Source organism: Peromyscus eremicus, chromosome 6, assembly GCF_949786415.1.
Source record: "Peromyscus eremicus chromosome 6, PerEre_H2_v1, whole genome shotgun sequence".
NCBI classification, from domain to species: domain Eukaryota; kingdom Metazoa; phylum Chordata; class Mammalia; order Rodentia; family Cricetidae; genus Peromyscus; species Peromyscus eremicus.
Window position 1 is genome coordinate 111,186,709 of NC_081421.1, and position 72,089 is coordinate 111,258,797.

General features: G+C 35.2%; 1 long non-coding RNA gene across 1 annotated transcript; it reads left to right on the top strand.

The window, feature by feature from the left end:
* The first annotated feature begins 11,640 nt into the window (after window positions 1-11,640).
* Window positions 11,641-58,409, top strand: LOC131912736 (uncharacterized). Its single transcript, XR_009379700.1, has 3 exons — window positions 11,641-11,724; window positions 56,648-56,710; window positions 57,454-58,409. It is a non-coding gene; the product is annotated as an uncharacterized LOC131912736 (long non-coding RNA).
* Window positions 58,410-72,089: the final 13,680 nt, after the last annotated feature.

The window sequence follows — 72,089 nt, forward strand, 5'->3', positions numbered from 1 at the left end:
TGTACACTGTGTGAATATATGTAGCTATGATTGGTTTAATAAACAAGCTGACTGGCCAATAGATGAACAGGAGAAAGTTAGGCAGGAAAGCCAAACTGAGAAAGATGGGATAAAGATGGGTAGAGTCAGAGGAGAGGCCAATCAGACACCAAGAAAGTAAGACATGTAGAAAATGAGGTAACAATCCACGAGCCATGTGGCAAAGAATAAATAAGAAACACGGGTTAATTTAAATGTAAGAGTTAGCCAGTAACAAACCTGAGCTATTGGCTGAGCATTATAATTCATATTAAGCCTCTGAGTCAGTTATTTGGGAACTGGTATGCAGAAAAGAAATATCCAGATGGAATTCCAATGTGGGACTGTAAGTTCCACATAAAACCTGACAAAGGGTTAAATAAAGGATTCTAGACACACAAGAATGAAGTCAAGCATTACTTCTTGGTAGCTACATTTTTTGCATGGGCTGGCTCTGTTTGTTAATGGCAAACAGAGGCATGGCTCCTTCAAGACCAGGTTCCAGGTTTGTGCTAGGGGTATGGACAGATCTTTCAGAAGGTGCTGCTACTGAATACTTAAATGGGGTTTATGACCAGCAGACAGTGTGCTACTTGGTAGCAGCATGGACCCAATAACTTCCCAAAGTTGGGGAGATAAATGTGACACTTGCTGGTACCTCCATCATGAAGCTAGGCTCTTAGGAAACCAAGAGGGGTGGAGCTAGTCTCCAAAACAAAGGCTTTGGCCCTAGCCACATCACTTAACAGTTTAAAGGCTCATAGGGTCAAAATAAGATTATTTATATATATATATATGCAATAAAGAGATATTCAGACAGAAAAAACTCTAAATGGCTTACAGTAAGTTTAAAAATATACATAGGCTTGTGAGAGAAAAGAGAAGATGTAGAAGTCGTAAAAAAATATATAGTTTTAAAACAATAATATAAACTTCTTAAAAAGTGTGTAAAATAATATAAAAGAAACAAGCCACATAAAGATGGGAAACACACAGAGTCTGGCTTCTATATGTTATTGTATTGTCTTTAATTTTTTTGGCTGCTAAGAGACACTGGATTACGAAAACTGATAGATTAAACCAACCTACATATTTTAAAAATATCTTGACTTCAAAATTTAAGACAAAAGGTGTGTTATTTGGGGGAGAAGTTATGTTTTTATTTCCATGGGTAATGAGAAGCAATGGATTAATTCCAGGTTAAGGAAAATTAAGTTTAATTGAGGAAGACTCCCTGAAATCCTGACTACAAACAAAGAAATAAACCTAGAAGAACTACAAGACCTGCTCAAACATAAAACAAAAAAATCATCCTTGGCTGATGTGTGTATAATGTACAGTATATATTTGTATTAATGTAGATATGTATGTTACTCTTAAAAGTTTGTCTTTTCAGAGAAAGGGGAACAAAAAAAAAAAAAAACAATGAAAACATATGGCCCAGGTGATCCAGTATTTCAAAATGCCTCTGTTATAGTATCCTCAGAATTCTACATCTAGAATAGCTGAAAGGCTGCTGGTTGAGATGACATAGAATACTCCAGTCAGGACTTGACCATAATTCTAAATTTTCTCAAGGTTCTTCCAAAGATCACCAGCATCCCCATTCAACAGGAAGTAGTCTAGAGAACTGTGCCCACATTCCCAAAAAAATTGGTTATGGATATCTAATACCATTTATGAGGGTGTTGGTTACAAGTTGTTATTGATCATAGAAAAAAAGGCTAAACAGAAGAGTTAAATTCAAAGATCTATTTCTAAAGGATAGAAGTAGATATGATATAGAAATGATGAGATAAAAGGGTAGATTTTTGAATCTATTTTAATCCAAAAAACAACTATTAATCTCAAAATATTTTACATTGGTATGGAATTTAGTTTATTGATACAAGTTTAAAGTTACTTCTTTTATACTGTATGTATGTTTCTACTCTTGTTTGAGGTATTGTGCTTATGCAACTCATTTAAAATATAATGCATATAATTTAGAAATACAGGCTTGTAGTTTGTCATCCATAATAATAAAATTTGTAGTCATATTAAATATGTTTTTAAGATTAAACAGCTATATTTAGATAGGAAAATGGTCTTCAAACACTTCAAAGACCTAAATAATATAGCCTTTAAAATGTTTTAATAATATAAGGCTTTTCATGACAGTGAGACATGTCTGCTTCTGGCAGTACCGATTTATGTCAGAGAAGATGATAAGTATAAAAGAATCTCTATGTGGGGTTTGTTTTCTTTGTTACAGAAGCTATCCATGTAGGCAAAGAAACTGCCCTTGCCTCAGTTGCTGACAATATACTGTCCAAACTAGACCAACAGGACACAAGAAAAGTGACTGCCAAACTTTGCCAAGACAAGGTAGGACAGTCCTTCAAAATACCCTGCTTCACATGAAAATCTGTCAGATATGCTAGGCCTTTAGGCCAGAGTTGGATGCCCCAACATTACAGAGAAACTTTGGGTGACTGTCCAGGAAGCCTGATGTCCTTGTCCTTAGGTAACATTTCATCCTTCTGGATCTTTGATGGAAGTAAAGACTAAATAGTTAAACGTAGATTTTTCCTTTGTTATGATAGAAAGTAAATTAGTTACAAAACTTTAGACTCACCAAGATAAAATAGATTGTAACTGGAGTGTTCCTGTGTCCACCCGACTCATGCAGCCCCTCAGACCCAAGTAAACACACAGAGACTTATATTACTTATAAACTGTATAACCGTGACAGGCTTCTTGCTATCTAGTTCTTATATCTTAAATTAACCCATTTCTATAAATCTATACCTGGCCATGTGGCTCATGGCTTACCGGTATCCTTACATCTTGCTTCTCCTGGCAGCAGTGGCTAGCAGTGTCTCCTGACTCAGCCTTCCACTTCCCAGCATTCTCCTCTCTGCTTATCCCACATATACTATATTTTCTTGGCCAGTAGCCAGGCAGAAAGTATAATATAGGTGGAATAAGTAGAGAGGAGGATGCTGGGAAGTGGAATGCTGAGTGAAGAGACGCTGCCAGCCACCGCTGCCAGGAGAAGCAAGATGTAAGTATAAATGTACCGGTAAGCCACAAGCCATGTGGCAACTAACAGATTAATAGAAATGGGTTAATTTAAGATATAAAAACTAGATAACAAGAAGCCTGCCATGGCCATACAGTTCATAAGTAACATAAGTCTTTGTGTGTTTACTTGGGTCAGAGTGGCTGCAGGAGCCAGATGGACACAGGAATATATCAGCTACAATAGATAATAGAGTATTTTCTCTAATTTTGCCAAATACAAATAGACTGGATTTTGTAACTGTAATTCTTATTGATAAATGTTTTTGTTGTATATAATTTTACTATGCTAAAATTAAAATCCTTCATTTTTAATTAGACAAAAAAGGGAAAATGCTGTGGAATAATCCTCTACACTGTGTGAATATATGTCACTATGATTGGTTTAATAAGCAACCTGACAGGCCAATAGCTGAACAAGATAAAGTTAGGCAGGAAAGCCAAACTGAGAGTGATGGGATAAAGAAGGACAAAGTTAGAGGAGATGCCATCCAGATGCTGAGAAGCCATGACATGTAGAAAATGAGATAACAAGCTATGAGCTATATGGCAAAGCATAGATAAGAAATATTGGTTAATTTAAATGTAAGAGTTAGTTAATAATAAGTCTGAGCTATTAAGTGAGCATTTGTAACTAATATAAACCTCTATGTGTTTATTTGACAGCAGCTGTGGTATAGGAAAACTCTGCCTACACTTCTCATTAACTATATTTGGTGAATTGTGCTTTTGGTAAATGTACTTTCTCAGAAAAAGTGTTTGTCTTTATCATTTAATTATGAAGACATTAAGAATAATGCCTTAAAATATTAACAAGGAACCAAGATCAGACTGAAGAGGACTTGGGAGCACCTAGGAACATTTTTTATTATAATTATTAACATGAAGCTGAGAGCAAAATATGAGTTCGGATTAGCCTTTTATCTTTTTATAGTATTGTTCTTTCCCAAATAATATTTTCCATATTATATTATATAATTGATTCTGTGAGAATTTTCATTCATTACTTGAGCATAGTCAAATCACTTGAAGTTCTTCCACTAGTGTATTACATTAGTCTCATAATTTTTCCAGTATGGTTTTAAGATTTTATTGATATTCATTTCAAATTTTTATAATTGATAGTGTGCATGTGTGTGTGTGTGTGTGTGTGTGTGTGTGTATGTGTATATGGGTGTGTGTGCAACATGTATGAGGTACCCTTGGAATCTAGGAAAGAACATCTGACATCCTGGAGCTGACATTATAGGCAGTTGTGAGCTCTCTAACATGGGTACTGGGAACTCAACTTAAGTCCTCTGGAAAGCATCAAGTGCTTTATCTGCTGAGATGTCTTTCCAACACTTATATCACCTGTTGATATTTTCAGTTATTTGTTTAAATTCTACTTTCAGAAATGAAATAATGACACATATTTTCTACTATTTTTTTCCAAACGGGAAATAATTTAACAAATACAAAAAAATAATTTATAAGATATGATAAGGTATGTTGCTTCAGAATCTCCTTTCAATTTCCAGATAATTTCCATTTTTAAAATTTGGCTTATTTAATTTTAAGCTTCTTTTTGTTGTTGACTCTGGTTTTATTATAATAAATTCCAAGGGTATGACTTCTAAATAATCATTATTAACATTTTCAAAGATTTTATTTTCAGTCACTCTTTTGTGTTTTTGTTTATGTCCATGTTTTCAAGCTGTTTTTCCTCTTCTGAGGGGGTAACTTAAATTGTGGGGGGGGGGAGTAAGTGCACCAGGCCAGCACAGTCTACAGTAGATACTTCACAAGACCACTTGCAGTCATTGTCAATGGGGTCCTACGTCTAGTCTGTGATTCTGCCTGGATTACGTGATTTTCGCTCTTTGTTTCCTTCTAGTTGAAGTTGATGTCTCTTTTTTTATTTTTTATTTTTTGCTGTTAGCTAACACGTTATTCAAATTCAAGTCTTTTCTCTTTTCTGTTTCCAATCCAACTCTACTAAAAAGCTTGATTCCTATTCATTTCATTGTTAGTACTCTTAAGGTATTACCTACATCCTTCATGCTCTTTAAGAGTGGAGGAACATACAATTATTTTACCAAGAGCTGACATCTTAAAGGGGTATCTATAAATCAAAACTCATGAAATACATTAGCATTTTTAAACAAAAATGTCCCAAAGAATATAAAAGGGGATAAATATGGTCTTTAATTTCCAATGTCTCCTATCATTTCTTTTTCTGTGTGGTAGTTTGGCAAGGAGCAGACATGCCATTATATACGTACTTTAGAAAAGCCATTTAAAAAAAACTAATGTGAGAAAAATCAATTTGAACTTGCAATCCATTTCAAGTACTATTAAGTATAATGTCTGTCTTCTTATGACTGATATGCCCTTGGTTAAGATGTTTAAAGAAATGTACTACATTCAAAAAGAAAAAGTTGATGTAAAAATATTGATCTTACAAAAGGTAAGGAGTACATAATATATTACACAGTGAATGTAATTTCTAAGATTAATTTATAAAAAATAAATAAAAATATTATATTTATGGAATACCTTTTTGTGTTGGTTCATTCATATTATAAGAAATGTTTCCTGGTAGCAATCTTTAACAATATTAAGAACACAAAAAAATCACATGTTATTGAATATACATATTATGTGGACACATTGTTCAACATTTTTATCCATTATGCTATATTCATGTATTAATGAATACATTATTATTCATGTATTAAGTTAACAAATAACTAAAAAAAGCTTTAAAAAAAACAAAAAGCTATATTAAGCTGGCTGTAGTGACACAATCCTGTTATTCCAGCCCTTGAGAGGTCAAGAAAGAGGACTACCCTCAGTCCAGGCTGTCTTCAACTACATAGTAAGTTCCAGTCCAGCCTGAGCTATAGTGAAAGATACTGTCTCAAAAGCAAAAACAATACAACATGAAAACAAATAAATAAATGTAAACCTATAGTGATAGCTTTGATCAAAATAGTAATTCACTGTTAGCCATTGTGGTACATGACTTTAATGTCTGTACTTGGGAAGCAGACAGATAGGTCTTCGTGAGTTTGAGGATAATTTTGTTTACACAGTGAGTTCTACACAGTGAGACTATCTCCATAAAGAAAAACAGAAATAAACAGCCCAAACTCCATGACTTTATATCTTCTCTCTTCATTCCAAAGGCCAGAAAGATACAACTAGCAACTCACTTATCAAAAATCCTATTACAGAAGTTTTTGTTGTAATAATAACAAGCATTTTGTGACACACATTAAACTAATAATTAGGAACTGAGTTTCCATACTCTCCTTTGTCTTTACTTCACTATTGAACTGGACAAATTAGTCTTATTAGAAGAGTCAGACTTTCCGTTGATTTCAAACTAAATTTCTTTCTATGTCAGTAATCTCACATCTATATTTATACGTATAACATTTTTAACTAAGTAGTGAGCAGACAGACTGTGTTCTTCATAAAACAACAATTAACTGCTAGAAATTTTCCACTACTCTGCATTAAGAAAAACTTCTACCTTTAATTTCAATATTCCTAGTTGGTTCTGATAATTATGGATTTGTTTGTCTTAATTTTCACAAAGATTTTTGAAGTCATTAAAATCACATGGCATTTGGTTTACATACTGATTTCTAATGTTTCCCTTCTTGGGGTAGACTCTACTTGCCCAGTACCTCATGTCTGGACAGGACATGTGTCATATATTAACCAAGAGAATGCAATGGGTAGAGAACCATTCATGTGATATGTTCCTGTAGTCCTGGTATTCAAGAAGCTGGATAATGGTAAGGATAACAAGATCAAGGATACTATGGCTACTACCAAGACTCCATCTCAAAAACAAAAATCAGACAAAAATAAAGATAATCTACCCAAATATTAATAGAGAACAAGTTCATTCTAAAATTGAGATTTCAACAAAGATACAAGGAAATAAATTCAGTCATTCTCAGGGTAGAAAAGAAGAAAGTTGGAAAGACTAGAGTGACTTTAAAATTTACTAGGAAGATGGTGTAACACTGAAAATAAAAAGATAAGTGTAAATCAAAAAATGAAGTAATAAATACGTACATAATTAATTGATATGTTCTTTACATATTTAAAGTTAACAAAGAATTTCAATGGAGAAATGAAGATTTAGGGAAATTACATATAGTTGGCCTGAGTTGAGAAAAATAGAAGTATTGATCTGCTTTGTCTAGTAGTGTCAAACACTATGGAAGTCTGAATTAAAAAAAAAAATGACTGAATCAGGAGGTGTCAATGAAAGAGCAGAGCACAGACTAAGAGCTTCCGGTGACCAAAAACTTCACAGTTGAGCAGCTAATTGGATTGCAATACAAAGCAGCAAGATCATTCAATTTCCTTGGTTTAAAGTACATAACAGTAAGTAATTATATCCCTCTTAAATAAAACAAAACAAAAACAATAAGAAAAACATTGAGCATGGCAGGCACTGGTCATTGGCAAATCACCACACAGCTCACTCATTATTCCCTGTAAGTTTGTTTATATGAAATTATAAACAGTTCAATGTGAAAGCCATGTCACAGATTTAAATAATAGCTCTGGTTAAATATCTATATTTATAACATAAGAATGCTTTTCTCATCCAGCTGACATAATACTGATCTGAATTACAGGTAGAAGAGAGAATAAATTCAGAAAAGAAACAGATGTGACATTGTTATTATTTTTAAGGGTTTGAGCATCTTGAGTAATGATCAAGTTCTGAATGTGGCCAGAGATGGTTATCTCAAGCAAACAAGTTAGTAATTGGAGAGTATGGGTCCAAGAATATGGTATGATGTGCAGTTTTCATATGGATGATGAAGAGTTTGAGAGTAAGGCAAGAAAATAAAAGAAGTAATCAGAGATAAAAATGACAAGAAGTGTTAGAGAAAGTGTGAAAAGACATAGCTGATTATAGAGTGTAGCTGAAGTTTTCTCTGGTCCTGACCAGCCCCACAGACCCCACAGCCACTTATAAAATAATCACTCAGAAGCTTATATTAATTAAACTGTTCAGCCATTAGCTCAGGCCTACCACTGACTAGCTCTTACACTTAAACTCAGCCCATTTCTGTTAATCTATATGTCTCCATGTGTTCCGAGGTTTTACCTATGTGCCGTTAGATGCTGTTCCCTGGATGGCAGGCTGGCATCTCCTGACTCAACCTTTTTCTTCCCAGAATTCTCCTCTCTGCTTATCCAGCCTATACTTCCTGCCTGGCTACTGGCCATTCAACGTTTTGTTTATCAACCAAATCAAAGCAACACATTCACGGCATACAGAACATCCCACAGCAATAGAGCTAATTGTATTATTCCAAAGAACATTGGGCTGATTTTGATATGAGCATTTGTCAGTTATTACTTGGAAAGGAGAGTGAGGAACCACAAATTACCAATCCTGCTAGAGACTCCAATCATGGTTCCATTTAGTGAAAAGATGGATTTCTCTTGAATATTCTACATAAAAATGTTTTTCCACCAAGCCACCAGTTAAAGGAAAAAGATCAGCATGTAGCAGAGGCTAGTCATGGAAGATGGGTTTCATAACTCACAGTGAAGATGCTTGGGAGAGAATAAGTGCAAGAAAACAAGCATCTCACTGTATAAAGGTAGAACAGGAAAGAATCCATTAAAGCAGCTTTTGTCTTATATACTGATAAGACAAAACACAATTGTGGATAGTCAATTCTTAGTAACAAAGAACATTTATTGAGAGGTGAGGCCAAAGAAACTGAAGTTAGTTGCTAACGTAACTATCAAATTTTGCAATAGTGATGTCATAAAAACCTGTGTTGTATAATCATTTTAAAGATCAAATTTCAAAGGTATTTTAAGCTTTATTTTCTTTGGGCCAAATTATAAAAACACTAAGCTTATGAAACAATGTGATTATAAACCTGTGAGGCAGATTTTCTTATATTAAAATCTAATATTTTATGATAACTAATCATATGCAATTACCATCACTTCTTTATGAATAAAGATTATTTTAAGCTATTTTTAATTTAATTACTTTAGGCACGAAGAATAAACCTTTTGACTTTATCACCATTACACCTTTATCTTCTAATAATTTCTAGGACAAATGTAAAAATATTAATTATTAATATTTGTATTTTATTTTATGATTATCAATCTCATATACACTCAAATTAGTCATTTTATGTATTATAATGTATTCAATTCTCTACTTTTCAGAATTGATTTAATTCAGTTATTTTAAGAGTACAGGTAATACTACATACATCTGATGTTTCAAGTGCAGATTAGAAAATATTTTAATGTAGTGCTTCATATCTCTTTGATTTAGTATGTTTTAATGTTTCCAATTAAATAAATTTCCAGGATTAATAGAAAAAGTAGAATGTGTATCACAAGTGTGAGTATCTCTTACATTTTCTTCATGTCACCATGGTAACAGTCAAGTGAGTTGGCTATTTGGAGAGCATCAGTACTGGCAGGCCTTTTTCTATACTGTCCAGTTAATGTTTGTCAGAAAACTTGTTGTATGTATTGACGTAGATTCCTGGTTAAGCCAGGGGCTATAATTTTTGAGAACTAGAGTCCATTTAGAGTTGGATATTTTGGGGGTAAGGTGAGTCACTTTGCCACTTCAGTTCATTCTAAACTAAAGAACTTGACTTCCAGATAAATTAGTTTCAGGTATCTGGGGATAGATGAGAAAATTGGATTGTGCACTATCCTGATAGAACTGATAATGAAAATTTTGGTTAATTTTTTTTTAACATTTCATTCCTCAACATAGTCTTCTACTATCTCAGTAAAATTTTAGTAATTGGTAGTGGATGCTTAAAGTGCCTTTATGGTAAACACAGAGGGCTAAGTTAATTGTCAAGCTGAAATTCTCATATAATAAGCACTGGGCACAGAAGATCTTGGCTCCTAATGCACTGAGAGCTTCTGCATTGTGAGGACTCAAACTGAATGAGGAGAATTTGACTTCTTTGGAACACGTTAAATTCTGCCTTTATGCAAAACATAAATACGCCTAAATATTCCACTATTTATAACACAATTAGAATGATTATTAGCATCTTCCTTTTTCATAATCACCTTATTTATTTAAAAATATGCATTTTTAATAAATTTTCATGAGAGAATACCCAAGTTGTCTTTATGTTGACACATTGAAAACCTAACTCCTCCTATTTATTCAGAAGGTTAAAGGAGATTTGTAGCTAGAGTTTTCCTGCCTGGCCCACAGTCAGGGCAAATCTCTCTCACCTGCCAGTCCCACAGCCACTCAGACCCGACCAAGTAAACACAGAGACTTATATTGGTTACAAACTGTATGGCCGTGGCAGGCTTCTTGCTAACTGTTCTTACAGTTTAAATTAATTCATTTCCATAAACCTATCCCTTGCCACATGGCTCGTGGCTTACCAGGATCTTCACATGCAGCTTGTCATGGTGGCGGCTGGCAGTGTCTCTCTGACTCAGCCTTCCACTTCCCAGCTTTATTCTCCTCCTTGCCCTGCCTATACTTCCTGCCTAGCCAACGGCCAATCAGTGTTTTATTGCTTAATTAGCAACACAATTGCCATACATCCCACAGCAGAGATTCCTACAGTCTGCTCAAAAAATAATTTTTTTAAACACTTTTTATTCATTTTATATACCAACCACAGATCCTCCTCTCATCCCTCCTCCTGCTTCCCCCAAACCTTGCCTTCTCCCACCTACTGACCCACCCCTCATCCCCTCCTCCAAAAGGTTAAGTTTTCCCTTGCAGAGACAGCTCAGCTTGGTACATTCAGTTGAGGCAAGACCAAGCCCCTCCCCATGCATCAAAGGTGAGCAAGGTATACGACCATAGGTAGTGGGATCCAGAAAGCCAGCTCATGCACCAGGGATAGATCCTGATCCCACTACAAGGGGCCCCTCAAACAGACCCAGCTACACAACTGTGTCCCCTATGTGGAGGGTCTAATCCAGTCCCGTGCAGGTTCTAAAGCTGTCCTTCTAAACTGCATGAGTTCCTATGAGCTTGGTTAAGTTGTCTCTGTAGATTTCCCCATCATGATCTTGACCTCCTCCCCTTGCTCATATATCATCCTGAGTGAGGTAACCTAGACTCAGAAAGACAAACATGGTATGTACTCACACAGAAGTGAATACTAAATGTAAAGCAAAGGATAATCAGACTACAACCCACAGCTCCAGAGAATCTAGGAAACAAGGAGGACCCTAAGAGGGACCTATGGATCACCTTGGGAAGGGGAAACAGAGGGGAACTCCATGAGTAAACTGGGGATGAGGGTGGGGCAATAGAGGGGAGGGGATGGGGGCTGAGAACATGAGGGAATGGGATGGTCGAACTGAAAGAGGGATGGAGTGGGAGACTAATGAAAGAGATATCTTGATAGAGGGAGACATTATAGGGTTGGGCAGAAACCTGGTGCTAGGGAAATTCCCAGTAATCTACAAGGATGACACCAAATTAGACTACTAGTAATAGTGGTGAGTGTGCCTGATAATCAGATTGGTGAATACCCTAACTATCATCATAGAGCCTTCATCCAGTAACTGACAGAAGCAGATGCAGAGTTCCACAACCAAGCACCAGGCTCAGCTCTGGGAGTCCAGTCAAAGAGAGGGAAAAAGGTAGTTTTAAAAAGTCATAAAATCTAGGTTGTTAGTCATACAAGCTAATACAAGTGGAAGAAGTTAATGACATAGACCAAAACAAATAGCAAGGGAACTAAAATAAATAAATTGTTGCTAGGAAAGTATTTCTGATAAGCTTAAATGGATTTGATGTCTTACTAGAAAACAATATTTTAAGATAAATTAATTTATTAAAGCTTTTTGATTTGTAAATGTTGATGAATGCTACTTTCTAAATTTCATATGTAACCTTATTAAATCAGAAATTACCTACATTAACTTCAGAAACTATGATAATTATAAAAAGTTTTGAACATTGTTTGTAGAGCTGGGTTTTTAAATCATGATTAAAAGCCTTATGTTTCTCAGTCTTTCTGTGACAGGCCTTAGAAAGAAACTGACCCATCCTGAGTCACCTTCCCAAGCTTTACACTGGAGCTAGAATTCTATGATTGGTGACTTTGTCAGAATAATGTGGAGTAGCTGTAATCGCAAGATAATTGAGGCTAAGCAAATAATTGTACACAATTTATTCTTACCGTTTATTTTATGTCCTTTCACTGATATATACACCCATAATTTTCCCCTATGTATATATTCAATTTCCAAAGGATTCTTGTTCATAAAAAGGACTCAGTTTTTGTTGAAAAACTCCATACTAGTTGTTAAAAAGAAGTGGTCTGAATCAATGTGCATCTAAAGGCTACAAAGGCCAGTGACATGAGGCTTCTTTATGTGTGGTGTCTTCAGGGCATCATGGATTTATGAAGGCTCAGAGTTAAAACAAAATCACTCCCCAAAATCATGTGTGATGGAAACAAAGAGGAAAGACTAAAAGTCTTGTCCTGTCTGCCAATCTGAAGCTTTCCAAGAAGCTAATTTTATAGTCCATTAGTCACAACTTATGAATTAGTGTAAATCCTGACCTGGGGCCACCATTCCTTTTAAGCAGAATAGAAAAGAAAATGTAATGGTTGGAATTTTTGCCTAATCAGAGATATTTTTTTTTTTACCCTTAGGGACTTGCTATTAATGAGGCTATAATATTCCAGTTGCCCTCTTATTGCTGTGCTCTGCATATTTTAAGCCATTGGTAATTTGGACAAGAGCTTTTCTATTTCTTTGTTAATTGATCTGAGACAGTCCCTTGATTTCCATGGTTGGTAGCATGTATGTAGAATGCATGGGTAGCATGCAAGAAATAGTATACAGCTGACATGATAGGTACACTTCCTGTGTCATTGCTCAGCGTCCTTCACATGTGCCGTGCATACCTGATTCTGCAAAGGGGCTGTGCTTCCCTTCTCAGTCAGATGAACGAGAAGAGGTGTGCTTCATATTGCCATCTGAGAGTGCACAATCACCTGCTAGACCAGGGATCAGTCTACCATCACTATCAACAGTAACAAGACAGAATTCATTCTTCAAAGTGTCTGCATGGCTTTCTGAACACAGTCACACTGTTAAAGCCATTTTCCCTAGTCAAGATTCCCTTCAATTTGCATGAGTGTCACCTTGTAAACAGTAGTATAAGGATAAAGCATAGGAGCTCTCTTTCTTCTCTAAGAGAAGCACATTATTTTCTGTAATAGAAGGTACAAGTCTGACAATTTTCTAGAGCTTTGAGAATCTGGGGGTCTCCAGAAGTTCTTAGTACTGTTCCATAATATTTTTTACCCAGGAACCCCTTGTCAACAAAAGCAGCAATCCTTATAAGCAGCCTTTCCATATGGTGTTTAGCAACCACAGCTTTATGTGATGAGATTTCCTTGCTCTAGTCACAAAACGTCTCTAAGTGAGGCAAGAAGTTCAAACAGTTGTTCACTGTTACTTCTGAACCTTTAAACACTTGAGATCTTCTTTATCTTATTGATGAGTTTTTTTTCAAAGAATGTTTCATCTCTTATATATTTGTATTTATTTGTCTATCTCAAGCTACTGAATCTTACAAAGTTATCAAAGAGTAGATTACAGAGAGTGATTAGTTTCAAGATTACTACACAAATACATAGAGTAACTCTGTAACACGAATCTTAAAAGGTCTTATTAATAAAAACAAACCCGGAGCCAGGTATTGGGGTGAACACTGAATGATTAGAGAAACAGAACAAGCCACATCCAACCTTATCACACCAATTCCTCAGCTGATCTTGTTTCCGCAAACTGGAAGCCTCTGTGTCCTCATCTGAATGGATCTCAGCTGAACTGCTGCTAAAAGCCTAAAAGCTTAAAAAGCCTAGTTCTTGGTCCTCATGCCTTATATACCTTTCTGCTTCCTGGTATTATATCCTGAGATTAAAGGTGTGTGTCACCATGCCTGGTGGTTTCCAATGTGGCCTTGAACCCATCTGGATCTCTGCTTCCCAAGTGATAGGATTAAAGGTGTGAGTGCCACCATTTTCTGGCCTCTATGTCTGTCTAGTGGCTGTTCTGTTCTCTGATCCAAGATAAGTTTATTAGGGTGCACAATATATTGGGGACACAATATCACCACATAACTCTGTAACTTGGTCTCATCTAGAAAATTAGTGGATTCTTCAACTTCAGTCTGTTTGGTACCTTGATATCAAATTTCAAATACCTTAAACTTATCCCTAACAGCTTCTGGTATCAGTCTTTGTGGATCAGGGTATTTAATTATCAACAATACACCAATTTCTACATAATTTAACAAAAAGGTCAACAAAGAAAAGTTAAATGGAGTTTAGGAATTGTGAATTTCAGGAAACAAATCTTATTTTCATATAATGTCTCAAGAATGACATAAATCAGGGAGATTTGAACAGCTCAGCAGTGGGAAATTTGGGAGCATCAGTTTTCAATAATGGGACAAAGTGTCCAGAAATCTTTTCTGACTTGAAGTATGATCTTGTCTGAAAGGTGAGAGGATTGGTAGAATCCTCAGAAACATCAGGAACAGACATCAATTTTCCCTAAATAATTACAGGTAAAACACTAGACTATTATGTGTTTCTCCCAGACATATTTCTGTTTCTTCCTTTGAGAATCTGGGTCTCTGCAGATGGTCTTACTATTCCCAGGTAGAAAAGATAATGCAATGGAATCCCCAGAGCTTTTCTATTTCTGGGAGAGTTTCTTTCATTGACTAGAATGATATTTATGGTTTAAAAAATTACATATATTTATGTTTGTTTGCCTGTGGAATAGAAGCACGTGCCAGGCTGGCACAGGGAGATCAAAGGATAACAAGTGGGAGTTCATCTCTTCTTTCTACCTTTATAGTTGTTGGGGACCAAACTCAGGTTATCAGCCTTGGTGGCAAGTGCCTTTACTCACTGTGACATTTCACTGGCACTTATTAGAATTCTTCAAATGTAATTTTCAAATATATTATGGTGTCCATTGAATCTTTAATAAATATTTGAAACAGGAAAACTAAAGTTTGTGGACATGGGAACAAAATACTAATTTTTTCCAATCAAGATTGTGATAATATAAGCAAACATTATTTATAGGAACATTGAGGTCTGGGCATTACTATTTAAATAATTTTTTAATTACACTAGCCTATTTATAAAATATATAAACTAGGTAAACAGTCTAGTTTTAATTATCATTCTCCTTAATAACAAATGTATGACTACACTAGAGAGACTGTTGTGAAACTATTGAATGAAAGAAGTCTTACACAGCCAAGGTGTCCAAATGCATTATAATAAATATCATGCTATATATAAATTTGTGTTTCCCAATCCTCAGTAACAACGATATTTATCATTTATGCAGAAACACATATTCATGGCTCCTACGGTCAAGACTGTGAAAAGTACTGGAAGTCTAATTGCACTGGGATAAGACATTTGCTCTTTCCTGTATGGTGTTATACTGTCAAGAGGGATTGCATGATCACATAGTGTGGATATCTTCAGGTTTTATAGGGATTTCAATCCCATTATGTCCACAGAAGAACCCATCACTTTTCTCTTTAAATCATAGTCCTAACTAGATTCTAGCCCTTGAATTAAGTATAACAGCATTCATCTGCACTTAGAAGCCAAAAATTATAATACCTTATTTCATTTATGGCAAAACATTGTATTCCAGTAAGATTAAATCCATTTAAGCTTATAAAACTATCTTCCTAATTTAAACATGTGTGGCTTTCTCCACCTTTGCTACATGTTTTTGTAAAGGTCCCTAATATGTTCACTTGTATTAGATAGGTCTTGTTTATATAATTACCTAAAAGTTTTATTTCGTCCTATGTCTATCTTCTGCCTCTCTCTCTCTCTCTCTCTCTCTCTCTCTCTCTCTCTCTCTCTCTCTCTCTCTCTCTCTCTCGTGTATGTGTGAGCACGTACACATGTGCAGCTTTGTGTCTGGGAGGCTGTTCGGCTCAACTCATGGAATTCAGTTCTCTCCTTTCACCATATGGATTCAAGGGACTGAACTTTGGCTATTAGGCTTGGCAGCAAGTGCCCTTTCACACTGAGCAATCTCACTGGGCAATCCACATCATCCTAATGCACGTGTACACATACATATATTCTCACACATATACTTGAATTTCATTTACACACAAACATGCACATATAAGCACACACATACACACATGCTTGCTACATTTTCCCATATCCTCTTGATCACTCTCTTAGTATACTTTCTGACTGAAATATTTCTGTTGGTGGGTTCACCATTGTCTTGATTACCAGAAAATATTCAAATATGGTGTAAGGTATAGAGGTATATAAACTGGCATGTGATTTGTTTTCGGTTTCTCTCTTTTATTCAGTAGGCAATTTCATTCCCCCTACTTTGCTCAACGCCTTTGCCCCAGCATTATTGGAATGTTCATGGACTCCAGATGGCAGCTTGAGTGCTTTTTCATTTTGTGATCTCTGTGAGAGGCATTTCTTCTAACAGTGATTTTACTTTCTCTGTTCTTTCCTTGCACACTTTTCACAACTGTGTCTTTCCTTGTGAACTATTTCCTGCCTATCACACTCATCCTGGTTGCAAGTGAACTGTAGAAGAACAATACATGTAAGCATGCACTTAATATCACTATTGCTATCTCTGTTTTATTAGAATGAAAAAGTTGTGTTCCTGAACAGCTTCTGAGATGCTCTAGAGTGAGGACTGTCTTCAGTTTACCTGTGCCCTTAAGGCTCTGCATTGGCCACAGCTTTATATAATGTTTAGTAAACTTTTATTTTACTAGACCAGTAGCCAACTTTCCTAAAGTCAAGATACAAAATACATAGACAAAGAAACTAGGTACAAAAAAAAATAACCAAATAGTCCAATTAAAAATGGGGTATAGATATAAACAGAAAATTTTCAATGGACTCAAACTCAAATGACTGAAAAACCACTTAAATAAATATTCAACATCCTTAGTCATCAGAGAGATGCAAATCAAAACTACTTTGAGATTTTATCTTATACCAGTCAGAATGGCTAAGATCAATGGCACAAGGGACAACTCATGCTAGCAAGGATATGGACCAAGGGAAACACTTCTCCACTGCTGGTGGGAGTGCAAACTTGTACAGCCACTATGGAAATTAATATGGCAATTCCTTAGAAAGATGGGAATCCATGTACCTCGAGATCCAGCTCTACTACTATTGGACATGTACCCTCCAAAAGAACACTTGCTCAAATATGTTCATAGTTGGTCTATTCACAATAGTTAGAAATTGTGAATATCTAGATTTTCCTCAAAAGAAGAATAGATAAAGAAAATGTGGTACATTTACACAATGGAGTGCTACTTACTACAGCTATTAAAAAATGAAATAATAAAAATTTCAGGGAAATTGAAAAACAAACAAACAAATCATCCACAGTAAGGTAACCCAGACCCAGAAGATAAATGTGGGCAATTGTTTATGTATGGATATTAGCTATTAAGTAAATGATAAGAAAGCTACAATCTGTGTAACCAGAATATTAAGCATAGAGCAAAAGACTAGGGAATACACATGGATCTTCCTGGCAGGTAGAAATAAAATAAATTTTGAGGGTGAACTGTGGTGGGTGGGTGGTGGGTGGGATGGCTGGAACAGAAGGATTGAGCAAGAGTTGGAGGGGATGTGGGGAGAGATAACTAGAACTGAGGGACATTTCAGGGATGGCATGGAAAACTACTGCAGTAGAAACTTTGTAAAACATGTGAAGATAATCATAATGAAGTCTCCAAATAATAGGGATGATGAATCCCAACTCTCCATCTCTTGTCACCAAATGAAACTTCTGGCATTGTATGAGATTGGGTTACCTTCAACTGAGTTACTGGCCAAAGGGGTCACATGAAAATCCCCAAACAAACCAGTCTATTGCTAAGACATTATGTTGCTCTCCACAAACTGACAGCAAGGCCCTATGGCTACAGACAAAAACCATACAACTCACTGAATACAGAGAGGTGGAGATGGTACCTAGTTAGAACCTATATTCTAGTCCTTTGATATGGGAAGGTACTCTGTAGGCTACCACAAGAGAAATGTAACCACCAGTCCAGTCACAACACCTTTGATCTACAATGCTGTCATGCCTGAAAAATATGTTAGGGCAGTGGGGGCAGAAAGCTTGTGTGAGTATGCAACCAATAACTGCTTTGACTTAAGGCTCATTCCACAAGAAGGGATCCACACTCAACACTTGAGTGACCAAGAACCACAGACTAGATAGCCCAGAGACCTGGGGATAAAACACTACCCAATCTTAAAAAACATAGTGACAAAATGACTCCTAATGATATTCTGCTATACTCATAGATTAGTATGTTATTCAACCATCATCAGAAAACCTTCCTTCTACAGCAGATAGAAACAAACACATATACCCACAGCCAGACATTATATAGAGAGAAGAGAGAGGGGGGAGGGGAAGGAGAGAGAGAGAGAGAGAGAGAGAGAGAGAGAGAGAGAGAGAGAGAGAGAGAGAGAGAGAGTTTGAAACATTCAGTTCTAAATGGGATATTTCCATCAAATTCCTCCCCTCAGAGCTTAGGGAACCCCACAGAAGAGGGTGCGGAGGCAGAAAGACTGTAAGAGCCAGAGAGGATGGAGGACACCAGTCGAAGTCCTCCAAATCAACTGAGCAAAGCTCATATGAACTCACAAAAACTCAAGCTGCAAGTACAGGGCCTTCACTGCTCTGTACCAGGTAATCTGTATATATATATTAGAGCTTTCAGTTTAATGTTTTTATGGGACTCCTGAGTGTATAATAGTAGATCTGTGATTCTTGTCCTTCTATTAGGCTCTTTTTCTTATGCTGGTTTGCCTTGTCCAACCTCAATGTGATTTTTGTTTTATCTTATGCCTTATTTAGGGTTTTTATTGCAGTGAAGAGAGACCATGACTATAGCAACTCTATTAAAAAAACATTTAATTGGGTGGCTTACAGTTCAGAGATTTAATATATTATCATGGTGGGACATGGTATCTTGCAGGCAAATATGGTGCTGAAGAAGGAGCTGAGACTTCTACATCTTGCAGGACACTGGAAGTGTCTTGTGCATATACAAGACCTCAACACCCACCTCCACAGTGACACACTTCCTCCAACAAGGTCTTACCTACTCTAAGAAAGCTACATCTTCTAATAGTGTCATTCCTTTTGGGGACCATTTTCTTTCAAACCACCATATCTTATATTTTATTTTGTTGTTGTCTCTTATTAACCTCTTCTATCATAATGAGAAACAGAAAAAGAGTGGATCCAGACTGGAGGATATGTGTGGGTCAATTGAGAGGAGTAGAGGGAGGAGAAACTGTAATCTAGATATATTGTATGAGAAAAGAATCTATTTTCAATAATGGGAGGAAATAAATAAATAAATAAATAAATAAATAAATAAATAAATAAATAAATGTTGGTTTTCAAAGTGAGCACCAAAGCAATCATGAATTCAACGTTTCAGAGGGAAGATTATAAATACTCAGCCCTCTCCCAAATATCAGCAGTGACAGATAAGGAAATTGGCATGAATGAAAACTTCGTTTAGATTTAATTGACTTAAAAAAATTCTATTACATTAAAATATACATAAATCACACAAAATTCTGACTTCCAACTACCCTACTCTACTCTAGCAATATGTTAGAAATATACGATATGTACATTTTCTCCCATATATTACTCAAGAAAAATAAATGGTCTGACCTTGGATTTATCTCTTTTAAAAATAAGATTTATTTAACTTATATTAAGGACATCTAAACCTTTGTCACACAAAGAAAGATGACCTTGGCTCACCCTCCAAAAGTTAGCAGTAAAATGAATGAACATAAAATAGTGCACTTATTTTGAAGCATGGTCTTATCTGTTAAGATAAAGAGGACACATTAAGTACTTTGGTAAAAGATATATTCAGCTATCAAGTATACTTTTATGTATCCTTGAACATTCATCTTACCAAAATGAAAGGAAACTTCTAATCAAAACTGATCCATCTGAAGTTGGGCCCAGCAGGAAGTTGTATGTGCTTTGACTAAAGAATTGGCAGGGTACCAGGTACCTCACATCCTAACTCCTGTCCAGACACAATGCAAACAAATTTTCAGCTGTGGTTTCAAAAATGATTCAGTTCTTTTGCAAAGTATTTTCTTCTTGAAAGCTTAAGAAACATGAACTTCATAACTCAAAGGGCCTTATTGAGACAGGAAAATGATACATTTTTGATCTTTTATTTTTTCGAATGCAGAACTTGTAAGAAATAAAGAAAGATCAAGTGAAAGAGTGAGTACACCCTTGTGAATGTTGTTCGGTTTTTCATTCAAACTCAGTAGTGTGTATGTCAAGTTGGAATACATTGAGACTCAAAGCTTAGCTTTCTTTCAAATCATCAGTAATAGTCACCAGGCATCTCTGTTTTATCAGGTAATGACTCCATATATTAGTTCATTCAGCAAATATAGACAGGCAGAGTCTGAGGTACTATGATAAAAGCAAAGCCTTTTCCCTTAATAAGGGGCTACCTTGCTACTGGATGAAAAGGACTATTTCAACAAAAGCTTGATTACATAGGTTTACAATAATTTCTCTGACCCCAAAAAAGAGCCATAGAATGGCAGAAGGGACCATAATTCAATGCTGAAGTCACCTTAGCATTAAAATATTCCCATCCTTTGCTGTATCTATGAAAGGACCAATCCTTGAAGGCTGTGGTTTATTTCCTTGTTTGCTTTTAAGTTCAATAATAGTTGAAGATGTGCCCTTGGAGCAAAGGAAAACAATTTATTACATTTAAAAATTTTAAGATACAGGTGAAAAAAATTATTGCAGCAAAATCCTTGGGAGGCTGGTGGAGACAAATCCCTGAACAATATAAGTTAATAGAAGAATGGTAAAATTTACAGAAATGTGTTATGGTCTAGTTATTAGGATTGTTGATGGGAAGATGAGCTCATTCTAGTTTGATGGCTCCTGTGATTTGCATTGGTCTTCTTTAATGAGAGTATAAGGTCTTTTATTGATATTGTATTTTCTGAAACATTTACATTTAAGTTTTATAATACATGGAAAAAGTACATTCCTGGCATAGATATCAACTGGGCTTAACCTGATGCTGTTGGGATTTACTCCTCAGTTTTAAATGCTTTGTGCTTTACTGAATCCTATAAAGGTTAAGGATTCCCCTAAGAAGATATAGTTATTTTAAGAATTCATTTCTTATCAAAAAAGAATTTAAAAACTTTGAGGCTATTAAAAGCAATTCAAATACTCTTCACTAAGGAAGAGTACACCAATTATTTACCCAATACTAAATGGTCAGCCTTGGAAACAGACACATGTTGTGTGTGTGTGTGTGTGTGTGTGTGTGTGTGTGTGTGTGTGTGTGTAACATTATATAGACTAAGTAGGTCATATTTACATATTTATATACATACATATATGTTAACAATTAGAGAAAAAGAGTTCATGAATTTGAAAGAGAGTGGCAGTGTTATGTAGTAAGGGCTGGAGGGGGGGAAAGGAAGGGGAAAATGAGATAATTAAATACTAATCACAAAGATTTTAATCAAAACAAAAACAAAACAAAAATTAAAATTACATGTTTCAGAAGCCTTTGAAACACAATCCCAGTAGTATATTAAAATATTTCTCATAATTACTTCATCTGGTTTGCAATCAGGTCTCCATCTATTTTTTAATAACTTGAATTATGGTTTTCTTTTCTTTTTATGTGCATTTGTGATGATTGTCTATGTGCTTTATCTCTCTGTGTACATGTAGTAGCCAGAGATTGACTCCAGGAATATCTTACATACTTCCACATGTGGCACTATTCCCCAAGAATTAAAGGCAGATCATGCAAATGAGCAGACATAGGTTAGAAGTTACAGTGTTGGCAATTGTAGGTAGAAGTTTCAGTGACTAGATATGGAGTGGAGAAATAGCCTTTATTTCTCAGGCAGGCCAGTGTGCCAAATCCATGTTCTAATTTAGTCCAGAGATACTCAAGAGAGAATCAGCCTATCACTTTTCTATTCCTCCGTGAAACATTCAGTAATATCTCCTTCAATTCCGTTATGCTAAACTCACTACTTGATATTTAGTGTAGTCCCTTCTCTCTTATGTAGAGATGATCTGGAAAGAGAGTTCAGCAGTGAAGATGATTTTCCTTATTGATAAGTTACATCTTTCCTCCAGGATGACATGCAGTCGAAGAAGAAACACATCTTGAGATTTTCCGGGTCTGGTTAGATTTTTCCCAGAGGAGCAACCACCTCTTCAGTCTACCAGCTCCATGTTGTGTGATCTAGGATGCAGAAATTTGAGCTGGATAGAGATTTCTTTAATTTGATAAAGGATTGTTCTCTGCTGTTTTTTTTTTCTTTGTTGTTTTTTGTTTGTTTGTTTGTTTGTTTTGGCACTGAATGCCAAAATAGTATGCTTCATTTTCTTGTGATTTTCAAAAATTAAAGATTGTAGACTTGATTTCTGAGAAACTGCATGTAATTTAAGCCTTTTTTATATTAGTGTTCACTGTAATTTATTCCTTCCGTAACAACTTATATAATGTACTGTGGGAAAAGTTTTGTGATATAACTTTAATCAAGACAACATAAAAGTTAAGAGGCTTAAAATAAAATTCACTTTCTTGTAATTACACCAGGCATAGACAATGTGGACCTCATCATCCTCTTTGAAGACAGTCAATAATTATATCAATTCAAACAACCTCTGATAAATTTGAAATATATTTCTTGGTGAAAAGAAAATTAGATACCAGTTCCTAATTTGATAGACAGCCTCTGTCCTGCCTTCTTAAAACCCAGGGTGACCTTGCAAAGCATAGTGACAAATTTCAAGCAGAAAGTGTTATAGAAGCTTACCTGTGTGATAATGATGAGTTTTACCTGAAGGCTTATCATTCTTCTCAGCAATGGGGATGACATTGCTCCATTTGAAACGCATCTATATTGAGATGACAAAACATGGCAAAATGTTGGTTCCAGAGAGAGTCTCAGTAATTGCTCTGACCCCAAAGGTAAAATGTCAGCAGCACAAGACAGCCACAGAGCAGAAACTGTGCCTCCAAGCAGAAGCCACCCTTTCATCAGAATGTAACCATCTCTCTCTATGCCCTTTCCTGTGATCACTGCAGTAGCTCAATCTCACTTTTATAGTTCTAAATAATGTAAATCATCATCAGCCACACTTAGTATGAAGAATGGAAGTACAATTAGTCACTGCTTTACTGCCTCCCTGAGTGTACAAGAGCAGAGAATAACCTTGTGATATTCATAATAGATGTAGTAATGTCATGGAGCTACTAAGACAGGAAACTTAAAAGGGAAAGAGAAGCCTTGGCTTGAAGCTTCTTATTTTATTCAATACAATTTATTTCTTCATGGCCTAGGTACTGAGGATTATCTAAAAACAAGATATAAGTATACTTCTTAACAAAAAATTTCCAGTTGTTCCTAAATTTTGATGCCAAATGGAAGCATACAGGTAGTGGATTGATTACTTTTTTAATGGTCTGCATCTCCACCCAGAACATTCTATATCTTCATAGAAGATGTGCTTCATTATTTTTAAAGAATTAAATTTATGGTCCCAATCTATCCATCTACCATGCTTGTAGAGTGAAACTCTTTAAGGCCATCATGACATAGAATATAAGCTTAGAGTTCAGAAATGTTGGGATAACTCCGTTGTGTGCATAAGTTCAAAATGCAGAGCAAAAGCATTTATCAAATCCTGTTCATCCTGTGTTTTTACTAGACATAAATACATGCACACACATACATACCCACTTACAATAAAGTTTAGTTAATAAGTTAATTATAGTAAATATTAATAGTGGACATATTATACTACTGAGCCATTATAAAAATATGCTGCAAAAAGTCAGGTGAACATGCTCCCTCACAAAAGCTCTTATTGTGCTCTTAATTTTCTGCTTATGGGAAGCACTATAGTTCCTTTGAGCATATTTAAATATCATCACCCAACACTCCTGTGCATTGAGGGTACTTGTTAAATGGCTAATCTTAGTATATATACTGCAAAACCATCAGTGTTGACTTACTAGCTTGTAGGACTCCTCAGTGAATAATAGAAAGGTAAGACATTGTTATAGTTGGGCTTCTATTTCTGTGATAAAACATATGAAAATCAAGATGAGGAAGGAAAGAGTCTATTTCATATGACAGGTTATGATTCATCATCAAAAGAAGTATACAGGGCAAGAACTTGAACCAGAATCCACAGAGAAGCATGCTTATTGGTTTGACCCTCCGGCCTGCTTGGGTACATTTCTTCATCCCCCTGCCTCACCTGGCCAAGGTGGGAAGGGCCTTCCTACATCAATTAGCAATTATGAAGCTGGATTATAGGTCTGATCACATGTCAGTCTCATCTAGGCAATTCCTCAGTTGACGTTCCTTCTTCCCAGGGGACTTCAGTTTGCATCAACTTGACAATTATATTAACCAGGGCAGCCATGTAGTAAGTGCATTTTTTCTGGAAAAATAGTGATCCTTATCTCAAACCAAACAGAGTATATTTAAACTGCCATGTAGCTCAGAACTGTGTTTACTTTAAATTTTTAAATTATTTCTATAATTTCCTACTTCATTTTTAAAACATTGTTGACTGAGTTTCCTTAAACCATAGAAAGTTAAACAATAGATAAGTGGAAATATTTTATATTTACACTGGAGAATACTTTAGTCTTTGTTAACTTCATACTGAATGCTCCTCTTAGCCACACTCAGAGCAATTAACATCTTTTGCACATATTCATCCATCCTAGTTAGGCATTTACCCTTCTGAGAACATAGATCATGCCCATTCTCCCCAAGCCTAGATCATGAGGCATTCTGCTGATTCTCCAGCTGAGATCCATTTGTCTGTCTTATTCAATAAGATTTTGAATTATTTAATACAATTTCTACTTTTCTTGGACTCTAATTAAATTTTTCGTTGTCAGATTCTCCCAAGATAAGCATTCCTGTGTTATTCCTGTCTTCTCACCCCCAGATTGGGCTCATCCCAAACTCACATGCTTTTGTCATTTATTGTCTGTGTTTATAACATGACCCCATCTTATAGCTATGTGGCCTGGAAATAAGGGTCTTCAGTGTATAAAAAGATGGAAAACGAAGAGTTTGAGTGAATATATAGTACTATGACTACCACACCAAATTAAATATAAAACTAAATATTTATTAGCACCATATGCTGAGATATTATTCACAAAGGAACAGCCTCAAATCACTGTGTAGACTCCAAACTGCTCTAATACTTTTTATATTAGAGTTGCCTTATGATAAATGTTTATCACTTTTGTAGTCATAAGAAATTTGAATTAATAAGACAATAACAGTAATGCTTCCAAACATTTTAAAACTTGTATCATCTGAAATACTTCACATTTATTAATTTAAATTGCCTAGCCTGAGGGTGATTTACTAATTCATATGCTAATTAAATATAACATGAGTTTTTATTAGCAGTGGGTTGAAAATAGATTGAAATCACACCAGGGTTTGAATATCAGGTACCAGTTATAATTTGCTTAGCTTGTCTGGGCCACCGTTTTCTTTGTCATAAAGTAGAAACTTTTTCAGATTATTAAGACTTAAAAAGATCATATATATATATGTATATATATATATAATTTTATAAAATTTGCACTGAAATGTTTTATGAACTTCATGTTGTTTAGTTCCCTTTTAATGCCATCTTAGTCTAGACCACTTGCTTACTGGCTTTGTCTTCCAATATTATTTGTGCTGGAATTCTTGCTTTTAGAATAATCCTGTATGCCATGGAGGAGTTTGATAAGACAAAATTGTATAGAAACTTATTTTACTGTGTATGATCGCTTGACACACTTCTGGTGGTTTCTTCACTGTGTATCTCCTCCATGTATGCAACCCCAATTCATTTTCCACAACCTAGTCTTTCTAGTGTTCTCTACTGGGCCACAGCTAATGTGACATCATTTCTCTTATAAGTAAAATTGGTCAGGAATTATTCATCCAACCCTGTTTATACATATAGAAATACTTCATATGCAATTCCTTGGGATTTGATAGATATTTCATGGGAAATATACACAGACTCACTTGCCATTTTATTTTTTTTATTTTATATTTGGGCCTCAATTTCCTCTCCTTCCTCTCCTTTCAGTCCCTTTCCATCAGCCCCCACCTGTTACCACCCCCAATCCACTCCTCCTATGTTTCTGTTCAGAAAAGGGACAGTCTTCTATAGATATCAAGAAAACATGGCATATGAAGTTGTAGTAAAACTAAGCACCGTCTCATGTATTAAGGCTGGGAAAGGTGATCCAGTGTGAGGAATAGGGTCCCCAAAACTAGTAAGAGTCAGGGACAGCCTCTGCTCCCACTGTTAGGAGTTCTACAAGAGGAACAAGCTGCATCACTATAACATATATGTGGGCTGCCTAGGTCAGTCCCATGCAGGCTCTGCAGTTGTTGGCTCAGTTTCTATGAGCCCCTATGAGCACAGGTTAGTTGGTTATGGATTTTATCGTTGTGTCCTTGACCCTTCTGGATCTCACAACCTTTTTCTCCCCCTCTTCTGCAGGATTCCCTGAGCTGTGCCTAATGTTAGGCTGTCAGTCTGCATCTGTTTCCATCAGTTCCTGGATGTACCTCTTTGATGAAAATTGGGCTAGGCACCAATCTAGGTGTATAGAGTAATATTGTTGGACATCATTACATTGACATTTTCCCCTCCAATCATGTTTGATTCTATTCTAGATTGCTGTATCATTCAACCTGTGGGTGGTGCTCCAGGCCTGGGAGTGGTGGGCTTACTCTGCAGGCATGGGTTTTAGGCTAGACAGGTCATTGGTTTGGCCTCAATCTCTAGGCGACTCTTACTCCATCACAACCCATAGGCAGGACAAACTGTAAGTGGAAGGTTATGTGGCTGTGTTGTTTTTCTCACACCCTCCACTTAACATCTTGACTGTTCAGGCAAGGAGATAGCCAGTTCAGGCTACATATCTGCTATTTCTAGGAGTCTTAGCTGGGATCATCTTTGTAGATTCCTGGGAGATTGCTTTGGGCCAGGTTTTTACCTAACCCTGAAATTCCCTCCCCTTCCAGTAGTCTCTTTCAGTACTCTCCCCTTCTCTCCTCCCACAACCTGATCACTCGTGTTCCTATCCCCACCTGCCTGCAGTCCACCCATGAAATCTCTTCTATTTCCCTTTCCCAGGGAGATCTGGGTTTTCCCCCTTGAGTCCTCCTTGTGACCTAGTCTCTTTGAGTCTGTGGACTGTAGCATAATTATCCTTTATTTTTGCAGCTAGTACTTACTTACATGTGAATACATACCATGTTTGTCTTTCTGAGTCTGGGCTACCTCACTCAGGATGATTATTTTCTAGTTCCTTCCATTTGCCTTCAAATTTCATGATGTTCTTATTTTTAACAGTTGAGTAATACATCACTGTGTAAATGTATCACATTTTTCTTTATCTATTTCTCAGTTGAGGCACATCTAGGTTGCTTCCAGGTTCTGGATATTATAAACAAAGATATTATGAACATAGTCGAGAAAGTATAATCAAAAAGGAGTCAAACTATAATTATTTCCAGAGGATATGCTAGCATATATAAGCAACCCAAAAAAAACTGCCATGGAACTCCTATAGCTGATAAACATCTTTAGTTAAGTGGCTAGATAAAGGATTAACTCAAAAAATTTAGTAGTCCTTCCATAAACATATGATAAAGGAGCTGAGAAAGAAATCAAGGAATCAACACCTTTCACAATAGCCTCAAATAGTATAAAATATCTTAGTGTAAATTTAACCAAGCAAGTGAAAGACCTATATGACAAGAACTTCAAATCTTTGAAGAAATTGAAGAAGTTATCAGAAGATGAAAATATCCCCCATGCTCATGGGTTGGTAGGATTAATGTAGCCAAAATGGCCATCCTACAAAAGCAATCTACAGATTCAATGCAATCTTCATTAAAATCCCAACACTCTTCTTTACAGAACTTGAAAGAACAATATTGAAAAACAAAAAACCCAAAATAGCTAAAACAGTCCTGTACAATAAAAGAACATCTAGAGGTAACACCATTCCTGACTTCAACCTCTACAGAGGTATAGAATTAAAAACCACATGATATTAGCATAAAAACAGATAGTTAGATCAATGATATAGAATCAAAGACCCAGACATAAACCCACATACCTAAGGACATCTGATTTTCGAAAAAGAAGCCAACATTATACAATGGATAAAAAGAAAGAATCTTCAATAAATGGTGCTAGCATTACTGGATGGATGCAAATAGAGCTACATGTACCCTCCTGAAAAAAAAAAAAAAAACTCAACTCCAAGTGGATCGAAGACCTCAACATAAATCCAAATACATTGAACCTGATAGAAGACAAAGTGGTAAATAACCTGGAACACATTGGCACAGCAAATAACTTCCTGAACAGGACACCAATAGTGCAGCCACTAAGCTCAATAATAAGCAAGACCTCATGAAACTGAAAAGTTTCTGTAAGGCAAAAGACACCATCAACTGGACAAAATAGCAGCCTGCAGAATAGGAAAAGAACTTCACTAACCCCATATCTGACAGAGGGATGATTTCCAAATTAAATAAAAACTCAAGAAGTAGACATCAACAAACCAAATAATCCAATTAAAAAAAGGGGTACAGATATAAAAAGAGAATTCTCAAAAGAAAACTATCAAGTGGCCTAGAAACACTTAAAGAAATGTCCAACATCCTTAGTCATCAGAGGAATGCAAATCACAATGACTCTGAGATTCCATCTTACACCTGTCATAATAGCTAAGATTAAAAAAAAAAACACAAAGTGACAGCTCATGCTGGAGAGGATGTGGAACAAGGGGAATCCTTGTCTGTTGCTGGTAGGAGTGCAAACCTGTACATCCACTTTAGAAATCAGTATGATGGTTTCCCAGCAAATCGGGAATCAATCTACCACAGGACTCTGATATACTACTCTTGGGCATATACACAAAAGATGCTCAGTCATATCATTTACCATTTTATACTTCTGAATATAGCTATAGAGTTTTGAAAACCAAATTCAGGTCTGAGCATTCGGCTCAGTAGGTACAGAACTGTGCATACAAATATGTAGACCTGAGTTCAGATCCCCAGAACCTATGTAAAATTGTCTGTGATAGCATGAACCTGTAAAACTATGTGACATTAAGTAGAACACATAACCATTTAACTTTTTAATCTATAATAGAAACATAGTTTATATGAAGGATTTGCAAATCCAGCATTTATAAATTCATATTGAAAAATACTACACTTCAAATTGAACTGTGTATAAGGAGAACCAGATAAAAACAAGAGAAAAGCGAAAAATCTCAAACTTATCATCCTTGCTTCAAGCAGAACACTTTGACCTTCATAGTTATGTAACATATCAGTTCCAGAGTAAAACCTCATTTAGAGAGGGTTACCATACTGTTGGTAAAATAGGCACAATATCAATAAAGAATAATAACAATGTATATAGTAGAAAACGCTCCTTTGTACAATAATATCCAATCTTTATTCCTGAAATATATGATTGTTACTTTTTAAAGAAAAAATAATTTTTGTAGATGCAATTAAATAAAAGATCTTGGAATGGCCAGGTTATCCTAGATTACCCCAACATGTACATCCTTATGAAAGGGATACAAAGATACTGGGTTGTGAGAGAAAGGTGACTTGAGGATGGAACAGAAAAAAATTGAAGATGCTTGTATTAATGGCTTATATGATTTAAATAAAAAGAGTTGATTATCAGATGTTGTGTATAGCTATATGCAAGAGGAGGAGAGCAAATTATGTCCAGTAAGGAACCTGTGCTGACACTGTGACACTGGCTAAGGAACACTGCTGTTTTCTTGCAAGTCTCCCTGACTTGAATAATTTTTTACAGCAGCTTTAGAAAGTTAATTGGATACTGGTCATGACCACTAGTGAAATCCAACTCTATTCAATTGTCAAAAGGTAAAATTAAATCCTGTAAAATTACAGAATCAATCAAGGATACAAAATCCATTAGCTGGTATTAAAATTTCATCAAAATTTTGGGTTTTAGTTCTTGGAGTTTTAATTGAATATTTATGTAAATGTATGCATTGTAAGTATTGTTACCAATGACTTCAATAAAAATAAACTAATAGAAAAGATAAAAAAGATTTTTTTCCCTCCCATCTAGGTAAGTTTTTGGTTATATCATGTTGTTTAATTTTTTCTCTTGAGATTTAGTCTATTAAAGCCTGTAACTTAAGTAGACACCTGTATTTCAAATTTAAAAAGTTAGCAGAGCTTTGAATTCTTAGATTTCTGAAGGTAAAGTAGAGGGGTGGAAATTAGCTTTAGCTAGGTGATATGCTGATGACAAACAAAAGAGAATTTTAAAGAGAAGAAAAATAACTTAATTTGATGCTTCTGGTAGACAAAATCAATGGTAACTGAAAATGTAGGATAGAAATTACTGTTCTATGCCAATGCATTTAAGGCTCCTTCCCACTTTCTCTTCTTTTAGGTTCATTATAACTGGATTTATGTTGAGGTCTTTGACTCTCTTGGAGTTGAATTTTGTGTATGACAGTAGATATGGATCTATTTGCATTCTTTTACATGTCAACATCCCGTTATACCAGCACCATGTTTTTCCATTGTAAAATTTTGGCTTCTTTGTGAAAAATCAGGTGTTCATAGGAGTGTAGACTTACATCAGGATTTTCAATTCAATTCCATTGATCCACATGTCTGTTTTTATGCCAATACTAAGCTGTTTTTATTACTGTTACTCTATAGTAGAACTTGACGTCAGGGATGGTGATGCCTCCTTAAGTTCCTTTATTGTACAGGATTGTTTTGGCTATCTTGGGTTTTTTACTTTTCCATAAGAGTTGAGTATTGTTCTTTCCAGGTCTGTGAAGCATGTGTTGGGATTTTGATGGGGATTGCATTGAATCTGTAGCTTGCTTTTGGTAAGATTGCCATTTTTACTATATTGATCCTAACTACACAAGAGCATGGGAGATCTCTCCATTTTTTCTGATATCTTCTTCAATTTCTTTCTTCCAAGACATAAGTTCTTATCATATAGGTCTTTTATTTGTTTGGCTAGAGTTACCCCAAGATATTTTATGTTATTTGTGGCTATTGTAAAGGGTGGTGTTTCTATTATTTCTTTCTCAGCCCATTTATTATTTGTATATAGGAGGGCTACTGATTAGCACAGACACTGAAAGCAACAATTAATAAATGGGACCTCTTGAAACTGACAAATGTAGCTAGAGTTTTCCTGCCTGGCCCACAGTCAGGACAAATCTCTCTCACCTGCCAGTCCCACGGCCGCTCAGACCCGACCAAGTAAACACAGAGACTTATATTGGTTACAAACTGTGTGACCGTGGCAGGCTTCTTGCTAACTGTTCTTACAGCTTAAATTAATCCATTTCTATAAATCTATACCTTTCCACATGGCTTACCGGCATCTTCACATGCTGTTTATCATCATGGCAGCTGGCAGTGTCTCTCTGACTCAGCCTTCCACTTCCCAGCTTTAATCTCCTCCTTGTCCTGCCTATACTTCCTGCCTAGCCACTGGCCAATCAGTGATTTATTTATTGACCAATCAGAGCAACACATTTGCCATACAGAACATCCCACAGCAGACAAACTTTTGTAAGACAAAATGGCAACCTACAGAATGAGATAAGATTTTCACAAACCCTACATCAGACAAAGGGCTGATTGCCAAAATATGTAAAAATTCAATAAACATCAAAATACCAGATATTCCAATTAAAAAAATAGGCTAGAGAGCTTAACAGAGAATTCTCAACAGAAGCATCTTAAATTGCTGAAAGACATATAAGTGATTGCTTAACATCCTCAGCCATCAGGGAAATGCAAATTAAAATGTCTCTGAAATACTATCTTACACCTGTCAGAATGGCTAAGATCAAAAACACTGATGACAGACTATGCTGGAGAGGATGTGGAGCAAGGGGAACACTCCTCCACTGCTGGTGGGAGTGCAAATTTGTACAGCCCCTTTGGAAATCAGTATTGTGGTTTCTCAGAAAATTGAGAATCAATCTACCTCAAGACTCAGCAATATCACTTTTGGGCTTATACCCAAACGATGCTCCATCATACCAAAAGGACACTTGCTCAACTATGTTCATAGCAGCATTATTTATAATAGCCAGAACCTGGAAATAACCTAGATGCTCCTCAACCAAAAAACAGATAAAGAAAATGTGGTACATTTACACAATGGAGTACTACACAGTAGTAAAAAATAATGACATTATGACATTTTCAGGCAAATGGATGTAACTAGAAAAAATCATCCTGAGTAAGGTAACTCAGACTCAGAAAGATGAGTACAAACCTTCATCCAGTAACTAATGGAAGCACATGCAGAAATCCACAGCGAAGCACTGGGCTGAGCTCCTGGAATCCAGTTGAAGACAGGGAGGAGGGATTATATGAGAAAGGGGGTATGTGTCAAAATCATGATGGGGAAAACCACTGAGACAGCTGCCCTGAGCTAGTGGGAGCTCATGTACTTTGGACTGACAGCTGGGGAACCTGCATGGGATGGAACTAGGCCCTCTGAATGTGGATGACAGTTGGGTCGCTTGATCTGTTTGTGGGGCTCCTGACAATGGGACCAGGACTAATCCTGGGTGCATGAAGTGGCTCTTTGGAGCCCATTCCTTTCTCAGCCCTGGCGCAGTGGGGAGGAGCTGATGAGCAAATGACAGCTACTAAGAGACATGGACTTATGAGGGGAACTGCTGAATTGAACCAGCTTGGATACTTTAGGGATGTCTTAACTTAAACTGTAATTCAGAAAATGTATTGAGTTGGCAGAGAGGATTTCATTTCCTTTGGTAACAAAGGGTATGGATTCCTTTAAGGTTAATAGAGATCAGGTTTGATTGAGGGGGACCTCTGGAAAGTCTTGGTTACAGACATAAAGAAAGAAACCAAGAAAAACTACAATACAGGTGACATATATACTGATTCCTCTGCACTGGAACTGTTTTGAGACTGGAACACAAATGTTACAGCTATTTTTCCCAAGACTTGACAATTACCTCTATTTTCTCATCTAAAGATGTTGTCTACCCTAGATAGCGGAAAGCAGTCTAGAGAACACAATACCTATATTTCCAAGAGGTGGGAGGGTGGGTTTTGGTCATTTGATGGGTTATAGATGTTTGTCATCAATTAGGGGAGGGCATAGGAATGTAGGATAAAAAGACGACTGTTAACTTCAAATATTTTACAATGTAATGGATTTTGGTATATTGATACAAATTTGTTTCTTTTTTATTTAGTGTATTATGCTTATGCAGCTCATTTAAGCATGTAATGTATAAATAAGAAATGCAGGTTAGTAGTTGGTAGTCTATAATAATCAAACTTATAGTCATGTTAGGTATGTTTTTGATGTTAAAATGTATATTTTAGATAGATAGATAGGTGATCTTCAAATTCTTTAGAGACCTACAGAATATAGGGCATTCAAGATGTTTAATAACCTAAGGCTTTTCATGACAGTGAGAGATGTCTACTGCTGGCAGCATCAATCTACTTCATAAAAGGATGATGTACATTGAAGAATCTCTGTATGGAGTTGGCTTTCACTGTAGCAAAGCTAGCCATTTGGGTAAAAAATTGTCATTGCCTTGACTGCTGAAAGTATATCATCCAAGCTAGACATGTAAGACACAAAGGAGAGTGACTGTTGAAATTAGCAAGACAAGGCAAGACATTCCTTCAAAATTCCTGTTTAACAGAGAATTCTGGCAGATATTCTAGGCCTCTAAGCTGAAGATGGATGTTCCAACACTGGAGAGGAAACTTGTGTGACTGTTCAGGCAGCCATCTGACTCTGTCATTTCTATAGGTTTGGAAGTGGCTTGCATTGCACTTGCTGTTTGCTCAGGTAATCTTTTATCCTTCTGGGGTTTCTGATGGAATTAAAGATGAGATAGATATAGTTGTGTCATTATTAGGAGATGTGGCCTTGTTGGAGGAAGTGTGGTCATGTTTGAGGAGGCTGTCTGGCACATACCTTTAATCCATACCTTTAGGCTAGATGACACACCTTTAATCTGGGCCACACCTTCTGTTGGAAGTGTGTCACTGTGGGGGTGGGCTTTGAGATGTTTTTCTCGAGCTTCACTTGGTGTGATAGCCAGTTGATTTCCTGTTGCCTGCAAGATGTAGCAGTCTCAGTTCCAGGACCACCTCTGCCTGCATGCCACCATACTCCCTGCCATGATGATAATTGATGGAACCTTTGAAACTGTAAGCAAGCCTCCTCAATTAGATATTTTCTTTGTAAGAGTTGCCATGGTCATGGTGTCTCTTCACAGCAATAGTAAACCCTAAATAAGACACTGCCCATATTGCACTTTGTTTTACCTGAGATAAAAGTCCAATCCCAAGAAGTTGAATGTTAACCTCCTCAAGAGACCAATCTGGTTGCTAAGTTTTGGCTGAAATTATTGTTACATCTGCATCTGTGTCTAATAAACCTTCAATTTCAATGCCATTTACATGTCTTTTTAGTTTTGGTCTCTGGTCATTTATAGCAGTTTACTAAAATACATGTTTCCTTATCTCTCCTGAACCTTTTATTGCATCTACAGTTATTCTATCTTTGGTCATATCTGGAACAGTGTGGCTTTTAACAATGGGTATTAAGTCTTTTAATTGTTCTTTGGATGAGTTTCTCCAATGCCAACTGGGAATGATTGAGCCAAATTTGATATTGGCAGGAGGTCTCTTAGTGCACTTACTGATGGCAAAGCATTACCTTGGCTGTCCCTTGTTGGTCTACATTCATTAGCCCAATGTCAACCTTTGCCACACATTCTGTTTGGATTATCCCTAAAAAAAACATTGTTTCCAGGAACATTTTGCCTACAATTCCTTTACAAATGACCTTGTTTACAATTAAAACACCTGACTTTTTGATTTTTCTTAAAATTTCTAGAAAATACATCTATAAAAGCAGCATTGTAAGCATGGGATATATTTCAAATCCATTTGTTTATGGCTGCTGGTCTGCCTTTAAAGCCATAATCACCCTTTTTTTTGAATTAGCATTCTCAGAAGCCAATGATTCAATTAATATTTGCTTAACTTCTGGATATGATATCATTCTACTTACAGCAGAATTCAATCTTTGTAAAAAAAAAATCAGTGGAGGTTTCTTTTGGGCTTGTATAATTCTAATAAATTACTCAACCTTCTTTCCTGATTCCTCAGTGTTGTCCCAAGCATTGAAAGATGCTATACGACATTGCACTCAGGTATAATAACCAAATCTAGACTGTCTTTGCAAAGCAGGAAATTTGCCCTCACTAACAAGCTATGTTCCTAGTTGCCCATGAATTTAGCATCTGCTTCACAAAGGGTAAATATATACCATATGAAATGACTGCTTCTTTAAATCTCTTCAAATTTAGCTCTTCAACAGGACCCCAAATAACTTCTGCATAGCGTTGGGTGTACCTATCATCTGGTGGTCATTCTTGTATGGTAATTGGATAAATAAAGTAGGTTTTCCAATAACCTTGGGCCACTCCTCATCAGTTTTACAATACAATAGTGGGTAGGTTCTTCTCTAAATTCTCTGTTTGTGTTTGAGTATTTTTCTAATTTTCTTTAGTAGGTTTTTCTAAGGCTTGTATCTTATCAGTAGACAATCTTTCTAAGGCTTTTGTCTTATCAATAGTAAATCTTTTTAAGGCTAGTATCTTATCAGTAAAATTATCATATTTGGGACAGTTATCAAACCACTTTTTTAAGGATAAAATATGAAGTACCAAACTGATCATAATTATGACCAATGTTAAGTCAACTTCAGCATGTTGATTATCCTGTCATTTATTGTTTTTCATTTGCAAGCCATTCAAAGTAGCAGTAAACATGGCCCTAACTCCCTGCACTATATTTCCTATTCTCAACATGTGAAAGATTCTCCCTCTCTTTAAAAAAATAAACCTAATTTCCTTTTTAAAAATTCCCAAGTGTCCTACCAGATCTGATGAGGCTGACAGTGTAGGAGATGTGAAAGGGTAGTGGTGGGGGTGGGTAGCCAGCTATAGCAGTGGTGCTATAGGGGTGGGGTTGAGTACCCAGGCAGCCCGACTAGTGTGGTGGGTGCAGAGGTTGCAGCAGGTACTGCTGTGCTATACTGGCCTGGCTGAGGGGGTAAGCTGTCTGAAGAGTTAAGATAAGGAAACCTATAGGAGAAATCCACATGACTGCAATAGGACCACCCTGCCTGCTGTTGGCAGCAGAAAGCTGAACCTAGAGTTAAAGAAACCCAAGCTGACTGCTGGGAGCAGCATGGATCGGGAGTGTATTCCACTGGCTATGCTATGCAGCAAGGCTGGTGGCTGGGCCTACAGAGCCTGCTGGAGGGAGGAAAGGTATGTTTGCGGCAGTTTTGCTAAAGTTCTAAGTTGGATTCCAGATGAAACAATTGCCTAAATTATTCAAGTATAATAAATACTCAGGAGTCAGAAATTGAGATAAAGACCTAATAAATCCAAGGAAAGCAGAGAGTTGATTGGCTGACCATCTCTCCATGTTTTTCCTGATCTACCAGCCCTTGAAATCCTCTCTGTTCTCTTTCTGTCTTTCCAGCAGTCCTCCTAAGTCCTCCAAGAACTCTATGGCTAATCCTGGTCAGCTAATTGCTGACTCCATCCTTTGATTTAAAGTGGCTTTATTGGCACAGTGGACTGGCTGTATGAACAATTCTCCCACAATAAAGAGCCATTATAAATTTAGTATCAAATAACTTGAAATAGGTGGGACCTGTTAATCCTAAAGTACACTAAGTACAAAAGCAAAGGGAAAATTGGGGCAATTGGCTCTACATTTACCTAGTCCAAAAGACTAGAACAGCAAATAAAACAGACATAACCATTCAAAAGGTACAGAAAAACATACTGCTTTTCTACAAGGGACCACAAACTTCTAACCAATGCCTTTCTTTGGGATCTAGAATACATGGATACTGGGGTAATCAATTTGATCTCCTGGGCCTGACATCCTAAGGTAAACAGTAATTTGGGATGACCAACTGTTAAACTGTACCCAGAAAAGATGATACTCTTATGTTCAGATTTGTATCAAATGGCCATTCCTATTGCACATTTAGAACCCCAGGAAACCTTGTTCCTATAAACAGTAATATCATGATGATTTTTTCACCATGCATTCAGACAGTCTTGAAACCATGGCTTGCTTGATCACTCTTTGAACACTTTACCAGACTATGATTTGTTTTTCCCATAATGTTAAACTTCAGATCGAAGGAGGCTTCAGAGCTATTATGATATAGAGTGATGTTCTCCCTCACAGATTGGGTTTTAATGGATTCTTTGTGTTCAATTAATTGGGACACAGCTGTTGCATAGGACGGTGTCATATGGGTGGCTCTTTCTTTTCTGTTTGTTTATATATTAGTAACACATGATTTCACATTGTTCCCTAATGGATCACTTATGAAAACAATAAGAATTTTATTTTCTGAAATGGCTATGTGAAGCAGACCACAACAAAATTTTCCATGCACCTTTAACCTTCAGAACTTCGTGTAGCAAAAGAGTTGAGAGAGTGCTAAGTGGAAAACACAGGTGATATTTGTAAACACTGTTGAAATCTTTATAACTGCTGCTAGACAAGTTTCCTCTAAATGAATTTCAAGTATTTGTAACAGAATTATAATTACAAATTATGTAACACCTGGCTTTCTTTAGTGACTTATTTTTCCTTTGCTAAGAAATTTCAGAGAAATAAAATCCTAGTGAGTATATGACATGCTAACCTTGGCTACTGATGTTACATGACATGACTACATGAGCTTGAAGAAACATCTTTTTTTTTTTTCTTTTTTTGAGTCAGGATTTCTCTGTGTGGCCTTGGCTATACTGGAACTCACTCTGTAGATCAGGCTGGTCTTGAACTCATAACAATACTCCTGACTCTGTCTCCTGAGTACTGGGGAAAAAAGCTGTGTGCCACCACTGACTAGTCAAATACACATTTTATATTTATAAAAATTTTTATAAAGTAGTCATAATCTTTCACTTTTATAGATAATCAGAAATGATCCTTTCAGTTAATTGAAATTTGGTATATGGAATAGTTCAGTGATAAAGCTACTTGTGTGAAAATTCCTGGGATAAATCTCTAGCAGAGCAAAAAAAGAAAAGTATAAATCCTCAAAGTCCATGGCATGTGCCATGTACTCACCAAGCATCAGAAAAGAGCAGCTAAATAGAGTTCTGTCACCTACACATTGACATCGAATTTTTATCTAGTATTCATTTCCCATTCAAGAAAATCATCTTTGTTTTGAGATTATGAAAAGAAAACTGCATTCCCTCCCATTCTCAACACAATAAAAATTGTTATAGGACAAGGTTCATTATCACAAGTTATTGTTAAAAAAAAAACAAAAACAACAACATTGTTTGAGCTTAATGTAGAAGGCTTAGGGTCAGAAAGGAAATGTTGGTGGGGACAGTATGGGAATATTTACCACAGCCTTTGGCTCACTCAGCTCCATTGAACATTATTTAAATACTTGTGAGGGTACTTCAATAATATTTGAGCTACTAGATACAATATTTTTAAACTTTACCTAATAGGAATATTGTTGGGGAAATTTTTGATTGCCATATTACAGAATATGATTTGATACAGTGTTTTCAAATAAAGGATATCTGTGAAATGAATTCATAGCAATTGCAGAAACAGAGAAGCAAGAGAAAAGCTTATTGTACTCAGATCTCTTCTGTTGCATTACTGAGAACTTTAATTCAAACTCTCAGATTTTTCTCCAACATCCGAAACAATTCATTCATGTTGTATGCCACTCTAAATTCCACCACGTGCCAGTTATGTCTCAAAGTTGAATTCAAGTTACAAGGATGACAGGTATCAATAGTTTTGAAGTGAAAAATGGAAACTAGGGGATCATCTAATGACATTTAATTATGATTTTACATTAGAAATTATACAAGGAAGGAGGGAAATACAGTAGAAAGCATAATTTTATATTTAAGAATTTTAATTCCCAGGGACAGTGCACCAACAAAAGCCTTAGCAGGGTTTGATTAAGTCTGCATGTTATTCTTGACCTCACTAATGGAGTCAGCTGACAGGTTTCTGGATCAATTTGTATGCAAATGCAGCAAATATAAGAGTACAGTTTCCAGATAATCTGCCACTTTCACTGAGTATATTTTTTCTTCCCATCTTCATTTATGTACCAAGTGATATTTACTGTTGTTCTCACAAGATAACCAATTGTATCTGTTCAACAAGAAAAGAAAGATGTAATTTTATAAAATTCTCTCCAATGAGAATTTTTGGCAGGGTTCAATATTTTCTGAATGCTTTTAGTTATAATTTATTTTACCCCTAAATTATCCTCAAACATCCTGACTCCTTGGAGCATGAGTGTTCAAGAGCAGGCTACAGGGCTAGAAAGATGGCTCAGTGGCTAAAGTCATTGGCTGCTCTTTCAGAGGATCTAAGTTTAATTCCCAGTACCCACATGGCAACCCACAACTGTCTGTAACTCCAGTTTCACAGTTTCTATTGCCCACTTCTGGCCCTCATGTGGTGCAAATGCAAACCTGCAGGCAAAATATTGACACACAAGAAATAAAAATTTAGAAAAAGAAAGAAAATGCCACAGCAAATTAAGTAAACAACAACAGACTACGACACAGCTAAGTATCATTCATTTTCTAAGGTGGAAGGGACATCTCATCACAGCAGATTAAAAGTGACAAATGGAGATATTCATTACAGATTGAAAATTGAACAACTATTAGTCGTAACAACTATGTCCAGCTTTGAGATAATAGGTGCAGTGTCACGTTAATTGTTCTGTAAATACTTTGGGTGTGGTCTACACTTGCTTGATGTTAGTTGTTTATTCCATGAAGTCAAACATGAGTCTATATTGTGGAGTATCATTTTATCACATTTTTTCCAGGTGTTTTTAGAATGTTTGGGGAAATTAATTTTGGTATTTCCATGCCGTTACACGATTGAACGTGACAAATGAGGCCCACCTGAAATGAGTTAACCTAAGGGTCTGAGGAGGAAATGTCTGTAAGTTTTATGGCTGATTGTATGTAAGAATGTAAACAGAGGACTTGAGTCACTCCTAATTGAGAAATTCCTCTAGGATACAAGGAGGGATGGACCAACGAGTATGATTGTTTGAAGAAATGAGCACAGTCTTTGGAAAAAACAAAACAAAACACACCTTTAATTCCATTTGCATTTCAATAAAACTAAAAATGATGCCTTGCTTACTCTTCCAAATACCTTACTAAAAATAACATTAATTAGTGATGAAAACAGCAAGGCTAAAGAACATTATATCAGATGCTGGCTCCTTGACTGGGACTTTAATTTTTAAATTTTTGAATGTCTTAAAGATGTTGAGGGCTTTTTGGGTTGTATTTTGTATTGTGTATTCTGACAGCAATATGTGAGTTACAGACAAAGGGTGGAAAGTGATTGCCGTGACTTGATTGTGTGCCAAAAGGATAAGAACCAGATTGTTCTGGTTAGTTTTAAATGTCAGTCTTTGCTTACCATTGGTATAAGATTCAACAAGTGTCCATAACTCAGAAATTATCATATAATGGCATTTGGATATAATATAAGGATGCAACAGTAATCAACAGAACAGCAAAGAGAGAAAATTGTTTTTAATAAAGCTTGTCCCAATGAATCACAGAATAGTTCATCTCAGTGGTGATAGCTCATATCAGTCATAACTTATTCTTCAGCCTCAGCCGGACCAGCAGCACACATTCTTAGCCAAAACATCACACTAACAAGCCTTGGATGAGTTCCTTAATAAAGTGCTTGTTCCTCCTTTAAACCTAGATGGGCCAGGCCTCAGATGTCTGCATTTCTTTCAGCATTCTCCTCTTCCCAGTCCCCATAAGACCTATCCATTAAGCTCTATCCACAGCACTGGGTGGATTTAGCAGCCCAAAGTTCAAATGTCTTCCACATTCTTCCAAAATCAACATCAGGTTCATTACAGCAACAACTCCATTCAAGTTCTACTTTCATTTTGGTAGCTGTGCCAAAAACTCATATGAAAGGCAGCAAATGGATGAGAAGGGTCATTTCACTCTTATTTCTAAGATACAGATTCCATTACTTTAGGGAATTGAAGGCATGAACTTAAAGCATCGTGTCTACAGTCAAGGGTACAGGAAGAATAAATGCATACATCCTCTCTTACACTTAGGTAGCTTTCTCTGATTTTGTGCTGTTCAAAATGCCTTGTCTAGTGAATGGCCTTACCTACAGTGGGTTAAGTGTTCCTACATATGTCAAAACCAATATAATGCCCCTAGTAATGCACACAGACTGACATGATGTAGCTAAACATCATTAAGACTCTCTTCTCAATGGATTTTATCTCATTCCAAGTTGGTTAGAACTAACCAGAACAGCACAGCTTTATATAATGATATGATATTTTAAGTTAAATTATACATTCTGGGTTTTATAGAATCATAAAAATCTGTAGCAAAAATGTTTTAATTGATTAAAATATGATATTCATTGTACATATGAATAATCTATGTTAATGCTGGCTACAGTTTAAAGATAACAGGATGATTTAAAACATCTAAATATTGGCATTGTTTTTAAATATGTCATCATAAATCTTTTCATTATCATTTGAAAAAACACACATGCGTGGTGATACTTTGTGTATGCTCTAACAAATAAAGCTTGCCTGAAGGTCAGAGGGCAAAGACAGCTACTAGTTAGCCATAGTGGTGGCATATAATTCCAGCACTTGGGATCTCATGCCTTTGCTCCCAGTACCTCGGAGGCACATGTCTTTAAACTCAGCACGAGGGAGTTTGAGACAGGAAGTGATATGGCTGTGCAGAGAAAAGGAATATAAGGCGGGAGGTGAGTGGAGCTCAGTATTTTTGGCTGAGGAGTTGGTGAGGTGAGAGGTGGCTGCAACTTGTTCCTTTGTTTCTCTGATCTTTCAGTATTTACCATAGTATCTGGTTCCGGGTTTTTAGTAAGACCCATTAAGATTCATGCTACTACACACATGTTGTTGCTTTTTAAGTGTACTGAATCAGATACCCTTTGTGTGAACCTCTCAATACATAGAAATGCACACACAATGCCAATCAAGCTTAAGACTACATAGTAATGCCTACACTGGAAAAGCTGAAGGTACATTATTCCCTTTATAATACAGCATTCCTTTATTAAAATACAATTTTGCTAGCATCATTGATATAAAATTTACCCATTTGATATAAAATTAAGATTCTAGTACATTAGAGTTGTGCAATCAACAAAGCATAATATTGAATATTTCTAGCACTCTAAAACATAAGTACTGTATCCATTCACAGTATTTTCCTATTCCTATACATGTCCTATATAACCAGTGTTCTATTTTCTGTACATATAAGTTTTATAATTTTAATGAATTACTTGAGAATAAATGTTTTCAAACAATTAGAAGTTTAAATCCTATCAGTTAATGTTAATTCATTTCTTAACTTTGCTTAATTTTCAGTAATTGTCCATGAATGCTTTCAAAACCCATCATTAAACATCTGACTTCTAATTTTTAAAATTATGTAACTATTTAGATATTGATAAAATTTAGCTAGATTACTAGTTAATCAGAATAATATGAATCAGGAAACAAAAAGGATGCATTTTTAACTTAGCCTGGAATAATACCGCCATCGCTTCAAATTTTCCTCAGCTCACAAACTCTGATTCAGAATTAGACCTTTAGCTGTTTGCATTTAGTTAAAAACAAATTTGTTAAGAACATAATACTGAGCATCAGGTACATTAAGACATCATTCCTAAACTGCACAATTAACCTACTTTTCTTAAATATCACATGAATTTTGTGTAATGCTAGCAATTTATGTACATACTAGCTAAATTTATAATTTTATAAAGTACAATGAAAATAGCTGGATTGAATGGTATTAAGAAAAATGCTTGCATTTTATAGATCACTATATGAAATATAGAAGCATTTGTTTTTGAAATCACACATTGGGTGGATGATGGCTTTGGCAGAATGAGATCATTAGCTTGGAATCTTTCACTGCAGAGTGTGAGTAAGAGGAAATGTTTGTCATTCTCAGAGCTGAAGTGTTGTCAGCATTGGTGCAGATTTATGAGGCAATGCTTTAATACCTCATGATCATTTGTCCTGTTTTTCTCCATTATTGCTTCCTCAAGGAGGCTGTTTTCTTGTGTACTCCTCCTGTCATGCTCAGCTGAGGTATAATTGACTAGAAGACCACCTATACGTATTGCTGCATTCACACACAAATGGATGGATGCTAGAAAAGTCATATATCCATTAAGCAGAGCATTAGTTTTGATGATGTTCATTTATCTATCAAATATATTTAGACATATGAGTTCTCCCAAGGTTTGTTTACTGAAATATAGTGCTTTACTCTTCGATAGAGGAAATGAAAGATATTACTGCTGTCAATGGATTTAAAGGCTTTTATGCAGAAATCTGAAAAATGAGAACTCATATCATTTTTTCATTGTCTACATGGTGACACTGTGGAAGTAAAGTCTTCCACAAGCTATTTCCACATTGTGATCACAAAGAAAACATTCATACTCACTTATTAGTATACCTGCAATATTTACTTAATTCTCTTATTTTATTACTAAAGGGGAATGTAAATCTATTTACGGTACAATTCTGGTTGCATGTTTTTATTTAAAAAGAAAATTATGAAAATCAGATAGTTTAAAATACCAGATTTAATTAGCTAAGGTATACTAAATATGATGTGTACCAAATAATGGAAACTGTAAGCAGCAAATAAAAGGAAACCATAAGGAGAAGCATGGTTATTTGTGATGGAAAAACACAAGGTGGTATGTGAATGTAGCAGGCATATTATAATAATGATCTGAGTAGTCTTGAGAGATCTTAAGCAGGTGGAAGATTAAATGGTAAGTGTTAAGAAATAGCAGCAAATATATGAAGATGATATTGTGAAAGGTACTGTTTCCCTAATTTCTTTCTAAGTGTGTTATTTATCTGTATATAGGAAGAGTACTGTATGTGTGTGTGTGTATGTGTGTGTGTGTGTGTGTGTGTGTGTGTGTGTGTGTGTGTGTGTGAATTTAGTACCCTGCAACTTTGCTAGAAGTAATTATTAGCAATAGAAATTTCCTGGTGAAATATTTAGTATCTTTTCTTTCTAAAATAATATCATCTGCAAATAAATAGTCTCCTTTTTTTAGTTGTATGCTCTTGAACTCAGCTGTTTTATTTATCTATCTAAGATTTCAAGTATTATACTGAGTAATTATGGAGAGAACAGACATCTTTGACTTGTTCCTGATTTTAGAGGAAATGCTATGAGTTTCTCCCTCTTTAGATTGATGTCGGCTATGGGCTTGATATAAGTTCTTCATTAGGTTGAGGTATGGCTCTTTTATACCTAGTCTTTCCAGGACTTTTTTCATGAAAGGACAATGGATTTGGTCAAAGAGTTTTTTTGCAGCCAATAAAATTATGGAGGGGATTTTGGTCTTCAGTCTGTTTATGTAGTGGATTATATTTATTGATTTGCCTGTGTTGAACCTTTGAGATGAAGCCAACCTGATCATCGTGGATACTCTTTTTTGATGTGTTCTTGAAGTTTCCAAGTATTATATTGATAAATTTACATCTACATTTATAATAGAAGTTGGTCTACAGTTCTATTTCTTTTTGGGTCTTTGTGTGTGTATTTTTCATATCAAGAGTAATAGTGGGTTTGTTAAAATAATTAGAAAAATGCCCATTAAGTTTCTATGTTATGAAATAATTTGAGAGTATTGGTTTTAGTTCTTTTTACGAGGTGTATTAAATAAAGTAAGCTGAACTTAGAAAGACAAATATTGCTTGTTTTCTTTCATTTGTGGATCATATATATTACATGGATCCATAAAATCAGATATATGTGTTTACATGACATGAAAGCAGGAAAAATAAAGCTACCCTGAGAAAGGAAAGAAATGGGAGTCATGGGAAGGGGAGAAAAGGGAAATATAATATGGTCAATGGCTAAAAGAGATGATGGGTGACCTTGACCATTGTTTGTTAATTTGACTATTATTTGGAAATAGAAAACAATAATCAGAAAACCTTTGAAGATAGAGTCCAATACCTCTGAAACTAGAAGAACTAGAAAACACATTGAGATTTAGATCATAAATGACCTCTCAGTCTTATTAATAGTTTTAGCCTTCTTGTCAGAAATTATTCTGATCAAAAAGGGATTTTAAAGCAATCAGAGATCAGTGACTTGCTCACCATCATCAGAGAAGTTTCCTTTTGCAGCAGATGGGAAGAAACACAAAGATTCACAGCTAGAAATTATGTACAGAGTGAAAAACTTTGGAACACTCAGTACTAAATGGTCCATCAATTCCATCTCCTCCAGTAACAATGAACTCTAAGGAAGAGGAGACCAATCGAGTGATAGCCAGAGGGGACGGAGGAAACCAAGAAAACAAGACCCTCTAAGTCAACATGATCAAAGCTCATATGAGTTCATAGAGGATGAGGAATCATCACCGGGCCTGTAGAGGTCTACACCAGGCCCTTCATATATATTTTTCTCTCGGTTTAATTTTTTAATGTGATTGATGATTGTGCAAACAAATCTATTTCTTCTGCTCTCCCTTGAGCTCTTTTTCTTCTGTTTTTTTTCCAAATCTGATGTTTTAGTTTTTGTTTTATCTAAATCAGATTATATCATCATACCATTATCCATTAGAAGCCTAATTATTTTGTAATCATAGAGAGGAAGAGAGTAGTTCTGGGAAGAGAGTGGTGGGTAGGGAGTAACTGGTAGGAGCAGAGGGAGGGGAAATCTTAATCAGGATATATTATGTGAATTAAAAAAATCTATTTATATGAAAGAGAAAAAAATAATTTTTGAAATTTAGAATTTTTGACACTACTTGGACGAAAAAAATGGACCAAACCAAACAAACTTATTACTATTACAAGGTTCTAAGGGGAACTGGTTGACAATAGTTGGTTGTGAGAACATTGAAGGATTGGGAAATAAGCAGCTGAAATTCAGCAGAGGGTTTAGAAACTTCAGGTAACATGTTAGATGTTGTGATCATTAACTCACTGAAAGTCTGAATTACTGCACCATAGGTACTGTAGGCATCACACCACGTATATGCAAAAACTAAAGCATAGAGAAAGCTGAAATACAAGTTATAGAGATGACAGACCTTGTACTAAACTCAGATCTGCACACATTAAAATCTAACCATCTGCCATACAGAAAACAACATTTTAGTATGATCATTAAACTACACTCATAACATTTTAATACACCACTTTTTAGTAGTATTGTCACCGCAAATCTGATCATTCTTCATCTAACTAAAACTAAACCCACTATTGTTATATAGATGACAATAAATATGAATATTACTCGAGTAATGACAACCATGACATTCATTATTTTAATATAATGCTTTCCTGTTGTTATATTAGCATGCTAACTTAAGGTGTAATTATATTAAACATTTGTTAAAGTATTAAAAATGTAAGTTTTAGCAGCTAATGAGAAGACTTAGTAGGTTACTGTGCTTGCCACCAAGACTGCAGAACATTCAGGTTTTTGCTGTAAATTTAACATGATCCCTACTCTCTTCCATTATTGCAGTTTTCCTCTAGTGTCCAAGAGAGATTAGTTCATGGACTCAGGAGAGTATCTCAATCCACCAATGCTCAATTCTTTTGTAAAATTGCATTTTCTCACAACCTATGCATATTCTTCTATATAATTAAAATCTCTATATTACTTACAATGTCTAACATAATATAAATATCACATAATTGTTATATTGCATTGCTTAAGGATTGGGATAAACAAAGTATCCTATGTACGTATGCATTTGTATATATACCAATATATATCCATGTTTAATTCATATATCCATAATTAACACATACATGTGCATTCAATACATAAAATTGAAAAAAAAAATCTAGCTACTACCGGTAAAATCAGTGAACGGAGGTTCTATTTTAAAGGGTAACTATTTCTCACTAGTTGTCACCATCAACACCATGCAGTATATACAATCCTGAACTTTCTTTCAATAATGAATTGTTCATCTAATGGACATCTTTATTCTGACACAAAGTTGTGTGTCAGAGGCAAGTGATAATCAGGCAGGCCTAACTGTATGCTGGGTAAACACGAGCCACAGAGCTATCCGCCATTATAGACAAGTTTCATTGTAAGGACCTTATTTCACACAACCAGGCGCTTCGATGCTTGAAAGGTAAAAGTACCGTCCCAGAAAATAACACTATAATAATCCATGGATCACTTCCCTTCATGTCCTGTTCAGGTAGTCCTTCTAGCTGATCAGGTACTGGAACACAATTTCACTTAGGGGCTCTTACAGCATTCCCACTTACCCTGTCTTTATTCAATGAATACCTTTATGTGCACAAAGGCAGCCTGCTAGCATGCACTAGAATAATTTCTTAACTAATTATTCATGAGAAAAATGTTTATAAAATCATTATAATTCTAAGATGTTAAAAAATGAAAAATTCTAGTGTGAGTGAATGAGTATACAAAAACAAACCATGTGATATAATAAAATCCTGAACTCAAACTTCCCTTGAAGTAGGCTCTAGAATTGGTCAGTGAATGTTCTGTGTTCACTGTTCTGTGTACCCACCTCAAACTCAGAATCAGCCAAATGCGGAGAGAGGCCAACTGTGGAATGGTATATAGTAGTCTCCTTTTGTTAGCCATCTCCATATTGTCCGCACTGATGAGAGAGTCAGAGCAGTGTGGAACCCTCTCCAGTTTTCCTTATAAAGCATTTCCTGCTTTGCTGAATACTGTTACCGAGTCCCTTGTTGTAGTGGCTTCTGAACAAATAGTTCCCATGTGCTCTCCTTTGCTTTGTCGTCACTCATTTCCTTGAGTATTCCTCTAAGGGCTGTGACGTAAGGAGAAAGTCCCAGGGCTGCTAGTCACATGCAGAGGACTTAGACTCAGATGGCCAGTGATACTTTGCAACATAAAGTAGGCTATCCTGCTCTGTCATAATCTCCCTAAAAGAGGATAAAAGAATCACAAAGATTCCACTGAGGTGTGGAAAGAACAATTGCGTAGGCCAGATGGCACCATTGTGAAAACTCATGACTACAAGCACAGGGTCAGTCAGATACTTTGCCCAATGGTTTTGTGTGCTTTCTATCCATTCCCACGATTTATCATTTGAAATATTTTGCATATGAGTTCTGTAGCATATGTGAATTTTCCAAAGTTTCCTTTCTGTCTTGCCTTTTATTTCTTCTGAGTGCTTTCTCAGAACAAAGCTTTTAAAGTTTGATAAGATCACATTCATTTTTTTCTTTTTTTTGTATTTCAGGTTTGTTGACTCTTTTTTTATATTCGTTAGGATCTAGCTGTATTTGTGTCACTGAATTTCACATTGACCCAAAGGTCACTCATACTTCCTTTATTTTCTTCTGACTGTCTTTGCTTTTCTACTTTGTGTTTTATTAGGTTCAGTGTGTATTTGCATTAGAAATTCTCTAAATATGTTAAAATTTGCTATTTCAGCTAAAATTTGAGACAATGCTTCAGAATTGTCATTCATTCACATGCTATCTGTCTGTCTATCTATCTATCTCTATCTATCTATCTATCTATCTATCTATCTATCTATCTATCTATCTATCATCTATCTATTTATCATCTATCAATCAATCTATCCTCTATCATTAATCTCTCTATCATCTATCTATCTATCTATCTATCTATCTATCTATCTATCTATCTATCTCTATCTATCTATCATCTATTTATCATCTATCTATATACATAAAATCAATCTATCAGTGTATCTATCATCTATCTATCAATGTATCTATCATCTATCTCTTTATCATATGTATCTATCTATCATCTATCATTCTATCTATCAATCTGTCATCTATGTGTCATCTATCTATCTATCTATCTATCTATCTATCTATCTATCTATCTATCATCTATATATAAAATCAATCTATCATCTGTCTCTATCTATCAATGTATCTATCAGCTATCTCTTTATCATCTCTCTATATCTATATCTATCTATCATCTATCATTCTATCTACCAATCTATCACATATGTATCATCTATCTATCTATCTATCTATCTATCTATCTATCTATCTATCTATCTATCTATCCCCCTGCTGTCCTGTCTGTGTCTGTCTCTGTCTCTGTCTCTATCTCTCCTTTTCTGTCTCTGTATTTCTCTCTTTGTCGCACAAATCTTAGTCACCATGAAGTGCCCATACACTGAACTTTGTCTCTTCTACAGGTGTGGACATCCAGCCTGTCTAGGAGGTCCACTTAATATTCTGCACTGGGACTCCATGCCATGAACTGAAGTAGTCCAAAGATTTGTCTCACTTTGTCCTCTGTCTCCCAAATTACTTTCTTAGATTAACTCTGGTCCAATGATGCAATCTGTTTTCACTAATTCTCACTTTTCTAAATGTTTAAAGTAGGTTGATAAACCAGATTTCTGTTTTTTCTCCATCATTCATTCTAGAAATGGCATCCTATTGGATACCATTTTCTTACTGTCTCAAGCTACTTCAGCACATGTGTCATTTTTGAGTGAATTGTTCACTGCTGGCTTTCATTTTGAGATTTTCACACCCAAATATATAAAGTATGGTTAAGTACATTTAATGAAAGCGGGCATGGTAGATACATATCTTTCTTCCTGGAACTGGGGAAATGGAAGCAGGAGGGTGAAGAATACAGGGATAGTGTCAGATACATAGTAAATTCAAATACAGCCTCTACAGGAATGAGACTATTTTTCAAAGCACAACAAACCATATTTGATGTGTAAATTTCTGTATAAACAATAGTACATGAGTCACTCTTTATAAACTTTTACAACGATAGGCTAAAGCTCCCATTTGCTTTAGAGTGATATTAAGCAGGTGTTGTCCCATTGTATTGCTGGTTTCAATAATTTAATTTAAATAACATTCAAAAGTATTTTATATATTTGACTGTTTCATTATGTTGTCAAAATTTAACCACTATTTTGTATATAACTTCTCATATATTTCACAAAAAATTAAAAACATAGAAAAATATAAGTCTCTCTATTTTATGTAATTAATTTAGATGCCATCATTTATTTTCCTACTAAAATATCTGAGTGACTGTATGTTAAGTGCTTAGATTTCTAATTATATATAGCACATTGTGGTGCCAGAATTTCTAGTGCTAGCAAAAAGAGCACTCAAGATAACAATTCCTCTTTTTTACTTTTGTGAAACTTAAGCTTACATACTGATGATGAGTTCTTCAACATGTACAATAAGTAGAAGCTACTCAGGTCATGAGTGGAAGTGAAACTATTTTCCCTAGGAATCACAGTCTGGGTTATGACAAGAATCTTTTTAACTCAATATTCATGATAAAGAAAGGAGAATGTATAAACAACTTTACAGTAAATATAAGAAGTTTATAGTTTTTCATATTCTCTTTGTTTGAGAAGCTTTTCTGTCTACCTAGATTACATTCTGATTTTAGGTGATTATTTTCCAAACTGTATTAAAGTGTATCTAAAGATATTTATTACATTTCTTTAAATTAAAGATTTTTGGGGGGGGCTGTGTTCATGAACAATAAAAGAATTTTTAAGAGAAAAAATAGAATGTAATTCCCAAATGTCAGAATCTGTGTTATACAATATGACATCAGATGTTGTGAAAAAATTATAATGACTAATTGATCTTAGTTTTTATTTATATTTTTATATTCCAGCATTCTCATTCTGTCTCTTATATATTCAGATTTTGTTTTTTTATTAACTAAGTGTGCTTACTAAATTAGAGGCACACATTCTGATTCTTATAATATTTGAAAAGTTAATAAAAAGGAATATACCTATATACGGTACACAAAATTATGCTGTGGTCTTGTTCATTATTGTTTTTTCTTTTGGTGATATATTTTAAATTTAAGTGTTCATCAGTTTTCATTAACAAAATATCTTGCACTAATCTATTCAGTTTGTATGAACAATGATAGCAAATATAAAATCATACAAATCAATCATATCAGTTATACACATTTTCCTCTATGAAATTATATGCCTTGGGTTTCTGAGGACATTTTGATTTAAAATAGTCCTATTTGCAGGGGAAATATCAAACATGTATATCTCATTATTAAATTTAGAAGATAACATCATAAATCTTCTAAATGATAGCAGTAAATACATATTAGCTCAGTGACTCACCATGACATGTGATGGCTGTTACATGCAAAGTAGACTAAAGATAATAAGTAAAGGAATAGAGTAAGCATATTTGTCCATGTTGTTCAGTTTCCAAAGTATAGATAATTGAATATTTGAGAAAATTCATTTTGTACAGAAGTTGTCTAAAAGAGATATTATTTTCCTAAAATTGCACATTGCATATCTGTGATTGACTTAGAATTATTTTTTTATAACAGAGGTCAGAAACAGTACTATTGGCAAATAGAATGAGGTATTTTTAATAATTTAATTTATTTATATTTTTAGCTATTCTTATATGTGAATATCAATAAGTGTATTTTATTTCATTACAGTGCATGTATATTCTTTTATGGAGATATGTTTCAATAATGCAATGCTTTATTTTACATGTGCAAGGTCCTGAGTTTGATTTTTGGATGAATTTTTTTAAAGGAAAAATAAACTTAAAATATTGTTTTTCAAAAAATAAATTAATTATATATAATAGGATGTATGCATATTTCCTTTGAGAGTTTATGACAGATTAAATCATATACTGTTACAGTATCCTTGGCTAGAATGATTAGTCCTATATGCCAACTTTTAGGCTGAGGGAACATTTATTTAATCAGATTTCAAACTTGCTGTTTATGTGAACCACATGCATATTCTACCTGTGGTTAGTGATGACCATCAGTTTATCTAAAGTAAATGGGGCCAACTACCATTAATTCATCTAAAGTAAAATACGGATGAGTGTTGCTGAATCATTTGAGAGCTGGGAAAGGCAAATCAAGTTTCCTGGAGAGGAAATAAAATTTCCTGACCGCTCAAGTTAAAGTTCACTCTTGTCTAAACTTCCACTTCTGCTCTCTAGCCTGTTCTACAGTTGTTAACCATTGTGTAAGACAGTTTCTTTCTCTGTCTCTGTTTCTCCCTCCCTCCCTCCCTCTATCTCTCTCCCTCCCTCGTTCCCTTCCTCCCTCTCTCTCTATTTCTTTCTCTTTCTCTCACACATACATGCACGTAAATATGTATATATAAATATGTATAAAGGTTCTGTACAACTCTAATACTGATCTATGGAACTATGTGAGGTGGTACATGCCTTTAACCAGCTCTTGGGAAGCAGCTAATGGACAATTAGAAGTTTCAAGATGTCTTTGTGAGTTTGAGGCTTGCTGGAGTTATGTGAAATCCTGTCTCAAAACACAAATTAAGGGGTGAATGTTATTCTGTTGACAAAAACAATATCCTAAGATAACCTTACATATACTTATGCCATTGTAAAGGCAGTAGAAGAACCAATTGTTTACAGGATTTATAATACAAGTGAAGGTAAGATAAGTCATCTGGACATAAAGATCAGTAATAAAAAAAGGGAGACTAACACAAGCATGCTTATAAAGCTAAAATTAAAAGTTCCTCAACCATCAGGTCATATCTTCTGTCTAGATAGAGTCCATGCTGTCAGGAAGAATCAGTAGTCTCTTATTTACTTGAAAGAGGCAGAGGTAAATACATGAAAGTATAAAAGAAAAATTCATTAAAGTGATCAATTCAGAAAAAAATATAAAAGCTATTTATAAAGGAAAGAAGCTTTATTCCTTTGTACTTTCAGTAGGTAGTATATTTGCATTCCATCAGAATGGTTTTAGTAACATCATCTAACAGACCAGTATCAAAGAATGAATTTTCTACTGCTTCACATATTTTACTTACTCAACAAAGAACACAATAAAATAATTAAGTTCTAAATTCAAAATATTATGGTGTATACTGTACATATAAGTGCATTTGTATTATATATGCAACACACGTATGTTTTGTCACATGAGCTAAAAACACTATCCACAAGAATTCATATCAAACTGAACACACCAGTACCCAGTACCAGAAATGAGAAACTTTTCCAATGTATGGTCAGGATAGTCCAAGTGACTCACAACACAATATAGGCTATTGCTATTGTCTTTGGTTGCCTCTCAGAGGTTTAAGATAAACCACTATTGCTGAAGACATAGAAAGCTTAAGACTCAGGACTGACATGATTTGAGCTGCATTGAACCTGAAGGTCTCATTCCTATGGTCTAGCTTCCCTTGAATATGAAAATACTATGCAAGCTGTCAAGAGAAGAAAGCAATCAGTAGTCTTACCCAGCCATGATATCTATTAACTGCATTTAGCAACATGAAAAGCTATCCATAAACATTCAGATGTGACAGTCATATGTTGTTAGTAACAAGAGTTGTCCAAATATACTGAAGTATCACTCAACAGAAGGTAAACCATGCCTTATACTAGAAATCTCATGAACTCCCCAGGGCTAGCAAGTTAGATCTTAGAAGAGAATCTATCACAGCCTTATTTTTAGAGCAGCATAATCCCTTAACTACATTTGAAAGGTTATCCTTGTATGTGAAGGTAAATGCAGCTATCACCTCTCATCAGAGAGGCATCTCTACAGCAAATGAAGCAATTAAAGAATTCCACAATGGACATAATAGGAAGACCAGTGAATTGCGGGGCACCTAATCCCAATGGATACCCATGCAGTACAGCTCCTCTGCCCAGGAAATATCATAGAAAATGGTGTGGAGAGATAGTAAGAGCCAGAATACTAGGAAATGGCTGCCTGAATAAGTCCTGGATAAGGACAATATCAATAACATGCTAATGTAGAAAGTGGTAAACCACACCAGTTTTCATCCCCCAGAAAAAGAACTAAAGACAACTAAGTGCTAAGATGGGAATTAGCCTTTCCCAGGGATGGGCTGCCTGACTAGTTATCTTCTACAAAAGTGATCAGTCCAAAAATAATACATAAAAGACAGCAAAAAATGGACTCAGCAGGTTGTGTTTATATATTTCCATTTATATGGATGTATTTATGTATATGAATATTATATATATATATATAAAATTAAAGAAAATAAGGCTATCAATTTGAGTGTTGTGGAGCACATGGGAGATGCTAGATGTTAGAGAGAAAGGAATGGAGAAGGCATCTATTTACGTTTTAAAGAAAATACAAAATTAAGTAAGTAATATTAAATATCCAACACACAAACAAAAAAAGTCATATGGGAAGAAACTGTCCTTATATAGCAGGCCTAGACATCCTGTTGATATTTAAACTAGTTCAGAGCCACATCTCCTCCAGCTGGCACGGCATTGCTAATCAGTAATCTTTTTCTGTATTTATCATTCTGGCACCAGCTGTCTTGACCAAACCTGGAAGCATACATGTTACACCATAAGTCATGTGGTCATCATCCACTAAGGTCTGTGAGTCTTACAGACACATTTTCTGATTTCTTCTTTTGTGTCACTTCTTCTGGGAATGTACAAGTGACAATGATCCCAAAGAGCACAGAAAATTACCACCCCCTATGAGATCTGGATTTTTCAAAAATATGGTCACATAAACATTTGAGGAGCAAATGAATCATATGTGGTGTGTGAGAGAGAGAGGGGTGGGGTTTGGGAGGGAGACAGCAAGAAAGAGAATGTTTGCCCTTTTATGTGTACATGATATAGATGGATAGCTTTATAAATACCTAGAATTCAATCAATGGAGTAACCCAAATGAGTAGAAAAGGGAGGCATGAGTCTCATTCAAAGGCACCAAGGAATGTTCTGCAGGATAAGTATTTGTTATCTGATGGACTAGCAGCTAGCATGTAAAGGCTTCATTTTAATTATAATAATTGATTATAACATACAAAGGGAATTTGTACAGGTCACCTAAGTTTTCAATTATATGCTTACCTAATACTCATTTCCTTAATTAGCATGCCATAAAAAGAGCATTGGAAAAAACATGAATTGAAGCTCTTTCTTGTCTAGCATTTATCCAGTTCAATACGAGACATACCAAAGATAAGTATTCTCTACAGGATTTTCTGTCCTGACATACATATGCCTAGAACCCCTCCCACACAAAAAAGTCGGTACATATATACTATAACATACAAGTGGTTTATAATGATGCTTATGTGAATTTACAGTACTGAGGTAATTTACAGTGTAATTATTTTAAATTATATTTCACCCAATCATTTGCAGACCATCAGGATGTTAGCTCAAGTCATAGATAATAAAACCCATTTATAAAGCTCCTTAAAGAAGAGATGTGCAAGTAAGAAAAATCAATTCCAATGTGGTTTAAAAGTTGACATTCTATGCCATCATTCTCTCTCTCTCTCTCTCTCTCTCTCTCTCTCTCTCTCTCTCTCTCTCTCTCTCTCTCTCTCCTTCTGTGTGTCTTCTAATTGTTTTTGCACATTTGTCTGTAACTAAAACCTGTTTCCTTCCTTTTATCTCATTCCTTTAAGTATTTCCCTGAAAAGAAAATTGCTTAAGAGTTGTTTAAGATTGAAAAACATAGTTTTAGTTTTTAAATTCAACAATGAAAGATACCATTTTTGACTGTTGAATATAACATAATATAATGTAATATGAATATAATAATATAATTATTATTTTTCCATAAATCTTAATATTATTACTGTATGTAACAATGAAAAGCCCTCAGCTTTTATGGTGTTTGTTTCTATTTACTTCTTATTTGGAAATAGTTCAAGAGCTGGGATGAGCTGTATAGAGTATACCAAATATCAAATTACCAATATTTTATTTCCTTCCTGAATGAACAATGTAGAACACATTTTATTTTCCCTTAGAACATCTGAGTGACATATTGTATCCTTTTGCACTCTAGAAAGCAAAATATTTACAAATCAGACAGTAAATAAGCATATAGTATATGCTAATTCCTTTCTTATGAATAGTTATTTGTGTTTTCACTATATAATGAAGTTATGGACTGTGGCCTTTTTGCAAAAATGCAGTAATTAGGAATCAATTATACTTTACATTGAAACACTAGTTACTCTGCCGCTGTGGGATAATTGGGAAGTAACTATATTGTCATTTTTATGTGCTTTGGCTACATTGAATCACAGCATTCAGCATCAATGCACTGGTAAATTACACACACATTTGTTCCTATTAGGTCACGGGATCTGAAGTCAGTGTGAAGAAACTGCTCACTTAGAACGAACTCCAAAGATAATGTGTAAGTTCAGCCCCTGTGTGAAGAGAGTGAGGCCTTTTCAATTAATTTTCATCCCCACTGTAATTAGTGAAACTTAATAGAATGTGGTGCAATATTAGAAAGTGGCTTTACATATGCTGCTGGTTTCTTGTTTGCCTCTGTGTGTGTGTGTGTGTGTGTGTGTGTGTGTGTGTGTGTGTGTATTATTCAGCTACTAAAAGGAATTAGAATTCTTTAAAGACTGAAAGTTTTTTTTTAATAATAAAAATGCTTTAAGAATAATGCACCAGAAAAGCATTGTAAACAGCAGTGGGTTCGATTTCACTGTCCTCAATAGGTTTTTCTTTCTTTCTCTCTTTCTTTCTTTCTCTCTTTCTTTCTTTCGTTCTTTCTTTCTTTCTGTCCGTCCGTCTTTCTTTCTTTCTTTCTTTCTTTCTTTCTTTCTTTTTTTACTTGAACTTTTAAAAAGAAATGACTTTGGATTCTGTCTCTACCTACCATACGTCTTGGCTAAAATACCTTGCAAAATTAGATATACAATTTTGTTTTGCTCCTTTTTATAGATTAAAATTGTATTTTAGAATTGATAGTGCCAGCCAGATCTGAAGGGGAAAGCCTGTGGCTACAAATATTGAGCCTGCAACATAGATGAAGTTTCTAATCAAAGTTTCCATGTTTTGGGTAGAAATGTTATGCTTGCTTTCTAAGATGAAGGCCGAGGAGTCTGCAAATGATGAGAACAAACTTTCATATTGTCTCCACAGCCTGTCACAATTATTGGTAAATGAAATGGATTCAGCATGCAGAGTTATTGTTTTTTTCCTCATCCATTATTCTTTTCAATTTATTTTTTCCTTCAATTTTTTCCATTCATAATTTAAAATATTAATAACATGACACATAGCAGATTTCAGATGCATTATAAACTAGCTACAGTAAGTGTATCAGTAAAAGTATCACTTATAAATTCATCAAGATGGAATGCTCAGAAACATGTCTACCATTGGTCAGAAGCGACTTTCTTCTCTATTCTGCTGCTGATAATGATCTGGTTTGAAGCAATTTTGATCCAAGAGGCACATTCTATGAAGAAGAGTCTTCCCTGGCTGCCAACTGCATTTTTATATGGCCACAGTTAACAAAAAAATACTAATCTTCTTAAAGCATCTGGATGTGAATGTTTCATGAAAAGTGTTATTCAGATATAAATGGATCCCATTCTGTGCTTTAAATGGAGTATGCATTCTCCTCCACTGGGTGGAGGATTATATATAATAGCAAGAGTTGTGGTCCTTAAAATAAATTGAATGCATTGTTCCAGATCTGCATCCGAATAATACCAACCTTATTATCTTTATTCAGACCAACCTAGCAAATGAGGCGGTACAAATACCTTATAAACACTAGGCTGTTCTGAAAGCCTGAGACATACTTGATCGCTGATTACACAGTCACTTAAGAGGGGGAATCTGAGAACAAAACAAAAGTAATTAAGTACAGGAAGCTTGTGTTTTAATTATAAGCAAAGAAATTAAGTAAAACAAAGCATTATCACTTTGAAAAGAAGACTATAACAGAAAGTGCCTCGATTGTGACTCCAGAAAGCATTACTTAGTAGTCAACTAACTCGCTTCATTTAACAATAGGAAATCAAGACAGTGGGCCCAAATGTGTTTTTCTCTCACTGCGGTGTAATTTGATTCTTTTGCTTTCCTTTGTGTAATCGGTAGATTGAATTTAACAATGATGAAAGAAGTAAAATTATTTAAATGCATTTGCTAGGAAAAATGAACCAAGTAAATAAGCCTAATTACACTTATTGGTAGTCCTATTTTTTTTTTCCCCTGAGAACTCAAATGGGTGAAAATAGGTTACCTTTAATATATAGAATAAAATTAATGCCATATTTTCCTGAATATGTTTGTGAAAATGGAAAATGTGAAATATATTCACAACCTTATCCATGTTTTAAAGGTCCCAATTTCTACTTTTTCAATTGTTTCTTAAAGCAAAGTTTAGAATCTATGGAGATTGCTTTTCTGAATTATTCTTTGTATCTGATACCACTTGTACTGGGTGCTAAGGAGAAACTGGTATATTAAATTGGAACATGCAGTTATTGCTATTTGAAAATTTTTAACCTGAGAATGGCAGTTTCATAAAATTGAGTTCAAAGTATTACCTAGTCTTAGTTTTCTGGAGACATTTCAGCATGGCAGTGCCGTAAATAAGAAGTTTACTATTACCAGTGAGGGGAGCTTCACGTGGAACTCTGAAGAACTATCAGCAATATATTACTTCCATTTTATAATATAACTGTGTCTCACTATCCCTTCATTTTCAGTTCAGTATATCTTCTCTCCTGGGAATGGATTTTAGGTGGCTCTGCTGTGGTTGCTTTTGTGTTTGTTTTGAATAAATATTCTATGTGTAAATTATGCTTCCCAGTGGAGGAGAATTCTAGGATTGCTTATCACTAGGACATGTGTGTCAGAGGAATGGAACAGAATAGATCCTCAATGTTCCACTTGAAGATCAAGAGAGGAACTCAGTTCTTAACAGAACAGAATGAACCAGCATATCATGTACCAGATAGCATCGCACCTGTAATTGAGTAGTAACACTGATCATGTTTAATTCATAATAACATGAAATCAGTCTGTCTTTGACCCATTGTCACTCATGAACTTGAAATATGTTTGACCTACCATGTAGACATCATACACAGTAATAGCCATAAATCTTAGATCAAATTAGATTAATGTTCTTACTTTTACAGCACCATTTTCCTTACTGAAATGTTCCCTTATTCTTACTCTAACTGATAATTCATACTTCAGAGAAAATACATCATCAAGGATGAAGAGCTATCAGAAAATCACATCAGCAAATGAGGAATTATCATTTTATAAATTAGAAAATGAAAGTTTAATGACATGGAAAGTGTTTTACACCGAATCACAATTAAAAAAGTAAAGCTATAACTACCATTCAAATCTCTAGTTTTCCAAGAAGGTTTTTGTGCCATTCAATTAAGTCTAGAAAATAAACAGGAAACAAATATTCAGAGGAATATCTACGATTTTCTAAATGGCAATATCTTATTATTACTACTGCAGCAGGACTGACTGCATTTTTGATGTAGGCATGTTGTACTTTATAGACTTCCTTCTTTGCACTTCGTTCATTTCCTCTTATGGACCTTGGAATGCCATGCTTTCATTTTCATTACATTTTAGGATTTCAAACTCTTCCTTCTTGATGTCTCTCTTGACCCATTTTTCATTCAGTTGTGTGTTCTTTAGTTTCCGTAGTTCTGTCTACGTCCTGCCATTTCTATTCCTATGGCACCCAGCTTTATTCTTTTGTGGTCAGACAGATTATGTGAAGACAGTCTTTGTGTTCTGATATGTGCTCAATTTTGGACAAAATTCTGTACTTTAGTGTTTGGATGGACTGTCCTCTAAATGTTTATTAGATTCGTTTGATGTATGGTGTCATTTAGCTAAAGAAAATGCCTAGATAAAGACAATTAATTTCTGAGGGTGGTGGGTTTGAAGACAATAGCCCACTGCCCACTACTGCCACATTCTTTCTCTCTCTCTCTCTCTCTCTCTCTCTCTCTCTCTCTCTCTCTCTCTCTCTCTCTCTCTTTCTCCCACTGTGGGATGGTCTGTTTGTCAAGTGTGTTGCTGATTGGTCAGTAAATAAATCACTGATTGGCCAGTGGCTAGGCAGGAAGTATAGGTGGGACAAGGAGGAGAATAAATCTGGGAAGTGGAAGGCTGAGTCAGAGAGACACTGCCAGCTGCCACGATGACAAACAGCATGTGAAGATGCCAGTAAGCCACGAGCCATGTGGCAAGGTATAGATTAATGGAAATGGATTAATTTAAGCTGTAAGAACAGTTAGCAAGAAGCCTGCCACAGCCATACAGTTTGTAACCAATATAAGTCTCTGTGTTTACTTGGTCGGGTCTGAGCGGCTGTGGGACTGGCAGGTGAGAGAGATTTGTCCTGACTGTGGGCCAGGCAGGAAAACTCTAGCTACACTCTACCTGCTTCCTTGTCCCTAAATATGTAAACAGACTACCTTATATTCATGAAGATGTGGAGCTGCCTGCAACCAGGTCTGCCTGTAATAGTGATGTATCCCTAATATTGTGAGACAAAATAAATCATATCTAGCCTAAATTGTTTCTTATAAGACACTTAAGGACAACAATGAGAAAAGTAGCTAACCCAAACAGTAAAACACACATTCCCATATGTATAGTTATGTGTTTAATTTCTTTTATCATGCTAATTAATAGTTCTTTCCTTCATTGTCACTTTTCCAATGTCATTTCATTATCTTCCATTCAATAATCCCTAAATCCCATCACATACATTTGCTACTCTATAAAGCCCTCAATTATTCATATTAAATAAACATTCTTTACTGTACATTAGTGGAATATTAAAATAATAATAGCTGTTAAATTCCATGGATAACAGGCAAAGTTGATGAAATTCTGGTGAGGCAGTAATTATTTGTAATCAGATTTAATAAATTATTCCAGAAATTCACTAGCTTAAAGTCACTAACATTATTTTATCATGGATCCGCTGTGTCAAGAGTTCAGTTCAACTTAGATGGGTTTCCCTCCACACATCTGTGATGGAGGTAGTAATATGGCTGGAGTTTCCAAGAAATTGTCAATGGGGAAAACCATGTTTTCAAGGTCTGAAAAGTCGTTGGTGTGTGTGGTGGTTAGGTCCAATGGCCAATTTGAGATCAAGAATCACCTGAGAGATAGTCCTCTGGGCATACTTATTGGGCATTATCTCGCTTAGGTTAATTGAAATGGGAAGAGTCATCCACTGTGGATGGTACTATCTCCTAGACTAGGATGGAGGACTGCAGAAGTGAAGTGTTAAGGTGATCACAGGCATTCATTGTTCTTTGCTCCATTGTTATTAATGTAATACAACCATCTGCCCAAAGACCATGTTGCTGTAACTTCCCTGTAACTTGGAACAATGAGAGAAAAGAAAACCCTTCTTCTTAAGATGACTTAGTCATGATATTTTATCAAATGTTACAAAAGTAATTCAGCAACAGAAAAAGAGACTAAGGCATTGTGAGTCAGTTATGTGTGCACTGTTAGAATCAGCATGCTTCGGCTTTTGTCTAGAGGCCACCTGGAATTACTTTCTGTATCAGCTTCCTCTATATCAAAACTCATTTCTTGAAGGCCGTTATGACACAGGATTGTCTGGCTAGATAAAATTGTATAGTGATATTATTTGTTGTATTATCATTGGTACCACAATCTCTGATGCATCTAGTTAGAATCAGCTCATGAGACCAGACAGAGTCACAAAAACAAGGTTAAGACATGAAGATCATTACAGAACCTGCCTTCATACTCATGTTCCAAACTCTTTACTTAGGGATTTATTTAGTTTATTATCTCATATGCAGTTATCTTCTCGTTGGCTCTAAGTCAATCTTTTATATATACATACTTCATACCCCATTTCGTGAAATTTAGTGAGATTGAGTATTGGTTACAATTTTAAATATCAGTGTTTAAAGAGTGAATGAGTATCATCAAAGGAACTTGAAGTGAGAAGACTGAAAATCTATTGACAGAAATTGATAATTAATATAGAGAAAATTCCATGATAAAGACTGTAGGAACAATGAGATCCCAGTTATTATTATAACTATATTCCATGTGGTGACAAAATTTTTGTCAAGGGCTTCACAGAATTTCTTTAGGCCAAAAGGTATCTTACTATAGTTGACTATATTGCCTCCAGAACAGATAGAGAACTAGAATGCTGTATATCTTTACTGAGTTTGTCAAACTAATCTCAGATGACACAGTCAATGTAATAACATACCTGTATTCTTACAGACAATTAGATACTGAAAAGATACTACCTACAGAAATTTTATGAGATGTAAGCCTGCTGATGCTTCCCATGTAAAAGCTGGTAAAAATTCTAGAGATGAAGAAATGATGTGTCTGAGATTCTTAAATTAGGCACTATATAGAAAATAATAATTAGTGAAATATCTAATAGTAAACTCTACCATTTGCTAAGTAGATCGAGTCAAATTGTCAATAATATTGACTATTTAAGTGAGGGCATTTAATGCATAAGAACTAGAGTTTTATTAAATCACTCTAATCTGCCATCTATCCTTAAGTTTAAGAGCAGGCCAAATTCAACTGTTAATCTGGGAAGAGGGATAATCATCTTTGTACTTACTAAGTTTTACATAATAACGTCTAATTTTTAAATTCCTTGTTTTAACTTCATTGAACTATATTAAGCATTTTACCAGGGAGAGAGAATATTCAATGGGATTCCATTTTGGCAGGCTAATTTGTAAGTGCCAAAGGCTCAATTTAATTTTTAATTTATTAATCATTAAGTCAAAGCAACCTGGCCCACTATGAGGTATGTTTTAGAGCACAGAGTGCAATCACTGAGGGAAATGTGGGTAATGTGATAGCTGAGGTGAGGGCGCTGACTTGCTCTGTGCTCTATATTTAGTGCCTCCCTAGAGAAAGGACTACATTTTAATTTAGTCAGATCCCCAGGTATAACTCTGTTGGTGCCCTGGTGCTTACCAGATGACAGCTTGTAGTTGTTATAATTCAACAAATTCTGAAGCAGAAACAGTATCTTTACCATAGCTATTCAGCAACAAATCATATTTTTGACTGTATAAATATTTTAGTACTTTTTAAAAATAAATTTATTTATTTACTTGTTTTATATACCAGCCACAGTTTCTCCTCCCTCGTTCTCCTCCTTCCTCTCCTCCCATCTCTCCCTTCCCATCTCTCCTCGGTTTCCATCTCTGTTTAGGAAAGGGCAGATCTCCAACAGTATCAACAAGACATGGCATATCAAGTTGCAGTAAGACTAAGCACCTGGACAAGGTGACCCAGTATGAGGAGTAGAGTCCCAAAAGCCTGCAAAAGCATCAGAGACAGCCCCTGTTCCCACTGTTAGGAATCCCACGAGAGGACCAAGCCACACAACTGTAACATTTATGCAGAGTGCCTAGGTCAGTCCCATGCAGGCTCCATGGTTGTCGGCTTAGTCTCTATGATACTCTATGAGCCCAGTTACTTTTAATTTATATTAGTATCAAATTATGAAAATTTGTCTTCACTAACTTATTTAGATATTTTCTTTGTATTGGTTCGATACAATCTTCTTCCTTCTTTCCTTTTCCTCTTGGTCTATAGGTAAAGATATAGATAGATGGATGGATGGATGGATGGATGGATGGATAGATAGACAGACAGATAGATAGATAGAGATATATTCTATTTTTCTTTGGAAGACTTCTGTTTACATCTTGAAATTTACAATTCCTTCTCACAGAGAACTTCTCACTTCCCCCTTAGAGTTGTATCATTTCTGTTGGCATTTTTTGTGTGTTTAATATACTTAGGTTAGTTTTTAATTTGAACATTCACTGTACACCTTGTCAATGGCTGCTTCTCCCTGCAATTCTGAGGATTGGGGACTTTGTGTAAACCAAAATAAAAGTAGTAGAGCCTCTGATGAGAAAATTCTGAACCCACAGCTCAGAGGTTGACATATGATGAGCATTTTCTCCGGGAGTTTGAGTTTGTGTATCTGGACACATAATTGTTAATTTTGGCTTTTTAACCTCTTGATGACTGAGGATTTTGGTTAATTGGTGATATTTTGTCCTTTTACCTAAGTATTTATTATTTTTAATGTTTATTTTTGTCATGGAATTTTTCAAATAAAATCCGTTTTAGCTGTGTTTATTCTGCCTTTCTTCTCTTTTTTCCTGTCTGACTGTCAGGACCTCCCACCTGCAGAACCCCATTTCTGTTTTCATGTCACATGTTAGCTTTTGCCTCCTCTATCCGCTTTCTCACAACCTCTTCTTCTCCCGAGGTCTCCTGTCTCCAGAATTTTCAGATATGTTATCTCTTTTCCTATCTCTCAATATTTTCAACAGCTGTGGAGTAATTATTTATTTGCTTATATTGTCAAAAGTTGTTGAAATATCTTCTTTCATTATAACATGTATAACAATTGTATTAATAATTTTTTAAAACTTTCAGAGAAAAACAGTGTGCATGACCTTTCTTTCTGACTGAGGTGATCAGTTGCTGGATTATTCATGCATTCTCTATTATATTTTTAAAAAATAAAAAAGTATAGATTTTCACATTTATGAGAACCTAAAAGATTCTATACATTTATAAACATTATATTTTACTTAGACTTATAATAGTCTAGAGAGTACTATCTTTAAAAATCTGGGAATCACAGCCATTAAAGATTTCCTATAACCCAAAAAGTAACTAAATGTCTGTGTCAGAGTCTAAGGCTAGGCTTAAATCTAACATATATATTCATTTCATTAACAGTAAAGTTCTCTCCATATAAAAACAGATATAAGAAATGGCTTACATGGAGTTCTCTCTTTCCATATGACATGGTAGTTGGTGTTTTTACATTATTTAATCTAAACTGAGTTATTTGTTTTGTTCAACAGTTTTTATAAATTGATTTACTATATGCCAGGGACTGATTCTACACAGTGAAAATAGTAACAATAACAACCACACACACAATAACACTAAAAAATGTAACACATTTAATTTCCTTCAAGGCTATTTATATTCTAATTAGTAAGACATGTTTATGTAAAGAAGTAATTATATAATAATCTAATTATTATACCAACTGGCAAGGAAAAAAAAGAAGGATGAGGTGACTATCAGAGTGGTGTAAAGATGTGGACTTTGACTTGGGTACTTAGAGTAGGTAAAATTCATCATACTGATGATGCACACTGAACACTGAGCAGCTCAGCAGACACATGTACTAGCTATAGCAGTCAATTTTTCACAAAATTATTTGGTATGTTTGGAAGAACACTTATAAAAGATTAGCTTCCATACGAGGTGCATCATTTCAATTGTAGATAACATGACTGTGATAAACAGCTGTTTCTGTGCAAGGAAGTTACTTCTGGGTCATGGGAAAAAGGATTATTCATGAATTTAAAATAATTCAGACACACAAATCTTCCATCTTATGGCTGTTGGTTGTTATAGCTCTTAATTAAGATTTCTCTTATAATAACAAATCAAAGAAACACAGGCATCCTAGTCTAGAGTGCACATGACTCATTGCATTTAAGGACTACATTTACATTTTCTTCCGAGGAATGGCAATTTCATCAACATAAATTCATATAAACTTATATAACATTAAATTTTTATAGGAACTTTATTGACTTTAACATTTATGAAATAGTAGGCATTTCAACTCCATATATTCAAATGTATTGATTTTTCTCAGCCAGTACCATTGCTACAACAGCATTCCATTAAAAAATTATAAGCTAGAGTAGTTGTCTACTGGCAGTTCCTATTGATCAAGCATAGAAATCTGAATACATTGTGAACTAGAATACTTTGCACTTTGGGTTTCTATTGGTTCTCTTTTCAAATGCACATAGGGTTTTTTTCTATCACTAAGAATTGTTTTCAAATCACTCAGCATTTATAGAAAAAAATAACATGGCAAAACATTTTCCATTATATAAGTTCAAGTTTTTTTCCCAAGAAAATTAGCATCAATTTAAGTGCATAATGCCAACAGGGATAAGTGTCCTGTGTTAGGTGTGTTATAATTCATTAAACAAGCCAAAAACATATATCAGATTTAAGAGAGCCATATCATTCTATTATTCTACTTGTCTCCGTCTACTTAACCATTTAATATCTGTACAACCAAAAGAAAATATTACATTATAAAAGGGAATGAATAACAATTTCACATGAGAAGATGCATATGTGAATAATACTAAGCATCAATGGTAGAAAGAGACTGTTGAATAGCAGCATTTACTTGGAGATATCATTCTTGAGCTTTGCCCCATAACCATGGTAACTGCAGCAGAACATTTTAGTTGTAGCCATTTAGTAGTAGGCAAGGTCAATAGGCTCTGATCTTGAATTTCTACAATTACTTCCTTGCTGTGGATATCACTGTATAAATAAAATGCTGATTGGCCAGTGGCCAGGCAGGAAGTATAGGCAGGACAAGCAGAGAAGAGAATTCTAGGAAATGGAAGGTTGAGGCAGAGAGACACCACCAGCCACCGCCATGACAAGCAGCATGTGAAGATGCCAGTAAGCTCATGGCAAGGTGTAGATTTATAGAAATGGGTTAATTTAAGATGTAAGAACAGTTAACAAGAAGCCTGCCACGGCCATACAGTTTGTAAGCAATATAAGTCTCTGTGTTTACTTGGTTGGGTCTGAGCAGCTTTGGGACTGGCGGGTGACAGAGATTTGTCCTGACTGTGGGCCAGGCAGGAAAACTCTAGCTACACTTCCTTTCATCTGCCCTGGCTACAAGTGACTTTAGAAGATTCTAGACTATATATTGAAGTAAAAAGTTGGTTAAAATAAGGATTCCATGAGGTAGCTTCCTTAATGTCCCTATCCGTGAAAGGGTAGGGCCTTGTGGTAATGCAGCTGCATGAGATGATCCATGCTCTTGTAAGTGATTCTTCTCCAGCACTTGGTAAGAAAGCCCAATAAATTCATCAAGTTAGACTTTGGTGAAATTAAAATTTAACCTGTCTTTAGTACCTATCTGAGGTGACTGGACATTTGCTTGCAGATCCACAGAAATAGTTATGCAACACCAATTAAAATATTAAAACTAAATTCAAATTACTGTTAAAGTTTTGAAATGATTATATTGTCAAAACAACAAAACTAATATTGTAACTATATCAAAACAAATCATTCTCAATCTTATTTCAAAAAGCTGCTAAGACAACTTGTAAAAGTATATAATTTAATGAGAAAATAAATAGGTTAATTTGAGAATGAGATAAAAGGTCTACATGAGAAAAGATATAATTGAAACACTGGCACTTAAATTTTATGGTGTATTGGGACTAGTAAAGTATTCAACAAGTTGGCTGACATAAGTACCTTTCTTAGTAACAAAAAGATACAACTCAGGTAAAGTATCTGCCATTTGCAAATGAAGAGATAGGGGGCAGACAAATAGAGGTAAAAGTTTCTTGGTAGATTTATCCAGTTTTCACTTAAACATTTAATATGGCAGAGTACCAGGTTCTTTTCTTTTGGCAAGATTAAAGACTTCGTGGGCTATACATCTCCTTAAGAGAGAAGAATTCAGTGGGGATTTGTAGTCTCCCACAAATGTGGTACTTTGGTGGGAACCAATAAGCATCTTTGTCTTTTTCCAGATTATCCTCACCCAAAATCCATGATAGCCAAATCTACCAATTCTGAGGGATAAAGATACCCATTCCACCTCTAAACCTAAAAAATCCCAGAGCATTTGCTCAGATGTGGAAACATGTCTTTTGGATTTCTTCTTAGCTTCTCTCTAATTCAAGTTCATCTCTCCTTCAATTTCTCAATCGCTCTCTTTCTCTCCATGTCCCAACTCTCTATATATTCAACTTTCACACTGAATATAATATAGTTAAGTACAAAGACATTGTTTTCTTGCATTTTCATTTCTTAAATAAGTAGAGAAAAATAACCCATTCCAGCAAACTTAAATTACATTATCTTGAATGTATCACAAGAACAAAATCAAATCATCAGTGAAGACATTCTCTTGATGCTAAAATGAAGAGAAATATTTTTTTTTCTAGAATTTCTTCTAAAACATTATAATATTATTGATTCATTACTATATTTCTACAATAACTATAGTTTATTCTTTTAAAGCTGTTTATTCTGGAGCTCATCTACATATGCTGATAAAGAGGTCTACCTAAATAAAGAAGCAAGTTAAATGTGTTGAATGTACAATTTCACAATGACCACAGAAGTATTTTGAGTAAAGCAACACATGTAGTGCAGGTACATGCTTTTTAAATAATATGTCTAAAAGTTTAGAAATTGTTCACTTAAACTCGACATTTTTTTCTTTTCCAAAAATAATTCTTCAGATTATTGAATTATTTGCTTTGGGGATTCTACTCAAAACATTGTAAGATATGAACATTAATCATCTTAAGGCACCACCAAAATTTCATTTTGAACAACAACAACAACAATAACAATAATTAAAAACTTCTACTAGTCAGTGTGAGGCTCAGGATCAGGAAGATCAAAGAGTACTAAAGTGCACACAGTAGTTGAACCTGTGTGTTGGATAGGACATTCTACCTATCTAAACAGAAGACAGGACTACTCAAGGAACTCTCCACCAGTGCATGAGCAATGCAAGGAAGTTCCAAGGTAACTGGACAAGTTGATGCCATTGACAAAACGAGTGAGGAAACAACAGATGCATAATGCCAACAAATAATCCTTGAAGAATTAAAGTAACTACATTCAGAGTTAGAGAAAAGGGTATTTTCTTTTTATGGTTTCATAATAACTAACTTACAGAAATGTATGTCAAAATTTTCTTCAAATGCTTTATAATTAACTTAAAATAATACAATAAAAGGTGTTCAAATTTTAAAATTAAAATTATCTTAATTAGTTACTTTTAAAGTATAATTAATTATAATGTTTGTGCTTTCTGAAAGAATAATAGATTAATATTTTGGCTAGATATGTTTATATATATATATATATATATATATATATATGACACTGAGAGATATTACCCCCTCAAACAATTTTTATGTTAATTATTAATAGAAAATTTTTGAGAAAATTTACAATTGATCTGTTTATAAACTATAGTGTTTTATTGAAATATTAATAACTAACTTTTATAGATATGAGAAAAACTTTATACATAATTATCACTTTGAGGAGTTCTGAAACACTAAAATAGAAATATCTCTAAACTAGTTATTCTACTCCTGGGTAGACATAAAGATATAAAAGGTAGCATATGTTACAGATGTCAGCACAGGTATGTTATTGTGGCATTCTTCACAGTAGACAAGTCATAGACTCAACCTATATATCCACCAACAGATGAATGTATACAGAAAATATGATAAATATGCACAAATGACTTCCATTCATCCATGAAAATTAGTATTGTATTATTTGTGAGAAATGAGTAGAATTGGATATCATCATCTTAAGTGAAATAAGCAAGACTCATAACAACAAATGCTACATCTCTCCTGTGTAGACTCTTCAAAGCAAATAAAAAGAGTGTTAGGGATCATGAAGGAGACCAGCAAGTATGAAGATGAAGAAAATGAGAGTAATATTGGGAGTAGAAATGATGATGATATATTGTTTACTTGCATGAAAACATGACATTGAAGCTCATTATTTTATTGTAGCTAATGTATAGCAAAACAAATTCAATTATACATTAAAAACAGTTATGACTTTTTATATATTTATTTACTTAGCAAATATATAATATATTGTGTCTGTGTGTCTGTCTGTCTGTCTGTTCCTAAATATAGCCCATTCAGTCTGTACAATGCCATCTGTATGTATGATCTTCCCTGGGGAAGAACACCTCTCCTCTCTCATGTTGCCAGTTTTCCTAAGTTGCCTATAGTTGTTTGTATGGGGGTAAGGCCTCATGAAATTTTCCGCCTCTAATTTTGCATGTCCAGTGGAATACTTAAATAATTATAAGAACCAATTTGCTATTTTATTGTGAGCTAGTATTGGTATTATTTTTATACTTAATATAATTAGCCTTCATAATATTATTTACAAAAATACACTTGCTAATAATGTCTCTGCTAAATCATGTAGTTTATAAATGTTCTCTTTGCTCTGTCTGCTATAAGGATATATTTTTTTTATTTCTTTTTCTAAAATGAGCCATCTAATAAGAAGCAAAATTGATATGAGTACCAAAGACAGTTGAATTGCAAATTTTGGAGCTATTCTCTAATTCATTTCATGGTCAAAGTGTGTCCATTCTTTGCTTTCTTAAATTACTGTTATTTATAGGGTGGATGAGATGTATCAGTGGATAAAGTCACTTGCTGGGAACTTAAAAACTTGAGCTCAATCCTAGGAAGCCACATGATGGAAGGAGAGAACTGACTTTCATAAGCTGTCTTTTGATTATCACATGCATTTCATGGAACACGCTTATATAAAAACACAAAATAGACAAATAAATTTAAATATGTATACATATATATGTATATATATTTGGTTTTTCAAAACAAGGTTTCTCTGTATAGCTTTAGAACCTGTCCTCAAATTTGCTCTGTAGATTAGGTTGGCCTTGAACTCACAGAGATCAGCCTGCCTCTGCCTCCCAAGTGCTGAGATTAAAGGTATGTGTCACCACTCCCTGGCCATAAAAGAATTAAAAAAAAAGATAGTCAAAAAGATAGTCATGTATAGACATATGCCTTCATGCATAATGTATATATATATATGTGTGTGTGTGTGTGTGTGTGTGTGTGTGTGTGTGAAAATGTGAAAATGTATTGCTGTGATTGATATAATAAAATGCTGAATAGTCAATAGCTAGGCAGGAGGTGTAGGCTGGACTTCCAGGCAGAGAATGAACTCTGGGAAGAAGGCTCAGTCACTAGCCAGACACAGAGGAAGCAGAATATTATCATTAGATAGTACAGCTTAAGAAGAAATCATCTTCACAATAATCCAGAGATAAAGAATGCCCAGTAGGATGGGATGCTTCCATGAGATAAACACACTACATTATAGGCAGTGGTGATCTCCTCACACCCATTCACACCACGCCAGAATTCACAGATAGATAGCCGCAACAAACATGTAAAGGTATAGCAGAAGCTAAAGACATTCCAGGGTCTGTGGTCTCGAGGCCTTGCTTATCTGAGATTTATCCATCAGGGAGTTTTCTCCTGGTAAGCTGACACCTTGACCTTCAATTGACATCTGCTGCTTTCGGACAGTGCCACCAGCAGGATGGTACCTGTAGAGGTTATAGAAGTTGACTTCTTTCACATATGCCTTGCCCGTGTTTCTCATCTTCTGGCCTTTCATCTGTCTTCTTTGCCTTATTGTAAAGAATAAGCCTATTAAATGTTTCCCACACTTCTATGGGACAGTTTGTAACACTTTATAATTGTTTTTCTAAAAAGAAAATTACAACAACAACAAAACACGGATTCTTTACTGTGTTCTACCAATATCTGAGGGGTAACAAAAGGCTAGATAAAACTGGACACTGTTGGAAGTTTTTTGCTGACTGGTAGAGGTTGCAGTCTCCCATGGCCTAGTAGCTTTTTTCAATAGCTTGGCAGCATGGAAACCCCTTGCCTTCCCAGGAAAGCTTCCTACTCTCTACCTGCCCTTATCTGGAGAATGTCCCTGGGCCTGGAGGACTGACCTTGTCTGAAAGCTGTCTCTAACCTAGGTCCCTGACTTTTCTTTAGCTTGAAACCTGGCACTGATTCCTG